At 35.3% G+C, this 72,089-nt stretch overlaps 2 protein-coding genes, 1 non-coding gene and 1 pseudogene across 4 annotated transcripts in view; all 4 read right to left on the bottom strand.

Annotated features, from left to right (window-relative positions):
• Positions 1-26,536: 26,536 nt before the first annotated feature.
• On the bottom strand, positions 26,537-32,780 carry LOC131652725 (ADP-ribosylation factor-like; annotated as a pseudogene).
• Positions 32,781-37,236: 4,456 nt separating this feature from the next.
• On the bottom strand, positions 37,237-49,535 carry LOC131652726 (ADP-ribosylation factor 1). 2 transcript variants are annotated; one of them, XM_058922671.1, is made up of 7 exons: positions 49,412-49,535; positions 40,317-40,484; positions 39,585-39,655; positions 38,905-39,024; positions 38,316-38,434; positions 38,045-38,126; positions 37,237-37,495 (listed from the first exon to the last, which is right to left on the bottom strand). In XM_058922671.1, the coding sequence occupies exons 2-7, from the start codon at positions 40,462-40,464 to the stop codon at positions 37,490-37,492; spliced, it is 546 nt and encodes a 181-aa protein (XP_058778654.1). In that variant the 5' UTR covers positions 40,465-40,484; positions 49,412-49,535; the 3' UTR covers positions 37,237-37,489. The 2 variants fall into 2 exon arrangements, with proteins under 2 accessions (XP_058778654.1, XP_058778655.1); XM_058922672.1 differs by lacking the exon at positions 49,412-49,535 and adding an exon at positions 40,671-40,826.
• Positions 49,536-59,321: 9,786 nt separating this feature from the next.
• On the bottom strand, positions 59,322-62,330 carry LOC131652722 (polygalacturonase At1g48100). The gene is made up of 6 exons (XM_058922668.1): positions 62,089-62,330; positions 61,716-61,847; positions 61,015-61,188; positions 60,706-60,913; positions 60,399-60,589; positions 59,322-60,172 (listed from the first exon to the last, which is right to left on the bottom strand). The coding sequence occupies exons 1-6, from the start codon at positions 62,272-62,274 to the stop codon at positions 59,786-59,788; spliced, it is 1,278 nt and encodes a 425-aa protein (XP_058778651.1). The 5' UTR covers positions 62,275-62,330; the 3' UTR covers positions 59,322-59,785.
• A 9,733-nt stretch (positions 62,331-72,063) lies between these two features.
• TRNAT-AGU (transfer RNA threonine (anticodon AGU)) overlaps positions 72,064-72,089 on the bottom strand; it is a 74-nt gene continuing 48 nt past the window's right edge. Inside the window, exon 1 of the tRNA in view lies at positions 72,064-72,089. This exon is cut by the window's right edge and continues 48 nt beyond it. This is a non-coding gene — a tRNA (tRNA-Thr).

Genomic DNA, 72,089 nt, shown 5'->3' with positions numbered 1-72,089 from the left:
GACTTAAAACAAAAGTGAGGAAGTGATGCGAGACCTTGTAGTGGGTTCTCGTCATCATGGAATCACCCTTAAAAGATACAAACCAATCTCTTTTTTCTCTTTTCTTAAGGGCAAGTTATCTCCGCTCCATTGCATCCTAGGCGGTCCCTTATGCAAGAGCGTGAGCGTTAACGCCGCCCAACTAAAAAACACAAAAACAAACAGAAAATCTTTAGCCGAGCTACGGTAACTCTGATTCCTGAAAAGGATACGTAGGCAGCGGGGTAGGGCCCGTGCGAGTACAATTCTTTGTTTTCCCTACATTTTGCATTCATTTCGTATTTAGACATAGACATAGTTATACACCCTTTAGATAGAAACAAACATAGGTGGATACCATCGAGTACGATGGGCGTGAGGGGTGCTAATACCTTCCCCTTGCGTAACCGACTCCCGTACCTTGATTCTCTGGTCGCAAGACCCTGTTCCTTCCTTTGTTAGGTTTTCTGATATTCCTTTCCCTTATGGGATAAATATATTGGTGGCGACTCTGTTCATTTTTCGCGAGCGTGCGACAGCTGGCGACTCTGCTGGGGATGTTGCTAGACATGTTGTTGGTCCATCCTTAGCGAGTCGATCCTAGCCTGCGTTTGTTTGTTTATTTACTGGGTGTTTATTTGTTTTTATGTCTATACCTTGTATATATGTTTGCATGTTTATTTTTCTGCTTGCATATCATGTTTATTTCTGGTTGCACATCATGCATATGGATTATATTCTGTGTTCCTTGGGGTCTTCTGTTCTGTTTTGCAGGTTGGGTGGGATGTTCTATGAGGTAAAAGGCCCAATACCCAGGCCAGAGTGACACATAGGATACCTAGGATAGAGTGGATAGTCATGACGCCGATGAGATGTCAGGTCTTGTCTAGTGCGATCATGAGACCCACGCCCAGTCGAGGTCCAAATGGGGTATCATTGTTGGCGTGTAGATGCAACAACATTGGTGCCTCAGGAGGACTGATAACGCTGGTTTCCATTTTGACCTACCCTGACCTAGACTACACCTGTGAGTGGGGAGGGATATACATGACAGGTACCGTTGGTGGCTATTCTGTTATGATGGTGACTATTGTTCCTATGGTTCCATGATACAAGGCCGAACCTTTGATCTCATGACATCTAATCTATATCAGTTATTCAGAGGATTGTACAGTGGTTACTAAGATTATGTGGACCGTTGACCCCATGCTGTTGCATCGCATAACATCATTTCTTTATCCACTTCATTTATAGGGGATCCAAAAGTCTATTTCCAAAAAAGAGAAAAAGAAAAAAGGAAATAGAAAAATAAAAAAGAAAAAGAAAAGATATTATATACAAAATAAGGCTTTGATTCCAAAAGAAAAAAAAAACAAGAAGTGCGAAAAGACTTTAGGATCCCTTGGAAATGAAACATTGCATTCATATCATGTTGCATGTCATGGTTCCGTATCAGAAGCTTATTGGGGTCCTCTTTCAATCCAGATTTCTGCTTCATCAACAAATTTGACTTCCCTACATCTGTATCACACGAGGATTAAACAGAAGAGAATCATGGACCGTCTTGAACAGAATCAGGCAGAACTTCGTAAGGACATGGATACTATGGGGGAGAGGATGACCCAACTCTTGGAGACTCTCCATGCTGTTGTTCAAGGGCAAGAAGAGCTAAGACAAAATGTTGCTAAGTTGGCTAATGGTACTCCAACCACTGTTGCTAATGGGGGATCAAAACCTGTGCCCGTGGAAGTTCATAACAAGGAGGATTCACACCATGAGAACGATTCTGAACTTGAAGCTTTCAAGTTCCCGATCGAGGAAAATGAGAGAAAATTCCATCTCCTAGAAGAAAGATTGAATGCTTTAGAAGGTCAAAGCTCCTCCGGTTTAAATGCTATTGATTTGTGCCTAGTGCCCGATATCAAGATTCCTGCCAAATTCAAAGTCCCCAGTTTTGAGAAATACAAGGGTACCACTTGTCCGATGAGTCACATCAAGGCATTCTGCAACAAGATGGCTCCGTATGCAGAAAATGATAAGCTTCTAATGCACTTCTTTCAGGATAGCCTAAGTGGGGCATCCCTTGAATGGTATACACGACTTGAACGAACCCATGTCCGCACGTGGGATGAACTAGCAGAGGCTTTTCTCAAGCACTACAAATACAACAGTGACATGGCTCCTACTAGACTACAACTCCAAAGTTTAACTCAGAAGGTTGATGAGTCTTTCAAAGAGTATGCACAAAGATGGAGAGAATTAGCTTCCAGAGTCCAACCTCCTCTTTGGGAACGAGAGCTTGTAGACATGTTCATGAATACTCTGAAGGATCCTTATCTGAACATGATGATTGGATGTGCTTCCTCCGAATTCTCAAGTTTGGTTGTCGTAGGAGAACGAATTGAAAATGCTTTAAAGATGGGTAAAATCCAAGATATGGCCAATGCTTCTGAATTCACTGGAGAAGAGAAAAGTGAAACAAATGCAATTTCAGAGAATGGAGAAGAGGAACTCCCTGCTTATCCTCAGGTTCATGTTCTTAACTATCACCAGAATTACCAACAACAAGGTCCACGAAGACCGAGGAGACCACCAAGGAAGATTGACCTGATTCCTATGACTTATAGTCAACTGCTCTCCCATTTACTCAATGAATCCTTGGTCGAATTAAGGGAGACTAAGCCCCCTCCAACACCGATTCCTCAAGGATATGACTTAAATGCAAAGTGTGAGTACCATTCTGGGACATCCGGACATTCAACTGAGGATTGTAATATTTTGAAACACAAAGTCCAAGATCTCATTGACTCCAAAGCAATATCATTCACTCCAAATGGTCTTCACATAAATTGAAAGGTTCATGGGGCTCCCGATCGAGGGATAAGCAAGACCTGGTCTATCTTGAGCATTGCGCCATTCGCATTGCTCGAATCCCTTATAGCATTACAAATTCTGGGGTGACTTTGTCAAATTCTTTTTCCATGTGGTAATTAAGAGTGTTCTACACAATGCGTCTCATTCTCAAGTTGCTTCCCTGTTTGTTGGAACTTCAATTGCTTAGGATTCTAGTATTGGGTCTTCCTCACCACAAGTAGCTCTCTTGAGTTTGATGATCATACAAGATTCTTTCCATTTATGATAGCGATTATTACTCTAGCAACTATGCTTGGGGCTCCCGCACGAGGGATAAGCAAGACGTACTCTTATCTTGAGCATTGCATCACTCGCATTGCTCGAATCCCTAAAGTGAGGCAAAAATTTACAAATCCTGGGTGACTTTATTGGAGTTTTCTTTTGAAGTAATCTGAAGTGTTTGGAAGGAACTGCGGAAGGTATCCAAGATCAATAAGTCCGGACGGAGTCAAGCCTCCTCTATTATGGCAATCATCAATTCATTTCTGCATTTTCATTTGTAATTTTCCTTGTTTTGTTAAATGTTTCTTCCATGTAAAACCTGTTTGTTTTTAATGAAAATAAAATACATTGCATATGCTAGTTTCGAATCAATCCATTCGTGTTCACTCACATATTTCTGTCTATCGATATCAAACTCTGGTTTAAGCAAAAAAATATCAAAAGGAGAATGATGAAAAATAAATAAAAACGCAAAATCTCTAATTGTGTGCTTTTGAATAAAACCCCGCTGAGGATGTACAGGCATTGTTTCAAATCCCCAAACACCGGAGATATAAGGGAGTTAGACCCTCGTAAACCCCTTTGAGCCTAGAAGTAGGAGTTCCTTTCTATACAAAAAAAAACCCTCACATTTAACCCAGGGGCAGGGTAGCATTCAATTAATCTGATCGAGCAATCAAAATTCATCAGGAGTGTCCGTTCAAGGATACAACAATGGTTATCTTTCAAAAGGTTGAGGAAAGTCAATGCCACAATGGTAACCCCTCATCAACCAAAGAATGAGGCAGTCACAATCACCTCCCGCAAATCAAAGATTCAGGATCACACGACTTATCGAAAAAGTGAATGAAAAAAAAAAAGCCCGCTAAGTCAACAACTTGAAAACAAGTGACTTAGGCAAAAATTAGGGCATCCCGCTGGACTCCAAAATAAAATTCAAAAGAATTTGTCCAGGCAAAAGTTAGGGATACAAAAAAACAAAGCAAAAGCGAAAAGCAAGGATTATAAAATAAAGATCCTCATCAAAAGAACAAAGTCGTGTGATCAAACGCCAAAAACAAAAGAAAGTGAGTGACTGCCATGTCCGAGAAGACTTCATTGATTCCTCAATCATCTCAAACTCCTCTCGAAGGATGGGCGCTCGTATCAGGTTAAGTTGAACTTAGGACTGGAGAACATCACGAAGAATGGGTGGGTTAGGTTAGACTTTGAGCCTTAAATCCTTTCTTTCTAAAACCGTGAACCAGGCCACGTTACAACCCTTAAAAGACCTAATTGAAGCAGGGTTTATTTCAAAAGCAAGTTGTGTAAAACTGACTCCTAGATGTGTGCTTACCGTTTATGTTAATATCGATATGACAAATAATTCAAACACTGAATGTCACAACTTTGTTTTAATCCTGACTTCGAAGCTAGCATAAGCATTGCATTAGGATTATCATCTTCAAAACAAATATATTTTACTTGTGAACAAACACTTGACATCAAGGAAGATCAAACAATGAACGAATGCAGAAAAAGTTGGTCGATTCCATGAGCCATTCACTTAAAAGGCTGATTACTCCAAGGGGCAAGTTGTATGAAGACTCTGTCAACTGAAGCATCCATTCACTGTTGGTCAATCTGGGGCAATTGAATCGAGGTTCGACCTCTCAAATTCAGCATATCTGGGGCAATCAAGTCGAAGAATCTCTCTTGGGTTCAACCAATCTGGGGCAGTTACGTCAAGATTCGACAAATCTCTCCAAGGATCCTTTGGGGCAAATTCCCTCGTAGTTCACGAAGCTTGGGGCACAATCTTCTGAGTTGTATTGCTTCTACCCAAGCACATGAGTTTATTTCTCATGGGAGTTATTCCACTCCCCCAACCTAGTCTCCTTGTCTGAATTTCTCATCCTCAACATGGTGAATCGAGGGAATCTCCTCAAACTCACCATACCCAAGCAGTTCAAGGTGTAGGGAAAGTCAAATGAAGTCACTTCCTCCCCAACAAAGCTACATTCCAACCCTCAGTGCAGTTGCTAAGGATCTTTAGTGCTGTAGGGATTCCAACACCGATTCACATTGGTAGCTCAAGATAACAAGCAATGGACTCCAATGATCATGCTTCTCTATCACACCGATGCCTTTATTTGGCACTCTGCATATAGTTTCCATTGCATATAGCATTGCATCCTCAAAAGCGTAGCATATCCGTCAAAGCGGATCATTACGCCATAGAAAAATTCAAACATGCATCAAAGCATAAGCCAGATAATACAAGTCAACATTCAATCAAGACGATGATACATCCCCACAGAAAAAGTTGTCCTTACAGACTCTGATTGATATCTGTTACTACATCACAAATCTCCTCAAACCATGGTGCCAATACCTGATATCCTCAATCCCCAAAAGAAATCTTATCTTCTCTCTCCCGTCTTTCTTCGTCAGAATCGTTGTCTCCGAGGTTATTTCCCGCGTGCTGCGTGCAAATTAGAGTGCGAATGAGGGTGGGCATTCAACCCATCTCATTTTTCAACCGTTTGAATAACCATACTTGGTGTGTGGCAATTCGAACGATTGCCACTCTTGATGAGTTACACCCCGCCTTTGGCCTGAGGGATTAATGTGATTCTTATGCTTCGCCAGCATCAACATCTTCGTGATTATGTCTTTTGATCGAGTCTAGTCGTGACTAGTCTCCGTGATCTCTTCCCTCGTACGGGAAAACTTTTAGATCCAACCCCTATGTTGTGAACCCTTTGCCTTCCGTCCTGGCAAACCATTTCAAAACTAATCCCCAATTTCCAACCTCAATATTAATTCTTTCTTCCTTCGACCTCAGTGTCGATACCTTTCCTTTTTCAACCTCAGTGTTGACGCTTATCCTTTCCTTGTCCAACCTCTGTGTTGATGCCTATCACTCCTTCACCGACCTCTGTGTCGATGCCAATCGTTATTCACAACCTCAGTGTTGATGTTTATCTTTCCTCGTCCCAACCTCGGTGTTGATGTCCTCGACCTCAGTGTCGACGCCTTTCCTTTCACAACCTCAGTGTTGATGTCCCCCAACTTCAGTGTTGATATGCTCCAACCTCAGCGTTGACGTCCTCCAACCCCAGTGTTGATGTTTATCCTTTCTTTCAATTCTTATGGATCGTAGGTCCGTTGACCTTATCCTCATCTTTTTCATTTTTTGTGGATCGTAGGTCCGTTGACCTTATCCTCATCTTTTTCATTTCTTGTGGATCGTAGGTCCGTTGACCTTATCCTCATCTTTTCCATTTCTTGTGGATCGTAGGTCCGTTGACCTTATCCTCATCTTTTTCATTTCTTGAGGATCGTAGGTCCGTTGACCTTATCCTCATCTTTCCCATTTCTTGTGGATAGTAGGTCCGTTGACCTTATCCTCATCTTTTTCATTTCTTGTGGGTCGTAGGTCCGTTGACCTTACCCTAGTTTCGAGTCATGGATCGTAGGTCCGACGACCTTATCCTCGTCTTTTTCAATTCTTTTGAGTCGTGGATCTGTTGATCTCACCTTGATTTCGAGTCATTTATCTTTGTCCTTCACTTTTTTGGTCAGTAGATCCTGTCTCTCCATCAAACCCGCACTGTCCAATCATAGTTTCATACAACAAATCATTATTCTCTTTCCCCATTCAACCAAAGCATCCATAAATCATTCCACCAGAAAAATCAAAAATTCTCTCTCCCCAACAGATATCAAAACAAAACAAAACAAAACAAAAAAATAAGGATAACGCTTACACCATCTTCTCTTTAGGACAAATTTCTGGTACTTTGATATTTAATCTTCTTCTACCTCGAATGTTCGAAAGGCTAACGCCAGTCTCACCTTCAAGTTTAAGACGATTAAATAGGGGCAGCTGTCATACCCCAAATTTGTCCTACCCTTTAATTTCTAACTGGCTTTAGCTTCGCATTTCATCTGCATACCTATTAGGGCATCAACATGACATCATGCATCATTAATCAATAAACTTGGCACGGGATCAAGGGTCTTGAAGGGTTAAGGTTTCACTGGTACTTTGAAACTTCTTATCTTCAAAGTGATTATATCAATCAAGTCGGAGCTGAGGTTTCCAAAGTCTTTTTCAGTTAAAGTTATAAACTGGGGTTTATTTCCCAATGATTGAGTTTGGTCTTATAATCATCATGGGCTACTTCTCAACACTTGAGCTATTAATGACTTAATCACATATTTCACGCTTAGTCCTCTTTTGCTACTCATGGAACAAGGCTTTTGAATCAATATCTCAACATGTGGCGATGATTATGGCGTTAAGTTTTGTGTGGTGCTTGCTTGGGATATAAGTCATCTTGGTTCAACTATTGTTTGCTTGAATTTCTTAATAAAGAGTGTAGAAGAAATATTACAAAAATGAAGGTTGACTTTTGTTGACCAATTCACTTCGGCTTCCTCATTTGAATTTGACCATTGCTACATCAGTATTCAGGAATTCATTCAAATAGATATAAGAAAAGTTACATGTTATTGAATTGAAATTCAAAAGAAAAGAGGGAAACTACCATTCAATTGGTTTGAATCGCTCGAATTACAAAAGAAAGTTGTCATACAAAAGGAGACATTCCATTACAAATTCCAATTATCATTACAACATTCAAAGTTCATCCACAATTACACAAAAATCAATTCAAAATCATTACACCGAGACATTCATACCAAAGACTACAAAGAAAGAGGAATTTAAACTTGTGCTACAAGGTCCAGGCTCCACTAATCTTCATTCATGATCAATTACTTCCATAAGCCTCTTCAAACTCTTCAAGCATTTTCAATCTTCACGGCACCACACGTCTTCTTTACTCCCAATACCATACAAATGCCATGCTATGCAGCCATATATCAAAGTCACAATACACATACATGTTCATATCATTCTGCAGAAGAACAAATTCAAGTGATGAAATCCATTCATAATGTTAAACCAAATACAACCAACCATTGAAAAAGACAAAGCAAAAATATAGATTACTCAACATCACATTGCAAACAGTATTAAATTTCATCAAAACAATGACCACTGCTCCCACCACTCTTAACCAACCTTTCCCTTTAACCAATCCTCACTACTGTGTTTTCTTTTCTTTTAACTAAGCCCATAACTAACTGAAACAACATGTAACAGAACTAACCATAACACCATTTCCCAACTGATAACTACCAAGCCTAACTGTCATAACATCCCTAACTAACCGATTACTAACTGCAGTACAGAAGAGATAACGAGAAAATCAGTTACAAATTTCCAAACCTAGTACTAACTTCACATACCCACATAACCAACTTTTCTAACCACCTACAACTTCTCATAACAGAATAACAGAAATGGAACTAACCGGAGACCTCACATTCATTCCTTCTTCACTTCTCTTCATCCATCTTCATTCACAATCTTCAATTCTCCCTCACCTCATCAACCTTCAATCATCATACTCTTCACACACTTCATCTCAGAACATTCATCATTTTCCTCACCCATTCTCAATCTTCACTCTCATCTCTGATCCATAACAGAGTTCTCAGCCATTCTTCAATAAAACAATCCTTCAACCTCTACCATAACCTCAATCACCTTCAGAGTCCACCATCGTCCCTTCATCACCACCTTCAAAAATTACAGAAGAAAAGAATGGGGATGACAGAAATTGAGAAGAAAAATCGATAAACAACAAAGGGAGGAGATAAGAGAAAATCAGAAAAGACTGTAACAAACTTTACCTCTCTCTCAGAACTCTCTCGATCAAAGAATCTTCGTCCATCTTCTTCACCAATCATCGCCTTCATTCTCCAACAAACTTCACTCATCCAGAACAAGCTTCAACAGAAAATCACAAAGAAACTGAATCTACAGAAATCATCCTCGACGCTTCAATCTCAGAAGTTTCATTCTCCGATCAATTGCGAATTCATCTGCAAAATCATCATCTTCAACTACCACGAGCTTCGCCGTCATCGCAACATCATCGACACCGTGCCGACGCCATAGCTCGTTATCAACAACAATCCCTATCGTATCATCTTCATCTTCGCGCGTGTTCATCATCATCACGGAATCCAGAAGATCATCGGATTGCCTTCGCCAAGTCGGTAGCATCGAGAGTGAGGGCGAATCGGAGATGAGAGAGGCGAGGGTGGAGCGAGTGAGAGCGAGAGTTTGAGAACCGAGACGGAGAAGTGGTGAGAGGGAGCGGAGCTTGCTGTGTTTCGCAGGTCGCGGCGGAAGGGGATCATCGGAGAAGAAACGAGTAGCCACCGCCGTCGCCCTTGAGAAGAGAATTCCGTTTTGAGAAGGTTAATCGTCGCATCCGGTAACCCTAATCCCCTTTCAGACTTAATTTCGTTATTTTTTATTTTTATTGTTATTTTTTCTTTTCAATTGTTTTTGTTCTGAATACTAACAAATAACTGGATCAATATAGTTCATTCTGGGCCATTACTGCTAACTGCACCCCCCATAAGCCCATCGTTACTCTTTTTGCCATAGAAAATGAAAACAAAAACAACTTCTGGGCCAGGCTCTGTTGGGCCCTGCGCCCTGCTATGCATCACCACCATGTTTTCTGATTAGCACCCCCCTGTTTCACATGTAATTTGATAGATTTTAGGTTTTGTTTTACTTAGTTCATTTTACTACATTTTTCTTTAGATAATAAAAAGCATATAAAAACTCATAACTTTTCTCCTTAGATTTTTAGATAATAACATTTAGAATGATAATTTTTGTTTGATTTTAGGAAATAAAAATGACATAGAAAACTTCATAAAAAATACTAGTTTTAGGCTTACTCTTTTAGCCTCTTTTTTGATTTAGATTTAATTTCCTTCATTAAAAAACTCATAAAAAATAGTAGTATTTTAGTGTAATTTTACATTAGTACTTGAATTGTTTTGTACTATTTCCATGTTCATTTTTGTATGATGCTTGTGTGATTTTATTGCTCGTATTTTTGGCCATATTTTAGGCCTATCTTGTTAATACCATTTTAATGCTCCTTTTAGAATTTAGTCACCTTGTTAACATTAGGATTTAGATTTGTATAGACAACTTAGATTAGAACGTAGGATTAGTTCCCGTCTTTCATTTTCTTTTTCTTTTCAACTTTTAAAATACTTAATAAATATCGATGAAGATCATACCGGTACCATATTTCATAGTAGGAGAGAAATGATTGGGGCGTAGGCCCCGATGTATGTTCTTTCCTACTTAGCGGAAAAGAAATGATTGAGGTGTGAAGCCTCGATGTATTTCTTAACCGTTATTTAGAGAAACGATTGTGGCGTAGGCCTCGATGTGCATTCTCTAAATATTCACAAAAGAACTCCTTATTGTACTTCCCACTTAGCGGAGAAGAAATGATTGAGGTGTGAAACCTCGATGTATTTCTTAACCGTTGTTTAGAGAAACGATTGTGGCGTAGGCCTCGATGTGCGTTCTCTAAATATGCAAAACAAAACTTTTTGGTATGATCTAAATCACAAATTAAAATCCCCTTAAAAAACACCAACCAAAAAACACTTCAAAAAAACCTAATAAATGTTCAGACTTAAAACAAAAGTGAGGAAGTGATGCGAGACCTTGTAGTGGGTTCTCGTCATCATGGAATCACCCTTAAAAGATACAAACCAATCTCTTTTTTCTCTTTTCTTAAGGGCATGTTATCTCCGCTCCATTGCATCCTAGGCGGTCCCTTATGCAAGAGCGTGAGCGTTAACGCCGCCCAACTAAAAAACACAAAAACAAACAGAAAATCTTTAGCCGAGCTACGGTAACTCTGATTCCTGAAAAGGATACGTAGGCAGCGGGGTAGGGCCCGTGCGAGTACAATTCTTTGTTTTCCCTACATTTTGCATTTATTTCGTATTTAGACATAGACATAGTTATACACCCTTTAGATAGAAACAAACATAGGTGGATACCATCGAGTACGATGGGCGTGAGGGGTGCTAATACCTTCCCCTTGCGTAACCGACTCCCGTACCTTGATTCTCTGGTCGCAAGACCCTGTTCCTTCCTTTGTTAGGTTTTCTGATATTCCTTTCCCTTATGGGATAAATATATTGGTGGCGACTCTGTTCATTTTTCGCGAGCGTGCGACACCCGTCTCCACAGAGGAAAATATCCCCAACTTCGGAGCTCCGAACAGATAATCCCCACAGGGATCCCCGTTAACAGATGCAAATTGACATCCCTTAAAGTGTTGCATGATTGAGGATGAAGATTAAAAGAACTAAGAAGAACACTTGCAACATATAAGTTACATAAATGACTAAAAGTATGAAACTTTGGCGCGAGAGGAGCGAAAACAGAAAATGGTGGCATTCTACTCATTTCATAGTCATCCATGGAACATAGATATATGGCCAAGGATCAAAAGAATATCAAAAGACACGATCAACGGCTCAACATTAACCTCGATTACATAACATCACTCGAGTGTTCGAGTGATCATTGTGGTGTCTTCATCCCCCTACCCTAGGAGCATAGGGCCACGTGGAGAGTCGTAACAATGAAACATTTCAATCATGAAACAAACATTTACTATGAATGTTACCGAGAATACTTACACCTGTAACACCCCATTTTTAATTATTTAATCGTCGCATGTTATTTTAATTGTTTGGTCTTGTTAAGGGTGTGTGGTTGAGCGTGTAGGTGTGGAGTCCATAGTGGAACGGGTAGACTGGAAATGTAGGTAATAATTATGTGATATAAGTAATAATAGTTTTATTTCTATTATTATAATTACTATCATTATTATTATTATTATTATTTTTATGCATATTATTGATATTATTATTATTATTATTATTATTAATAGAATAATAGAATGAATATTTAGTGATTTATTAAATAATTATTTAATTAGGGAAGGGTAAGGTTGGAATTAAGTATTAGAGGTCTAAGGGTTAGTATTGGAATAAAAGAGAATTATAAGTTGAGAAAAGGAAGAGTTACGTAAAAAAGTGAAAAACATCGTAGAAGTGAGAAGAGGATGAAGAACAAGCTAGAGAGGAAGATCAAGGGAGAACTAGGGCAATTTCAAGAATCAATCTCCGTAGGATTTTCTGAGCAATTTCGAGGTAAGGGGGGTTTCCATGCTATTATTCTTGATATGGGTTTAGGTATAATGATATGATTTGGGGTTTTGGGGATTTGTCGTTATGAGATATATTTGATGATTGTTGATTTTTGATTTATGAATTCTATGTTGTTATGATGATTGTTGTTGGAATGATAATTGGTTGCAATTGTTGTTATGAGATTGTATGATTATGAAGTGTATGATGTAAATGTGTTGTTGTTGCGTGTTCGCGTGTCAGAGTCGGAATGAAGTTACGAACAATTTTGAAAAGGGATTTTGTTCTTGAAATTGCTAGAATTGAAATGTTAGGGTTTGGATTTGGATTCAAAACTTTTGTGCTAGAAATCATGTTTTAAGGTTCCTAATTGTTGATACATGATAGATATAGATTGCTATGTATTTAATTTGTATTATAGTGATGTTTAGATGAGATTTTGAGGGGATTTGAGTGGGAACCCGAGAGCTGTTCGCAGGAAAAATGCAGGATTTTTATAAAACTTCGAAAATTCATAACTTGAGTTTCGGGTGTCCGTTTGACTCACCGTTCGAACCTGGAGAAACCTAATACAGTGTACTTTATTGTGAAAATTGGTTTCAAGCCCTAGAATTAAATTTAAATAAGGTATAATGTGCTTTTAAGGTGTCAGTATAAAATGTCGGTGTCGGGTTTGTTGAAATACTTTGAAAAATCATAACCTTTGTTCCGTGTGTCTGACTCGCGCACCGTTCGAATCGTTGGAAAGTTGTTTCCGTGTACTTTCTGTTAAAATTATTTTCAATACCAGAATTCTAATAATTCGATGTGTTATATGTGTTTCCGTATATGTTACGATGTGTTGAACTGTGAAATGTTGAGTTTGGTTGTGCGAATGTGTGTTGTAGCTGTGAATTGTGATTGCTGCAGGTTTTGACATGTATATGTGATGTGTTGGACAGTTATGGTATGATGTAGTGACTGTATGATAGTCATATGAATTGGTAGTTGTTGTATGTTGTTGTTGAATGCATATTATCTATTGTGAATGTGCATATTGTGTTGTGGTAATTCTTTGTGAATTACGGTTAGTGTGTGGCTTACGTGTGATCAAGAGGATCGTGTGATATGCATGTTGTTATTTCTGATTATGCATATTGTGTTGATTGTGCATTGCATAACATAGCATTGAGACTGCTAGGTGAAAATCTATGGTAGATGCCTAGTAGGTCCGGACTCAATTGTGGAGTCGTGGTGGAGATAATTCGTTGCTCAGTGGAGTGTATGCGAATTATCCGGATTCTTTTAGGAATCGGGTTCGATTGAATGAACCATGAATTGGTGCGGTCATGAAATAGGGATCGTACTTGACCATGAAACAGGGGTCGTGGGTGTGATCATGAAATAGGGGTCACACTGGACCATGAAAAAGGGGTCGAGAGTTCCGACGGGAACTGTGGTCATGAACCACGATGTTTTGGTACCACATGCATTGTGTCAAGTCATTGAGTCACATTGCATTGTCATTATTATTATTATATGTTTGTTGAGTTGTGATTGGGAGGGACATGTGTGTCATGATATGTGCATTGTGGAGTTGCATAAATGAATGGATCTGTGATGACTTGTTTATGAGATTGTGAATGATGCGTTAATTTATACTGTGATGAATGTTTGAATAAATGAAGTTTGTATATGCAGTGTGATGTTATGTGAACATGAACCACGACCTGTGAATTATGTTATTATATTTGTTCCTATATCTTTTGTAATGGTATGTGAGTACTCACCCTTTCTGCTGATATTTCCCCTACCATGGGAAATGGGCAGGTACTCAAGAATAGCAGTGAAAGTCCAGGATAGCTTTATGGAAGTCTTCTGTGTTGTTAGTTCGAGTCGCTCTGATACGTAACACGGGATGTTTTTGGGATTATTTTATTTGTTATTTTTAATTGAATTTTGTTACGTATCTATTTTTTATTCAAATATTTGAGGACCACGATTTTATGTGGAGTTTTGGAATAAGTTGGCAAATGTGCCGTGATTATTTTTAAATAAAATAATATTTCCGCTGTTTTTATTGATTAATGAGAAATGAATAGATGAAGTAATTGAGACTTCATATTCTGTTTGGTTTGAAATGATGTGACATTCCACTTGTGTTTGTGAACTCTGATAAATTTTTATTATTTTACCGTATTTTTATAAAATGGGAAAGTGGGGTGTTACAAGTGGTATCAGAGCAGGTCGGTCTGTCCGGCCAATGTTGTCTAATGTTGTTTGTCCCTTAGTACTCGACATGTGTGTGAAACACTGTCGGTACTTGTTTGTTAGTTCTAGTCGTTGTCTGCAGGTGTTGGTTTGAAATATGTGGGGGAGAGGCTTGTCTCCTGGACTTGTTGTTAGTATGTAGAAGTTGGTCCAAGGTGGTGTTGATTGTAAGAGTCCAAACGTTATTGAAGCGATGTTGTTGTGAACCGGCAAGAGTATGGACTCATGAATTCGTAACAGTCGAGTTTGAGATGTGCGTAGATTATGGATGGTGAATTGATTGAGAATGAGGAATTATTCCAATGGAAATGATAGTTGATGCATTAATTCGGTAGATGGTATGTCTTGAGTATAGTTGGAATAAAGTCAGGTGATTTTCATAGTTGGATGAAAAGAAAGGATGTTGGTAGATCTTGGAAGCAAGAGAGAGAGAGAGAGAGAGAGAGAGAGAGAGAGAGAGAGATGGAACTTATGTTCATCAATCTCCAATTCTGATTTTTGCAATTATGGAGCAGCTGTCAGTAAAAGGGGCATAACTTTTTATTCGTGATTCTGATTGAAGCGATTCTAGACTTTTTGGAAAGCTTATGAAATTCCCTACAGTTTGCATATAAGATTTGTCTTCAGGAGGTTTGTGAAGAGGGAGAAAAATACGTTGTAATATTTGGGTCTGATGCTGACTTTTTGGAAAATTCTGCATACGGAAATTCTAAACCAGTCCCATTGCAAGGATGATAACTTTTTACCCGTAACTCGGATTTGGGCGATTCTTGAAGTTCTGGAATCTACACGAAATTCCCTTCATTTTGGTATATAATTTTATGCTTGGGAAGTCTGTATTGGAAGAGATAATTGTGTTTGAAGTTAGGTGATTCTTGCTGAAAATTGAAAAGGTGAAGAAGAATGTAAAATATTGATAAGGAATGAAACGTTGGTATTTGTAAGAATGCGACGGTATCGGAAAATGCATGGAGATGCAATTTACGTTGAATGAGAATGATTATAGTGACGATGTTATGAGATGGTAATGTTGAGAGAAGAACGAATTCAAGAGAGACCGCGATAATACTATTGAGTTGTGAATTGAATGAGGCCAAGTGTGAAAATAGGTGGATTATAAAGGTTCTGAGAATAAAAGAAAGACAATTGGTTGGTTAGCGTTGTTGAAATTCTTAACTTTGATGAAAGTTGCAATTGGAGCGAACTGAATCGGATTGTACTTGATGTAGTAGCAATTCCCGATGTTAGAAGGATGTTTAATTGACAATTGTGTTGTGCTACGAGCGTGTATAAGAATATGTATTGGATTTTGAATATTTTTGTATCATTAGAGAGGTTGGAATTGAGGAAACTAAGAAGACGTTGGTAGGCCTTAGAGAATTGGCGGAGCATTATGCTTACGGACTTTGGGCACAAGTTGAAGTACGCTATTGTCATTGGGTAATGATGATTTATGCCACTGTTATGGTTGCCGACTATCTATTGACAAATTGAGGAACTGATCACCCTTAATCTATTGTTGATAGTAGACGGAATCATAATTGATGGATAGATGTGTCGTGCCAACTAGTATAGTATGTACGTTGAATTGGTTGAAGTCAAGCCGAGCGCTTGAGTATTGTTTGATTTGTCGATGCAGATTTGTATATAAGTATATTAGTTGAATTTAAGAATGATAGCATGAAGTTGCGATTGGATTGATGAGTAGTATGGAGACTCGCAGTCGAGTTCTGGATAACTTGAGTCGTTGTTTGTGATGAAGCGAATGGCTAGTAAGCCTTAAGGTGTATGTATGGAGTATGAAGCGTATCTTCCATATTTGTTTGGATGAGTTGGAGCTGGTGTTTGTTGCGAATGTTTTGAGCTGTTATAAAATCAGAAGAAGAGCACGTAGAATAATTGAAAGTTGAGTTGTGATTATTAAAAGGAGTGAAATTATAAGTTGGTTTATTAAAGTGCGATTTTGGTTGGAAAAAGATGAGTTACTCGGTTGTGTTGATTCGGACAAGAATTTATGGAGCACTATGTCAATATAAGTAGGAATCGATGGTTTGGTATGTTGAATTAGTGGGAAGTGAAGAAAATGAGTTATCTTGTTAGAATTAGTTGGACCCATGTACCATATGTGGTTGTAATGTTGTTATGTGTTTAAGACGATTTTGGAGAATGTGTTATTAAAAGATGGTAAAGTTGTAGTTATGTTTTATGACAATTAGGAATTTATGGAAGTATATGAATGTCTCATCCAAGATTTGGAAGTAGTCGTTGTTGTAATTATGTTGAATGTTCCGAGGTGTTGTCTTACGGATCTAAGTTTGAAATATTCAGTAACTACGAGAGCGTAGAATACCTGTTGGAACGGAACTTTTGAAGAGTTAAGTCGAAAATCTTTATTATGTCGGTTTTGGTGATTGGAAGTTGGAGTAAACTTGGTATAGTTGATACTTTACAAGTAATCAGAGTGCGCAGCGAATGCATGGTGTAGTGCAGTTGTTCATACGTGAGTAACAACGATGTTGGTAGGTTGGTTGCGTTGATGTCGTGTTTAAGTTGTGTGTCTTTATGTTGTTGTGTTCTAGTTCTTAAACCGGTGAATTCTTAAGTTGGTTACTCTTTGTGTTGTGATGTTAAGTTGTAAAGTGTGTTACTTGAGTAGCATTCATGTTGTTTTCGCCGTTGATGTTATGAGTTGTTGTATTATACGTGGGATTGTTTTTCAGAGATGAGAGTTGATTAGTCGGATGGAATAAGTAGTTGGAGTAGTTGTATCGGATATATTTTCGAGGACGAAAATAATTTAAGTGGGGAGAGTTGTAACACCCCATTTTTAATTATTTAATCGTCGCATGTTATTTTAATTGTTTGGTCTTGTTAAGGGTGTGTGGTTGAGCGTGTAGGTGTGGAGTCCATAGTGGAACGGGTAGACTGGAAATGTAGGTAATAATTATGTGATATAAGTAATAATAGTTTTATTTTTATTATTATAATTACTATCATTATTATTATTATTATTATTTTTATGCATATTATTGATATTATTATTATTATTATTATTATTAATAGAATAATAGAATGAATATTTAGTGATTTATTAAATAATTATTTAATTAGGGAAGGGTAAGGTTGGAATTAAGTATTAGAGGTCTAAGGGTTAGTATTGGAATAAAAGAGAATTATAAGTTGAGAAAAGGAAGAGTTACGTAAAAAAGTGAAAAACATCGTAGAAGTGAGAAGAGGATGAAGAACAAGCTAGAGAGGAAGATCAAGGGAGAACTAGGGCAATTTCAAGAATCAATCTCCGTAGGATTTTCTGAGCAATTTCGAGGTAAGGGGGGTTTCCATGCTATTATTCTTGATATGGGTTTAGGTATAATGATATGATTTGGGGTTTTGGGGATTTGTCGTTATGAGATAATTTTGATGATTGTTGATTTTTGATTTATGAATTCTATGTTGTTATGATGATTGTTGTTGGAATGATAATTGGTTGCAATTGTTGTTATGAGATTGTATGATTATGAAGTGTATGATGTAAATGTGTTGTTGTTGCGTGTTCGCGTGTCAGAGTCGGAATGAAGTTACGAACAATTTTGAAAAGGGATTTTGTTCTTGAAATTGCTAGAATTGAAATGTTAGGGTTTGGATTTGGATTCAAAACTTTTGTGCTAGAAATCATGTTTTAAGGTTCCTAATTGTTGATACATGATAGATATAGGTTGCTATGTATTTAATTTGTATTATAGTGATGTTTAGATGAGATTTTGAGGGGATTTGAGTGGGAACCCGAGAGCTGTTCGCAGGAAAAATGCAGGATTTTTATAAAACTTCGAAAATTCATAACTTGAGTTTCGGGTGTCCGTTTGACTCACCGTTCGAACCTGGAGAAACCTAATACAGTGTACTTTATTGTGAAAATTGGTTTCAAGCCCTAGAATTAAATTTAAATAAGGTATAATGTGCTTTTAAGGTGTCAGTATAAAATGTCGGTGTCGGGTTTGTTGAAATACTTTGAAAAATCATAACCTTTGTTCCGTGTGTCTGACTCGCGCACCGTTCGAATCGTTGGAAAGTTGTTTTCGTGTACTTTCTGTTAAAATTATTTTCAATACCAGAATTCTAATAATTCGATGTGTTATATGTGTTTCCGTATATGTTACGATGTGTTGAACTGTGAAATGTTGAGTTTGGTTGTGCGAATGTGTGTTGTAGCTGTGAATTGTGATTGCTGCAGGTTTTGACATGTATATGTGATGTGTTGGACAGTTATGGTATGATGTAGTGACTGTATGATAGTCATATGAATTGGTAGTTGTTGTATGTTGTTGTTGAATGCATATTATCTATTGTGAATGTGCATATTGTGTTGTGGTAATTCTTTGTGAATTACGGTTAGTGTGTGGCTTACGTGTGATCAAGAGGATCGTGTGATATGCATGTTGTTATTTCTGATTATGCATATTGTGTTGATTGTGCATTGCATAACATAGCATTGAGACTGCTAGGTGAAAATCTATGGTAGATGCCTAGTAGGTCCGGACTCAATTGTGGAGTCGTGGTGGAGATAATTCGTTGCTCAGTGGAGTGTATGCGAATTATCCGGATTCTTTTAGGAATCGGGTTCGATTGAATGAACCATGAATTGGTGCGGTCATGAAATAGGGATCGTACTTGACCATGAAACAGGGGTCGTGGGTGTGATCATGAAATAGGGGTCACACTGGACCATGAAAAAGGGGTCGAGAGTTCCGACGGGAACTGTGGTCATGAACCACGATGTTTTGGTACCACGTGCATTGTGTCAAGTCATTGAGTCACATTGCATTGTCATTATTATTATTATATGTTTGTTGAGTTGTGATTGGGAGGGACATGTGTGTCATGATATGTGCATTGTGGAGTTGCATAAATGAATGGATCTGTGATGACTTGTTTATGAGATTGTGAATGATGCGTTAATTTATACTGTGATGAATGTTTGAATAAATGAAGTTTGTATATGCAGTGTGATGTTATGTGAACATGAACCACGACCTGTGAATTATGTTATTATATTTGTTCCTATATCTTTTGTAATGGTATGTGAGTACTCACCCTTTCTGCTGATATTTCCCCTACCATGGGAAATGGGCAGGTACTCAAGAATAGCAGTGAAAGTCCAGGATAGCTTTATGGAAGTCTTCTGTGTTGTTAGTTCGAGTCGCTCTGATACGTAACACGGGATGTTTTTGGGATTATTTTATTTGTTATTTTTAATTGAATTTTGTTACGTATCTATTTTTTATTCAAATATTTGAGGACCACGATTTTATGTGGAGTTTTGGAATAAGTTGGCAAATGTGCCGTGATTATTTTTAAATAAAATAATATTTCCGCTGTTTTTATTGATTAATGAGAAATGAATAGATGAAGTAATTGAGACTTCATATTCTGTTTGGTTTGAAATGATGTGACATTCCACTTGTGTTTGTGAACTCTGATAAATTTTTATTATTTTACCGTATTTTTATAAAATGGGAAAGTGGGGTGTTACAAGTGGTATCAGAGCAGGTCGGTCTGTCCGGCCAATGTTGTCTAATGTTGTTTGTCCCTTAGTACTCGACATGTGTGTGAAACACTGTCGGTACTTGTTTGTTAGTTCTAGTCGTTGTCTGCAGGTGTTGGTTTGAAATATGTGGGGGAGAGGCTTGTCTCCTGGACTTGTTGTTAGTATGTAGAAGTTGGTCCAAGGTGGTGTTGATTGTAAGAGTCCAAACGTTATTGAAGCGATGTTGTTGTGAACCGGCGAGAGTATGGACTCATGAATTCGTAACAGTCGAGTTTGAGATGTGCGTAGATTATGGATGGTGAATTGATTGAGAATGAGGAATTATTCCAATGGAAATGATAGTTGATGCATTAATTCGGTAGATGGTATGTCTTGAGTATAGTTGGAATAAAGTCAGGTGATTTTCATAGTTGGATGAAAAGAAAGGATGTTGGTAGATCTTGGAAGCAAGAGAGAGAGAGAGAGAGAGAGAGAGAGAGAGAGAGAGAGAGAGAGATGGAACTTATGTTCATCAATCTCCAATTCTGATTTTTGCAATTATGGAGCAGCTGTCAGTAAAAGGGGCATAACTTTTTATTCGTGATTCTGATTGAAGCGATTCTAGACTTTTTGGAAAGCTTATGAAATTCCCTACAGTTTGCATATAAGATTTGTCTTCAGGAGGTTTGTGAAGAGGGAGAAAAATACGTTGTAATATTTGGGTCTGATGCTGACTTTTTGGAAAATTCTGCATACGGAAATTCTAAACCAGTCCCATTGCAAGGATGATAACTTTTTACCCGTAACTCGGATTTGGGCGATTCTTGAAGTTCTGGAATCTACACGAAATTCCCTTCATTTTGGTATATAATTTTATGCTTGGGAAGTCTGTATTGGAAGAGATAATTGTGTTTGAAGTTAGGTGATTCTTGCTGAAAATTGAAAAGGTGAAGAAGAATGTAAAATATTGATAAGGAATGAAACGTTGGTATTTGTAAGAATGCGACGGTATCGGAAAATGCATGGAGATGCAATTTACGTTGAATGAGAATGATTATAGTGACGATGTTATGAGATGGTAATGTTGAGAGAAGAACGAATTCAAGAGAGACCGCGATAATACTATTGAGTTGTGAATTGAATGAGGCCAAGTGTGAAAATAGGTGGATTATAAAGGTTCTGAGAATAAAAGAAAGACAATTGGTTGGTTAGCGTTGTTGAAATTCTTAACTTTGATGAAAGTTGCAATTGGAGCGAACTGAATCGGATTGTACTTGATGTAGTAGCAATTCCCGATGTTAGAAGGATGTTTAATTGACAATTGTGTTGTGCTACGAGCGTGTATAAGAATATGTATTGGATTTTGAATATTTTTGTATCATTAGAGAGGTTGGAATTGAGGAAACTAAGAAGACGTTGGTAGGCCTTAGAGAATTGGCGGAGCATTATGCTTACGGACTTTGGGCACAAGTTGAAGTACGCTATTGTCATTGGGTAATGATGATTTATGCCACTGTTATGGTTGCCGACTATCTATTGACAAATTGAGGAACTGATCACCCTTAATCTATTGTTGATAGTAGACGGAATCATAATTGATGGATAGATGTGTCGTGCCAACTAGTATAGTATGTACGTTGAATTGGTTGAAGTCAAGCCGAGCGCTTGAGTATTGTTTGATTTGTCGATGCAGATTTGTATATAAGTATATTAGTTGAATTTAAGAATGATAGCATGAAGTTGCGATTGGATTAATGAGTAGTATGGAGACTCGCAGTCGAGTTCTGGATAACTTGAGTCGTTGTTTGTGATGAAGCGAATGGCTAGTAAGCCTTAAGGTGTATGTATGGAGTATGAAGCGTATCTTCCATATTTGTTTGGATGAGTTGGAGCTGGTGTTTGTTGCGAATGTTTTGAGCTGTTATAAAATCAGAAGAAGAGCACGTAGAATAATTGAAAGTTGAGTTGTGATTATTAAAAGGAGTGAAATTATAAGTTGGTTTATTAAAGTGCGATTTTGGTTGGAAAAAGATGAGTTACTCGGTTGTGTTGATTCGGACAAGAATTTATGGAGCACTATGTCAATATAAGTAGGAATCGATGGTTTGGTATGTTGAATTAGTGGGAAGTGAAGAAAATGAGTTATCTTGTTAGAATTAGTTGGACCCATGTACCATATGTGGTTGTAATGTTGTTATGTGTTTAAGACGATTTTGGAGAATGTGTTATTAAAAGATGGTAAAGTTGTAGTTATGTTTTATGACAATTAGGAATTTATGGAAGTATATGAATGTCTCATCCAAGATTTGGAAGTAGTCGTTGTTGTAATTATGTTGAATGTTCCGAGGTGTTGTCTTACGGATCTAAGTTTGAAATATTCAGTAACTACGAGAGCGTAGAGTACCTGTTGGAACGGAACTTTTGAAGAGTTAAGTCGAAAATCTTTATTATGTCGGTTTTGGTGATTGGAAGTTGGAGTAAACTTGGTATAGTTGATACTTTACAAGTAATCAGAGTGCGCAGCGAATGCATGGTGTAGTGCAGTTGTTCATACGTGAGTAACAACGATGTTGGTAGGTTGGTTGCGTTGATGTCGTGTTTAAGTTGTGTGTCTTTATGTTGTTGTGTTCTAGTTCTTAAACCGGTGAATTCTTAAGTTGGTTACTCTTTGTGTTGTGATGTTAAGTTGTAAAGTGTGTTACTTGAGTAGCATTCATGTTGTTTTCGCCGTTGATGTTATGAGTTGTTGTATTATACGTGGGATTGTTTTTCAGAGATGAGAGTTGATTAGTCGGATGGAATAAGTAGTTGGAGTAGTTGTATCGGATATATTTTCGAGGACGAAAATAATTTAAGTGGGGAGAGTTGTAACACCCCATTTTTAATTATTTAATCGTCGCATGTTATTTTAATTGTTTGGTCTTGTTAAGGGTGTGTGGTTGAGCATGTAGGTGTGGAGTCCATAGTGGAACGGGTAGACTGGAAATGTAGGTAATAATTATGTGATATAAGTAATAATAGTTTTATTTTTATTATTATAATTACTATCATTATTATTATTATTATTATTTTTATGCATATTATTGATATTATTATTATTATTATTATTATTAATAGAATAATAGAATGAATATTTAGTGATTTATTAAATAATTATTTAATTAGGGAAGGGTAAGGTTGGAATTAAGTATTAGAGGTCTAAGGGTTAGTATTGGAATAAAAGAGAATTATAAGTTGAGAAAAGGAAGAGTTACGTAAAAAAGTGAAAAACATCGTAGAAGTGAGAAGAGGATGAAGAACAAGCTAGAGAGGAAGATCAAGGGAGAACTAGGGCAATTTCAAGAATCAATCTCCGTAGGATTTTCTGAGCAATTTCGAGGTAAGGGGGGTTTCCATGCTATTATTCTTGATATGGGTTTAGGTATAATGATATGATTTGGGGTTTTGGGGATTTGTCGTTATGAGATAATTTTGATGATTGTTGATTTTTGATTTATGAATTCTATGTTGTTATGATGATTGTTGTTGGAATGATAATTGGTTGCAATTGTTGTTATGAGATTGTATGATTATGAAGTGTATGATGTAAATGTGTTGTTGTTGCGTGTTCGCGTGTCAGAGTCGGAATGAAGTTACGAACAATTTTGAAAAGGGATTTTGTTCTTGAAATTGCTAGAATTGAAATGTTAGGGTTTGGATTTGGATTCAAAACTTTTGTGCTAGAAATCATGTTTTAAGGTTCCTAATTGTTGATACATGATAGATATAGGTTGCTATGTATTTAATTTGTATTATAGTGATGTTTAGATGAGATTTTGAGGGGATTTGAGTGGGAACCCGAGAGCTGTTCGCAGGAAAAATGCAGGATTTTTATAAAACTTCGAAAATTCATAACTTGAGTTTCGGGTGTCCGTTTGACTCACCGTTCGAACCTGGAGAAACCTAATACAGTGTACTTTATTGTGAAAATTGGTTTCAAGCCCTAGAATTAAATTTAAATAAGGTATAATGTGCTTTTAAGGTGTCAGTATAAAATGTCGGTGTCGGGTTTGTTGAAATACTTTGAAAAATCATAACCTTTGTTCCGTGTGTCTGACTCGCGCACCGTTCGAATCGTTGGAAAGTTGTTTTCGTGTACTTTCTGTTAAAATTATTTTCAATACCAGAATTCTAATAATTCGATGTGTTATATGTGTTTCCGTATATGTTACGATGTGTTGAACTGTGAAATGTTGAGTTTGGTTGTGCGAATGTGTGTTGTAGCTGTGAATTGTGATTGCTGCAGGTTTTGACATGTATATGTGATGTGTTGGACAGTTATGGTATGATGTAGTGACTGTATGATAGTCATATGAATTGGTAGTTGTTGTATGTTGTTGTTGAATGCATATTATCTATTGTGAATGTGCATATTGTGTTGTGGTAATTCTTTGTGAATTACGGTTATTGTGTGGCTTACGTGTGATCAAGAGGATCGTGTGATATGCATGTTGTTATTTCTGATTATGCATATTGTGTTGATTGTGCATTGCATAACATAGCATTGAGACTGCTAGGTGAAAATCTATGGTAGATGCCTAGTAGGTCCGGACTCAATTGTGGAGTCGTGGTGGAGATAATTCGTTGCTCAGTGGAGTGTATGCGAATTATCCGGATTCTTTTAGGAATCGGGTTCGATTGAATGAACCATGAATTGGTGCGGTCATGAAATAGGGATCGTACTTGACCATGAAACAGGGGTCGTGGGTGTGATCATGAAATAGGGGTCACACTGGACCATGAAAAAGGGGTCGAGAGTTCCGACGGGAACTGTGGTCATGAACCACGATGTTTTGGTACCACATGCATTGTGTCAAGTCATTGAGTCACATTGCATTGTCATTATTATTATTATATGTTTGTTGAGTTGTGATTGGGAGGGACATGTGTGTCATGATATGTGCATTGTGGAGTTGCATAAATGAATGGATCTGTGATGACTTGTTTATGAGATTGTGAATGATGCGTTAATTTATACTGTGATGAATGTTTGAATAAATGAAGTTTGTATATGCAGTGTGATGTTATGTGAACATGAACCACGACCTGTGAATTATGTTATTATATTTGTTCCTATATCTTTTGTAATGGTATGTGAGTACTCACCCTTTCTGCTGATATTTCCCCTACCATGGGAAATGGGCAGGTACTCAAGAATAGCAGTGAAAGTCCAGGATAGCTTTATGGAAGTCTTCTGTGTTGTTAGTTCGAGTCGCTCTGATACGTAACACGGGATGTTTTTGGGATTATTTTATTTGTTATTTTTAATTGAATTTTGTTACGTATCTATTTTTTATTCAAATATTTGAGGACCACGATTTTATGTGGAGTTTTGGAATAAGTTGGCAAATGTGCCGTGATTATTTTTAAATAAAATAATATTTCCGCTGTTTTTATTGATTAATGAGAAATGAATAGATGAAGTAATTGAGACTTCATATTCTGTTTGGTTTGAAATGATGTGACATTCCACTTGTGTTTGTGAACTCTGATAAATTTTTATTATTTTACCGTATTTTTATAAAATGGGAAAGTGGGGTGTTACAACACCCACTTAACATGCCAACAATCTCCTTTCCAGTTCAATGAACCATCTAGGGACCTCGAGACAGCAAAAAAGACATTCTAGAGGTTGGTCTCAACACTTTTAGAACAATCCTAATTGTGTCCCCGTTAGCAAGGACTTGGGGGAAACTCTTTTGCACCAACCAAATAGTCCAACAAGGCCGACCCAATCCAAATTCTTGCCCATCTAAAAGTGAAGAGCATAACCCTCACCAAAAGGCCACACACCAATACCTAGGATTGTGCTCATCACAATTGTTGGAGTCAATCCAGCGGTCTCCTGTACTTTACACCGCGTTCATTACGGGTTGTTTTAACCGTTGTTCATGTGCCTCGTGACATTTGCGTTGGAGTGATAATCATGCAAGTGGATCCTTTATTGCAACTACCAAAGACATAGACCGCCATACCGGAGGACTTCCATAACACCTAGCTCACTATCAATTTTCTCTTCCATATTAAATATAATGTGAAATGCAAAATTTAATACAAATTCAGATCAAGACAATAGACAATTGAAATATTTATTAAGAATTGAAGTGGTTCAATGGGAAACAAGTGTAAGTGTCATAATCTTGAAGTATATATTTGAAATGCAAAACTTCATACTAAAATTCAGACCACGACAAGAGACAATTGAGATATTTATTTAGTACTGAAGTGGTTGAATGGAAAACAAGTGTCAGTGTCACAATCTCAGAGACCATGTACTCATAATACCTTAGAGGATTCTGGATTGATATTGTAATCTAACTGAAACTTTGCTGATCCAAATACCAAACTCATGCTAGATAAGAGAAACAAAAACAACTATTATGTTACATTTTTTCAATTCTGCTTCACCAATCACAGACAAAATTATTAGTGGTAAAACTCTAAGAACAAAAGCCACAAAAATATTCAACTGACAATGAAACTATTAAAATAAACATGAAGGCACACCAAATGTGACTGCAAGAGTTTCAACTATAGCTAAAAGTGTTAGCTCATTTAAGCAATCATACAAACCCAAGTAACACTCAAGAGGATAATATTTCTAACAATCATTCTTCTATTACAACATTCACTTGCTTGCAATGTTGTTTGAAAGCCATTCCAAACCCTCGTAGAGACCCTCTCCAGAAGTTGCACAAGTGCTCTGAATATACCTGAAATAAATCAAAGACATTGCATTAAAAATTGTTGTTCAACCGTGCATGTCACTTGGTCATTAGTTAACGTGGTTATCTATGTAGAACCGACACTTCTGATGAAAGTGTCTAAGTGTCTAGTGTCTGATATGTGTTGGTGTCTAGCACTTTAAACATATAATTATGTTCAATTAATGAGATATTCATACCAGTGGCGTTGGCGGAGTGAATGAAGACCGAGTTTATCAGTTATATCTGCAGCATTCATTGCATTGGGGAGATCTTGTTTGTTGGCAAAAACAAGCAAAACAGCATCTCTGAGTTCATCCTCATTCAACATCCTGTGCAACTCATCCCTTGCCTCAACCACTCGGTCTCTATCATTGCTATCAACCACAAAAATAAGACCCTGGGTGTTCTGGAAGTAGTGCCTCCACAATGGACGGATCTGCAAAAGTACATCATAATGGAATACACAACATGTGTCAGTAAGGAAAAATACACAGCAATACAAGATAAGAGTTGTTGAAATGATGTGTAAGGTTCAAAAAGTAATACCAAAAATGAAAAGATGAAGAAATATACATCAACTTGATCAATTGATGTGCATTAGAAGAAGAAAAGTTCATGCATAAAACCATGTCACTCCTCTTTCCTTTTTTGCATTTTTATTCTTCACTCTGTCACTTGATATTAGTGAAACATTTACATGACACAGCACATGCAAGTGTAATGATCCCACATTATAAAGTGTTAGAATCTTTAATAGCCATGATTTTTTGGAATCTATGTAATGAATCTGAATATTATTGATTGAATGAATGATTTACACCTAAATAGATCTATTTATGGATCCTTGATGATTCGCTATAGCCAGTGATACCTACGACTAATAGACACGTGTCATTTTTTAGTATATGCAATGTATGGTATTGCACACGATTTAAAATTTGTCACGGTTAAATAGTAGTTATTAAGGACCTCATAAAATATTTATCACAGTTAAAACATGACTAAACAGGATCTCTAATTATTTTGTCATGGTTGAACCGTCACTAAACTATACAGGGCTTCTAAAAGAACAAATGAGCAGGTTTGTGAGCAAATGCAATTGTGCCCCTAGTGATTTTGAGATTCTCCGATGAACTAGGAAATATTATAGTAATTAATGGTTTGTGCGTTGGAGATAACATGGTAAGATGCACTAGAGTGAGGGTACCAATTCATTAGAACGAGGGTACCAATTCATTAAACTTGCAATATCCGAATTAATCTGTGGTCTGGGCTGAGAGAAATTAAAAAAGTGACACCATGTATAGATAGAGTTGTCAAATGGGCTGAACCGGGTCCGGTCCAGCCCGACCCGGTCCGGTGGACCAATATGTTTAAATGAGTTATTCCGGCCCTGTCCGATTGCTTAATGGGCTACATAAAAAGAGCCCGGCCCATTTCTCAAAGGTCCATGCAGTCCAATGGACCAGCCCGACCCATATTTCAATATTATAGTTTTAATTTTATATAAATGAACGAATAGATAAATGCAACATAATATAAGTAGAGAGTCATCATAAACGTATATAAGTGATGTTTAAAATATTTATCCATAAATATATATATATATATATATATATATATATATATATATATATATATATATATATATATATATATATATATATATATAAAAGTGATGTTTAAAATATTTATCCATAAATATATATATATATATATATATATATATATATATATATATATATATATATATATATATATATATATATATATATATATATATACCACAAAAACGTCCATGTAAAAGTACAAAGTAATTTAATATTATCACCAATACTTATCAAATTTTCTCTTCATCTCACAATCATTTCCTTGATCACATCATCTTGAAAATATATTTTCATCCTCTTTAACTTTTCTTTATCACTTGAAAACTTATTTATGCAATCATATTTTATCTCAATCTTTTTTTCTTAAAATTTACCAAAATACTATTTTAATGGGCCAGCCCGCTTGTCCCGGCTCAAATCAGCTCATGAAAAACATAGACCCGGTGAACTGGCTCAAAAAGACAGGATCGTGTTTTTTTAAGATATTTTGCGGTTCAGCCCGACTAAATTGTTATAGACCGGTCTGATGGACCGAGCCCATTTTAACAGCTCGGTGACGACATCGTTGAAAATTGGGAAAAGTAAAGGTAAAGAATCATATCAGGCTGAGGTATGCCATAAGGCATAGGTTCAAAGCATTCCCATGCATTGTAAGGTCGGGGCATAGAACAAGAGTTTACTATGCAAGGCACGGTAGAATTTTGATATGGAAGTCAATGGAGCTTGTGTAGTAGTAGAAGACCAATGAGAATTATAAGAGTTTCCTATAATTTGGAGTCAATTCAATCAAAGACATGTAATCTCTTGAAGTGTGGAAACAAATAGAGGCATCTTGGAAAAACATGGGGTACATTTGACACTAAATAAATTTGTCTCCACCACGTCTTTGGCCATCAATACCCCCGTGATTGGACCTTCCACCCCCTCTAACTTTCAATTCTCTATCTTTTTCTAATTTTCTTTCTTTCCCTATGTTAATTTACTTCCTATCCAGGGCTGGGAAAGAAGTGTTGATTAAGGCAGTGGCTCAGGCAATACCGACGTACATTATGAGTTGTTACCGAATTCCGGAAAGTTGCTGTCAAGAAATTGAATCAATGCTTGCCAAGTTTTGGTGGGGGTCAAAGGATGGAGAGCGTAAGATTCATTGGTTAAAGTGGGATAAACTAGCCCAATCCAAAGGAGATGGAGGGATCGGTTTCCGGGGCATTCAAGACTTTAATTCCAGCCTTCTAGGTAAACAGTTCTGGCGTCTGCTTCAAGCTGATGGCACTCTTATGGAACGTTTCTTTAAAGGGCGTTACTACCCTCGGTGTTCCATTGCGGAGGCGCGTTGTGGCTATAATCCCAGTTTTGCGTGGCGCAGCATATTGAGTTCTAAAGAGGTTGTGTTGAATGGTTCCAGGTGGAGGGTTGGCAATGGGAACAAAGTCAGTATTGGTGGAGAGCGTTGGATTCCCTCTCTCCCGGGTTTTCAACCTTCGGCAGCGGCGCGAGTCCTTGATCCTTCTACCAAGGTTAGTGCCCTCATAATTCCAGATTTGGCCTGTTGGAACTTGGACATTCTGAGAGAAAATTACAGTCCCCATGATGTTTTGCATATCAGTAGCATTCCTCTCTCTCGTAACCCTACGGAAGACAAATTAGTTTGGCACCATGAAACTAATGGTTTGTATTCAGTAAAAACAGCTTACCATATGCTAGGGGAGCAGCGGCGTAAATTCAACCCGGGGCCTTCGACGAATAGGAAACCACACTTCTGGAAGCTGTTATGGAAGCTTAATGTTAATCCTCGAATTAAAAACTTTTTGTGGCGTCTTCTTAGAGATATTCTGCCCACCAAGAACAATCTTCTGAGAAAGCATATTCCTAGTGATGGTCTTTGTCCTCTGTGCCAACAAGAGCCTGAAACCTCCGAACACCTTTTTCTCCGCTGTGATTTTGTCAAAAGGGCCTTATTCTCCTGCCCCCTGGGAATTCGCATCCCGTTGAGTGGAGGAGTTGAGGACCTGCTGTGTGACATTTTTTCCCGAAAAGACTTGATGCTTGGACAGACATTTGCGATTTGTTGGTGGAAAATCTGGCAGCTCCGCAACTGTGTGATTTTTAAAGGCGTGAAACCAGAGGCAGGCAAAGTGGCTGCTGAAATGTGGCATAGCATTGAGGAAGAGTCAAGAAGCTGTTTAAGTGTCGATACTGTTTTGAATAGAGCTGAAACAGATTTGGGCAAGAAGGTAGGGTGGGTTATTCAATCAGACGCAGGATGTTTTGCAGACGGGACGATAGCCTTTGGCTGTATTATCAAGGATCCTACTTCAAATATCTTCTTAGCTGCTTCCAAAAGAATAGAGAGTGTAACTGATCCATCTTCAGCTGAGGCTTTAGCTATTCGTTGGTCTCTCCAAACTGCAAAAGATCTAGGTTTGCAGAGTTTTATCCTCCAGTCAGATGCTCTTGCAGTGGTCGACTGCATAAATGGTGTGGCTGTCAACTCTGACTTGGAACCTATTGCTGTTGATTGTAGAATTTTATTGTCAGATTTCTGTAATGTTTCAATTATGCATATTAGTAGAACTCTTAATATAGATGCCCATAATATGGTTGGGTAGGTAAGTCTATGGGATCTAGGACTTGGACAGGGCATATACCAAATATTGGTAATCCCTCTTGTACTTCTGCTGTTTCTGTCTGTTAAATGGAAATGTTTGCCATCAAAAAAAAAAAATTTACTTTCTCTCACATCATTTTTTCTTTAAAATACACATTATTTTCTCCTTTGTCTTATTCAATTTTTACCTAAAATTACTCTACATTTTTTATCCAAAAAGATAGAGGATCCTTACCCCTCTCTCCCTCTATGACATTTCAAATTAAATTTGATTGAGCGTTTAAAACTATTGAAAATTTGGGAAGAGTATTTGAATTTATGTGATAATCATGGAGTTTATAAGCTTTCATAATTGTTTCAACTTTTTGATACGGGTGGTAAAAAAAAAGTCAATCGAACCGAACTAAATTAAAATTAAAATAATGAAACCATTATATTTAGTTAGTAAACCAAACTATGTTGTATTAACAATTCTAAAACCGAACCTTATGATAAATAAGTCGAACCAAAATTAAAACCAAATCAAACCAAAACTGAAAATGAAAAATATTAAGAACAACTTTTAAACGATTTTAAAAAAATCAAAAATAAATTTAATGGTTCGGTTTAGAAAAAATTGTCTTCTTATCTTCTAATAGTCTGGTACGATTCGGAATTTCTAAATTGAAACGGTTCGATTTAGTTTGAGTAAACTTTAGCTATGGTTTGGTTCGGCTCGGCTAGTTTTTTCATAAGACCGTACCATAAACAGCCATAACTATGAATTGAGCTGAAGTTAAAATAATAGAACTGTTATATTTGAATAGTGAAGCAAACTATAATGTACAAATAATTCTAAAACCGAACCAAAACTGAAACCGAATCATACTGAACCGAAACTAAAAAAGAAAAAATACTAAAAGCAAGTTTTCTTTTTTTTTAAAATAATATAACAGTTCAGTTCTTTAATAAATTGTTCTATTTAAAAAAAATTAACTTCTAATAGTTCGATAGAGTTTAAAATTTCGAAACGGTATATCAAATCAATAATTATGGCTCAATTTTAAATAAATGAAAACGGTTCCATTCAATTCGAATAAATTTTACTAAAATTTGATTCGATTTAGTTCAGGTTTCTCACTAATCATAAGATGAAGAACCCTAGTCATGATCTATAAAATGATTGTTGAATATTATTGCCTGAATGAATGATAAACAAGTTACATCATGACAGAGAAAAGTATTCAAGAGTATGAATCATAGTCGTGCATGATTTCTACAAACAAGCATAAAAGACACATAAGAGCAGCTGTACCTTATCCTGACCCCCAACATCCCACACAGTAAAGCTGATGTTCTTGTACTCCACGGTTTCAACATTAAATCCTGTACATACATAGTACTCAAATTATGGTGTCATCATTGATCTACATAAATTATAACACAAAGTATAATAACTAATATTAGAAAAATAACAATAAATAATATGAAGTAAAATTAAACTAACCAATGGTTGGGATGGTAGTGACAATTTCTCCAAGCTTGAGTTTATACAAAATAGTTGTCTTACCAGCAGCATCAAGACCAACCATCAAAATTCTCATTTCCTTCTTGGCAAATAAACTACTGAACAGCTTTGTGAATGTTAATCCCATCTTCACCAACACACAAAATTCAATCAGATCCAAACACAATGAAGATATTTATTTAGAATTCAAATGGTTCTATGGAAAATTATTGTGATAGTTACACATATTGTGGAAAGATTGTTGCATTATTTTTGGAATGATCAACTAGCAACATTTTATCATGTCACTCTGTGGCTCATAAATAAGTAGAAGTAGATATCAACTTTAGTGACGGCTAGTATTATCTCATTCATAGATGTCACTATTATATGGGAAAATTATGAAATGTTCTTAGTACTTTATTTTTTATTCACCTAGGCAAAAGTGTAGTAAGTTCACTTGAACAAATAGTTATATAAATATTTGTTAAAAAATGTGATTGAATTAAAATATAATTTTAATTGTGAATTGAACTAATGATTTGTTTAGTTAAATTAGTTACATTTTTTTTAGAATGTAAGGAAATGTATATGCATCATTATCAGACACATAAATACAAACTTTAGATATAATAATAAATATACATAATAGTTAAAGATTCTTAAAGTACCACTTATTATTAAAATTGATTGCTATAATAACTACACACTATATTGAAAATGCTTAAAGTGCTACTTATTATTAAAATTGATTTGTAATATATTACACACTCTATTGAAAATACTTTAAATTTAAGAAAGATTGTTGGCAAATAGGATCGGTTTAGCCTAAACAAAATTAAGCTAAACAAAACAACGAATGGGATTTGGATACCACTCGTCAACCTAAAAAACTACAAGTCCTACTCTTCTTGTTCTTAGCCAATCTCCAGCAAGATTTTTAGCTAACAAAGAAATGCCCACAGTTCATTTGTGACCTCCTAGAAAAGAGTTTCATTTCTAACCAACCAAATGACCTAGGCTACTGATAATTAAATGATGAGCCGCCACTTTTCACGATTTTACCTTGCAGATCAAATTCAGAAACTACTAAATAAGACGATAGATATACTTGAGAAGGCCCTTATCAATTTTGGTCCAATCAAAGATGTTAACTCAAACAGTTTTAGCAATAAGACAAAATATAAAAAGATGATCCAATGATTCCGCTTAGCCAAGACAAAGAGGACAGGCGAGGTCATGAACCCCAACAAGGATATTTCTCCTAATCAATTCATCTCTTGTGGGGAGCCTTCTTAATAGGAGCCTCCAAACAAAGAACTGGATATTTGAGGGAACCTGCGTACTCTAAATGAAACCTAACGCCAAAGCTAGCTTGTTGTCTAAGGGAGGTAGGAGGAAAAGAAAGAGATGAAAGGGTTAAGTATGTCGACTTTACCAAAAAACCAGCAGGATCCTGCCATCAAGAGATGGAGTCAACTAACACATGAATACATGATCAGGAGAAACATGTTGAAGAATTGATTGAAGATCCTACAGCTCATGACTTTGCTTCTACAAATATAAGGGAAGTGTCGGTTACGAAGCTCTAGTTCCAATTGCCAAGAGACCAATGACCAGCATTACTCACCAACAGCCTATGATCACAAAAGAATTGAAACAGAATTGGATACACTTCTTTAAGAGGTTGTGCATATTACATTATACATGATGAGCCGCCACTTTTCATGATCTTACCTTGCAGATTAGATTGTAATTGATTCACTTTTCGAATGTCCTATCGTCAACGATGTAATCTTAATACGATTTAATGCTTAAGTAATATATATTCGATAATTATGGCGCAAATGTTGACCATTTCTATTTACACATTTTATTATTTACAAAACTTATTTATGTTTTCTATGTTTCTGATTTGATTTTTGTTCCATGTTGATTTTGAATCCGGATAAACCCCATTTTAATTTTTTAAAAAAATACCATAGAAAGTTCTTGGATATGCATATCCGAATAAACCCATTTTCATAAAATAATAGGGTTTATCCATATATATATACATCTCCGAAAAGTGCTCTGATGACATGATAAGGTTTCTAAGGTCCAAAGTGATACAAACTTTGTATAAAAAGGGTGTCTCTCATCCCATTTTTTCTATAAAACACTCAGTATCAGAAAATGAATACATATCCCCAATTTGCATTTGTTATGTCAATGGTGAGAAGCATCCATTTAAGTTTAGGGTCTGCGAGGACATAACTTACGCCGACCTGATATTCAAACTGAATACGCTCCTACGATATTCATAAAATCGATGAGTTGTCAAACTCGAGTATCGTTCACCCTCGTTTGACAGCGACGAAAAGATACAATTCACCAACTTCGAACTGAAGAGGGATGCAGATTTAGAGGTTATGTGGAGTACTTTTAGTTGATATGAAACAAAGGGTCCGATTGAAGTGGATGCGAAAATTTCAAGATTTGTCGAAGATATTATCAATGTGTTGCAACTTCCGAAACTACCCGTTTATAACGATGTGTAATGTTAATTTTTAGATTAACAATTATCTATGTAATATTTAGTGTTTTAATGTAATGTCAAGTTGTTATGATTATCAATTATAAATTTTTTATTAATTAATGATATACATGTTATCTCTCTTTCTATTTTTTATTTGAAGTATTCGAGCTATTTCGGGATATACATCTCTGAAGCATATGACGTATAATTTCATAGATAAATTCCCAAAGTAAAATTAATGATAATGGGAAATGGATGCGTCTGGAGATGCATCTCTAAACTCTAGAAACATTTTTGGATTTTCATCAAGGAATTGTGAGAAGGCATAAGAGTGGGAAATGAAATTCCCTATTTTAGACCCTGATGGAATGGTGGCTAATTCCCATTGTAGGCTTTGGTGAAATAGGGACATGTTCCCATCAATTCTCGTTGTAGGCTCTCGTGAAAGAAGGTGTGCAAACACTCTGATGCTCAAGTCATTGGTGGTTGTAAGTTTGAGGTTTTTATGTTAGAATAGTGTATACTTGAATCTGATATATTTATTTGACTTCTATAGTGAGGTCCTAGGATTTTCAAAAACCTAAAACTTCGTATTTGTTATACTTGTCTCAGAGGACACGTGTTAAGAATTTTATAAATTTTTGTATATAACGGTCTACAAAGATATTGGTTGGCTCTAATTAAATGTCTCTATGGTGTGTTTGTCTTCTAATCGTCTAGCGTACTAAAACTTGGATGACCCAGTTCTCCACATATTAGGTCTTGTTCTAGGCTTACCTGTGTTTTGAATCGCATGTCGCACTAGGATTCAAGTGACTTGTTTTCCCTCATGTTGGGCCTGAATCACATGTTTCCTCTCAAGTTAAGCCTTAGCCCAAACTATATATATATATATATATATATATATATATATATATATATATATATATATATATATATATATATATATATATATATATATATATATATATATATATATATATAACTGACAAATAGCATCACTCAAAAAAAAATGACATTCGTGATATTCATGATATTGGAGTGCTAATGTAATTCGTGACATATAGCATCACTAAAAAAAAATCACAAAATTTTTAGTCTTTTTATAAATAAATAAAACATATAGTAGAAGGACATCTTTTGGTTGCAATAATCTTTCTAGAATTATATCTTTAAGTATGGTAAGTTTATCAATTGTAATAATTTTTCAAAAGATGAGAAACTTTTTAACACCGACTTTTCTCGAAGGAAAAAATTCTCCCTGTCCAATTTTTTTCCAAATAAAAACTTTTTTAAAAGACACAAAAATAATTGACAATTACAAAGATGAGAAAGGACTCCGGAAAATCAAAGAGCATAAAAACTTTTTCCAAAGCCGCAAATATATAGTCATCATCTATTGCTTTGAAACCATCGAACAATGTATTCTAATTAGCATCGTTGTATTTTTTGAAAACAGCGGAAAGATTTTGGTAATATAATTTGATGTTCATATTATTTAAAATCCCATGACTCTTTCAATATTATTGTCTTAACATATGCAGAATATTTCAAAATAATATCTTGTTTTAGTGTATCATTGATTCTTTGTTCATTTCTACCATTAAATTAAGATTGCACCATATAATTTTCAAGTTCTTATACTCAAGAGAGTTGATAAGAATAATTTTTGTAAAATTACAGCATTCTTTACTTTGTTTATAATTTTCTAGTTTTTGATTTAAAACAATTATTCGGGAATTGAAGAGTTTTATTTTCTACAAAGAAATTGAAGGATATTAAAGAGAGGGGTTTAACTTAATAGAAGTCACGTTTCAATGTTGCATTATAAATGCCTGTATGCACTTGATTCTCAAGAGGTCAGTGGTCAATTATCAACTAGTAGATAAAGACTTTGTCGAAAGATTGTAACATCATTTGAAAATTGAAATCAACTAGCAACATTTTATCAATCTGTTTGGCTTATAAAAAACCATTAGATATGAACTTTTCCCACCCCACAAGTACAACAAAGTACACTTTTTCAAATTGGAATGTGTATTTCCAAACTTAAACACAAGTTTTTCCCTGTTCTGATATGTATTTGAAAATCATGTGATATTAAGAAATGTGAAAAATAGGTGAAGTTGGTCTCCAACTTGTATGTTATCATGTTACATTTTTTCAATTCTGCTTCACCAATCATTAGACAAAACTATTAATGGTAAAACTCTAAGAACAGAAGGCACAGAAATATTCAACTGATGATGAAACTATTAAAATAAACATGAAGGCACACAAAAAGTGATTGCAAGAGTTCCAATTGTAGCTAAAAGTATTAGCTCATTTAAGCAATCATACAAACCCAAGTAACACTCAAGAGGATAATATTTCTAACAATCATTCCTCTATTACAACATTTACTTGAAAGGAAAAGCATCCTTCTTCAAGAACCCACCAGACTGACAGGAAATGATCAGATACACCCAAAAAATTCAAATGTCTCTTTATGCCTACAAAAACATAAAAAGGGTAGGTTAGTCACCAATATACAAATAATACATGCCATGTTATAAACTTGAGCTTAGGGTTTCTGTCTAAAAGCATTCATAGACAAACTTTTGAAGCAATACCAATAAATACTAGTTCAGCTTTCCATAAACTATATTTTTCCTGTTAACCTTTGCATGCCTAAACTAAGAATCTGTTGGGAGAGAGTTTTGGAGGGCTAGATTTCGATTTTAATATATATTTAAGATTTTTTTTAAATTGAAAGAATATCATAATATATGATCATAATATAACAATTCAATCACACTTCATTCATTTTTAGAAAACATATAATAGCTTACAGAATTTAGAAAAGAAAAATCAGTCACTCTTCCTAAATCCCCCTCCCAAACAGACTCTACAATTTGTTCCATAACAACCAAATGATGGAGAGTAGCCATTAGAGATTATAAAGTGGACAGTGATACAAGTCATGCAACTGGTGTCACCCACACAATATAACATTTTTATTATAATTAGAGCTACGTGCCCATTATAGCATTAAGACTTACCTTGCTTGCAATGTTGTTAGAAAGCCAGTCCAAACCCTCGTATAGACCCTCTCCAGAAGTTGCACAGGTGCTCTGAATATACCTGAAATAAATCAAGCCGTCACATTAAAATGCATCATTAGTTAATATGGTTACAGAACTCACAGAAGCTAAATCCACATGGCACATATATGCAACAGAAATATAAATCATCAATATAGGCAACAAGTTGAGCTAAGTAAAGATTTATATGTGAGAATTTATTTAAATGCAAAAGATCAGATTTTCATACCAGTGGCGTTGACGGAGTGAATGAAGACCAAGCTTGTCCGTTATTTCCGCAGCATTCATTGCATTGGGAAGATCTTGTTTGTTGGCGAAAACAAGCAAAACAGCATCTCTAAGTTCGTCCTGAAACAAAATTACCGTACAGGTTCAGGTACCAACATTCTATATAATGGGTAAACAAAAGAAATAAAAAAAATTAAGATGACAATCGTCCGCTAAGGAAAAGGTGAAGCCAAGCAAACCAAATAGTATGCATGATACTATGAATAAACAACACGGGGACAAGTCATTAAAAACACAAAATAAACCTAAATAAAAAAGGATTCCATTAAGACTGTAGAGTTTCTATCAAGGTCTCAAATGATAATTAAGAAAGCCTCAAACTGGGAGAACATCTAAAATAATGAATGTATCCTCGGAAAAAGTATTACCAAGTATACATGTGGATTAGCTTAGCAAGAAGAAAACCCCCCAAAAACAAAATATTAGATTTCTAGAGAACTTGTACCGTATGCAAAAATGAACAACATAGGATATGATATACAAAAAAGATGCAAGATAACAAAGGATGCATCGCTATAAAAATCATTTACCTCATTCAACATCCTGTGCAACTCATCCCTTGCCTCAACCACTCGGTCTCTATCATTGCTATCAACCACAAAAATAAGACCCTGAGTGTTCTGGAAGTAGTGCCTCCACAATGGGCGGATCTGCAGATAGAAACTAAAGTCAATCGAAAATAGCATAATCATTCATTATACTAATAAAGAATAAAAGACCCCAAAACATCATAATGGAATACACAGCAATAGGTCAGTAAGCCAAAATATAAAGCCATAAAACACAAGCCAAACTGAAAAGATCTGTATTCAAATTTCAAACATGAAAGAAAAATAAGAAAGGTTCACAAAGTGGTGCTAAAAATGAAACGTCATAGCAACATATAACATCAATTTGATCAATTGATGTGCATTAGAAAGGAAAAAAATTTCAGAAAACCAGAGCAAGAACGCCTCTATACTACAACCGAATCACTCCTCTCCCCCTTTTTACCTTCCTCTTTTATTCTTCACTCTGTCACTTAATAATAGTGAAACAGTCACATAGACCACATGCAGGTGCAACATCTCACATTATAAAGCTTGAATAGAGACATGACAACGAAAACGAAAACTGTTTAAGATTGTGAAACAGAGCCATGCATGACCTCTACCAGCTCTCTGTCGCCAGGAACAGACAAGTATAAATTGACACAGAAAAGCAAACGTACCTTGTCCTGACCCCCGACATCCCACACGGTGAAGCTGATGTTCTTGTACTCCACGGTTTCAACATTAAATCCTGTAGATAAAAAATTACTCCAATTATTTCATTCTATAGATAAAAAATTATTCCAATTATTTTATTTTATAAACATACCGCCATAAGATTTCGTAAGTACATTACAAAACGGGTCATATGGGCCTAATTGGTTAGCTAGCTGTAGAAAATACTGTTTCATCAAAACCCAATTTACAATGTTCAAACTCCCACGGTCATAAAAACCACTACCCAAATGCCCGAAATGCAATTTACTTACAGGAGTAACTCCACTCGCTTTTTGACTAGTATATGAGTAAATCCATAATTTACAAATGGCCTTTAACTAATAATTATTCTTTAGTAAGAACTATTTATCAAACTATCCTCTCTGGACACCCCAACCCACCCACAAAATTCAAAATGGAACAAATTCGTTTATTCATTTGTATATTTGTTAAAAAGAAATAATAAACAACTAAATGCCTCTTCGTCCCTAAACATAATACCCTTTGGAAAAAAATATCCTGTTAACGGGACCTCTCAGATTTTCAATTATTTCTATACCAAAATCTCCCTAATTTTATGTATTTGTTTAACATCTCTGTAAATCGTAATGGTGTGATCATTGATCTACATAATTATAACACAAGGTATAATAATTATTATTAGATGCGTAAATAAAAAGGAGAATTGAACTAACCAATGGTTGGGATGGTAGTGACGATTTCTCCAAGCTTGAGTTTATACAAAATAGTTGTCTTACCAGCCGCATCGAGACCAACCATCAAAATCCTCATTTCCTTCTTCGCGAATAACCTACTGAACAGCTTCGTGAACGTTAACCCCATCTTCACCAACACACAAATCGCTGATCCACAAAAACAAACCCAAGATCCACAATTCACAAATTCGATCAGATCCAAAAACAATTCGATGATTCAATCACACACACAAAAAAAATGAAAATTAACAATTGGTACATCAATTTCTTTCCGATCGGTGTTGTTTCGATGAACTGAAATTGGAATTGAAATTGAAATGAAATTGAAATTACCTCTTCTTTCCGATCTAGAGGTTTTTCTGAGAAGAGCGAATCGCGATTTGTTCTTGAGAGGAAAGAGAGAGAAAGAAAGTTGCTTATGTTTGCAACGTTGTTTAATAGTGAAAGAAAGTGTTTGTGATACGGCGTCGTATTTGAAGTTTGGGTGAAACGTCGTCGTTTTAGGTTGATTCTTTTGGTGAGTAAAGATTTTAATCTTTTTATACGTGAGTGAGTTTTGATCGATCAATAGTCAATTTAAAAATGCATGGTTATTCTTGTCAACCGGAGTTTTTTACACTATTTTTGAGCTTGCTAAATTTACTCCCTTCAAAAAAATTTAAATTAATAAAGGTAAAAGAATTGGGTCTTTTAAAAATGTAAAATGTATTATCATATTAATTGTACTTGTCACCTCCAAATTATACCTTGCACCCCCTATTTCATTATTTCAAAAATGTCTTTGGTGAAATAGAACAATTTTTTCGAACGAATTTCTCGTAGAATAAATGAAATTTTCGGTCGTTGAAATTTTTGGTAGTTTATTTGAAATTTTCGGTAAGTTTAATTTTTATCGGAAACTTCAAATTTACTACTGAAGCACCACACCCTCATTAACCTTCAGGTCCTCTACAATATGTGTCAGCACCATCCCCGGGTAAATATGAGGACCAGTGAAGAATGTACCAACGATGAGAATATGAAACAACGATGAGACATCATCCAATGTGATAGTCGTCTCCCCAAATGGAAGATGAAAGGGTGATATCAGGGTGCCACCGCTCAACAAAAACTTATAGGAGAGAGGCGTCAAGTATGGTAAATGAGCCTTCGACGAACTCCATCAGGATAAAGTCGATAACAATACGCCTGACCTGCTCAGGCATCTCCCCTTCTTAGAAGTTCTTCAACTTTGAGCCATGGGAAGCGACCTTCAGCATTAGACGAAACAAAATTAAAAAATAATCAAAAAAAAAAACTTTTAGATGCTCAATCGAGCCATAATGAATAATTTACAATAAAAAAATATAACATATATACCTCGCTCTGTCATATACGAAATGCAGCATGGTCAGCATATCCTGTGAACATGGACCTGTCAGTAGGTCCTCCTTGAAAGGCTTCATCAGTGTGAACTAATGGCTCTAGAGACGCACATGTCGTGGCTTCTGTATCAGCAGGAGACACCTTATCAACCGCCGCAGGCGCCTCCTCTACAACCACCTCCACAATGGGTACCTACTCCTCCACATGAGATACATGTTCCTCCACAGCTGATACCTTCACAGTTGTCGCCTCCACAATGCGTACATGCACAGTTGGCTCCTCCATAAGTACTTGCTCAGCTACATGCAGAGGTACAGGTGCCTCCTCCTTATTAGCAACTCTAGCAGTCCGACATCGGGGTACGCAGAATTGCGCCTGCTCAACAATCCGTTTACTGTGAGAATTGTTCGGAGGATGTCTTCCAGCATGTAGCAAGTAAGACTCTGCCTTATCTTTCCCTGGTCCTCGCTGAAACAAATAAATAAAGCGGAAAAAATAGCTAAAAAATGAACTACCAGAAATTTTGAAATTTGCGGTATTTTAAAAAAATGAACTACCGGAATTTCTGGTATTTTTTCAAAAAAAAAATTTGTGAATTTATACCGGAAATTGTTATTGTTTCGTGAAATTCCCGGTAATCGCCTCCAAATTTCTGGTATCGCCCTAGAATTTAAAATTTTCGGTAATCTCCTTTAAATTTTGTGAAATGGTGAAATTTTTTATTTGGGCATTTTGGTCTTTTCAAACAGTTTGGGAGGTGTGAGATATAACTGTGGGGTGACAAGTTAATTTCTTCCATATTTGGATGAAGTTTAAGGTGAAAAACTCAATAGTCCCTCTGCTCCTTTTTATAAGAAAAAAAATTATATTCTAGGTTCATTGTATAATCAATGTATCTGGATTATATAATATATCATATACATTAGTTATTCAACGAATCTAAAAAGTCAAGTTTCTCTTATAAATAGGACCAGATGGAATACTAAATCGATGATTAAATATTGTTTTGATATAGAACTAGGTGATGATCATAGAGGTTAAATTTATAGTGTATCGTGATAGTATAAGGCTTTCAATGCGGTGGAAAGAAATTAACCTATAAAGTTAGAACCTCAACGCTCTCAAGTCAGTAAAGATGTAAGAAATTAAGTTTGAATAGAGAAAGATCTGAGTATGTGAGAAATAATGTGAACCTCTCTTCAAATAAGATAGTTCGTTAACAACCAACACACGTGAAGGGGCGTGAATACAATCAGCTGGTAGATCAATCTAGACGAAGAAGATAGAATTCGAGGGAGGGTTCACTTGTTTGGTTGGGAAAATGGAAACCACATATCATGTGCCCTACCAAATGTCATTCACCGTTACTAGGATTTGTGCTTTTATAATCCTTGTGGGCGGTCCAAAATAGTTGTCCCTCAAGCCCTTATTCAATCCATGCATGGCAAGGGTTTTTTATGTATGTCCTTGCTCTGCCACAAAGTTATAGACATGGAGACCTTTGATGGGACATCGTCATCTTCGAGAATAGATGTATTAAGTACTTTCTTTGTGAGAAGTTGTAAGTTTAAAAGTGCGCCTAAGAGGGGGGGTGAATTAGGTTTTCAAAGATTTATCCGGTTTTTAGGATACTTGTACTTATTTTTCTGGTTAAGTGTTTGAAGGTTTTTGAATGGTTCTTTTCTTTTCTTGATAATGGTGATAAAGCGGTAAATTGCGGAAAAGTAAAGAACACAACGATATATACTGGTTCCCCTCACAATCCGAGAGTACTCCAGTCCCCTTTCAAACACGAAAGAGATTTTACTATTGTTAGATCTTTGTACAAGCCTATACCAAGACTCCTCCTACAATCTTCTAACAAAACCACCAAGAACAACCCTCTTGGATTTCAATAAGTCCTTAAGAGAACACCCTCCCTAAGGATACCTCTTGTTTCCAAAACTATGGACAACAAGGTTACACCTACCAAGAACAATCCTCTTGGATTTATAAACTTGATTATGAGAACAATCCTCTCACTAAACAACAACCCTTACTTCCAACAATCTTGGATAGCAAGTCAATAATAACAAAGAATATTTGAATAATAAATTTGATGAACATATATCAATCTATAAGATTGATCTTCTCTTTCAAGCAAGACAATTTACAATGATCTAATAGTGCTCAAGTGTTTATATATGAATGAGAAACTTTTCTAACAATGTGTAGAAAAAGTTTCAATGAAAGTTTATGAATGATGAACACTTTGTTTGAAAATATTTGTGAGAATAAGGTTTGTAAATTGTAATGAAAGAGGTGAATTGTAAATCTGAAATGTATAGTATTTATATGTGACTATATGCCTTTTAGAATGGTTGCATATTGATAGAACAATGCAATGGTTCAAGGTTTGAAAGATGAATTCGTTTGGGACAGATTTAACATGAAAAGTTGTGATCCTTCAGCAGTAATCGGTTACCAGAAGTAGGGTAATCGGTTACCCAAATGCAACGTTCATATTTTTCAAATTTTCAACACAGTAACCGGTTACTGAAACCTGGGTAACCGGTTACCCATACAAAAACCAGTGGGAATATTCTCAGTAACCGGTTACTGAAACCAGGGTAACCGGTTACCTCAGCATAAAATGTGAAAATGCATGTTTTTCAAGGTTGGAAACATATGCCATGCATATATAAGATTGGGCATGCATATGTATGAAATTTTATATGATTTTTTGAGCACTAAGGAACATCAATGTAAAAGGAATTAGCTTGTACCATTATGATATGAAGATCAATCAAACAAAGCTAATCTCCATGAAAGTTGCAATCTTGATCCATTTGTAATTTGATCTTTTTGCTCATCCTTTATTGATGTATACTCATGATAGTTGTCTTCATCAAAACATAGTATTGTAGAAGCTTGCTTTCACAGAAGCAGCATAACACAGCGAGCAAATGACACATATTCATATCATAGTCAACAATGATATTCCTCCTCTCTTTAGGGTGCTTGAGTGTTTTTCGAATTGTTATGGGCCAATCTTCCACATTGGTAGTGCATAATGAATGCATGACCCTCAATGTTTCAAGGGGGTATATAAGACTTTTGAAGTGTCCTATTTTCCCTTTTGACTGTTACTGACCTACGAAATAAAGTGTTTATTCTCCTTGTTTATTCCTTCCTAGAAATATTATTATTCGTGTGTTGATCAAGCTAAGGAGACTTCACTCGTCGGTTTCATCTCAATTATCTAATTTATTGTTCTGCTCCTAAGTTTTAGTATCTACCCATTTTTAGGGTGTTTAGGATGATAAGCGCTTGAGTTTGTTTTTAATCTTTATCAAACTTGCATTGGTTTCTTAATGTATTTTATCATTGTGATTACAATAATTTCGACTAAGAAGTTTGTTAAGACATTTTAAGAGTTTGGGTGAGTTCAGAAATATTAGAGATTGCTTCCATCTTCTCACGTGGTGAAATTTTCACTCAAGTAGTAATCGATGTTGGTCCATTAGAAGATTAAAGCGTGTTCCCCATAGAGAAGGGTCAAAGGACCTATGGTCGGTATAGGGGGAGAAGGATTCCATTCCATAGTGCTTATTCTCATATTTTTTCTACATTGGTGCGAATATAAAGGGAGCAAGTCGACTATGATATTATTTTTCTACCTCTTCAAGATACAAAGTGGTGTGAAATCTACAAATGATTATGACCTGCTTTCTTTGAGACAATATTAAATACTTAAAACTTACTTTAATAGTGTGAAGCATTTCAAGGATCAGTTCTTATTGGTCTTTCCTCTTAGTAACGAGGCTCGTGCAAAGGTATATTGCTTAGAGTCTGGCACCTTTTTTACATGTAAGGCCTTCTTTCATAAATATTGGACTCAAAGTCATATATTAACTGGATTCGAGATGTATCACTACCATGAGGAAGACTTGTTTGAGGAAGAATTATACTTAACAACTCAACTTGTGGCCTTTTATTGGGTAATTGGTTACACGGGCAGAGTAGTTCCATTCGACCTAGCCTCCTGAACTCGGTTAAAAAGATGCATCCAAACACGCCGGTTGGTGGACGCTAAATTTAAGGGGGGAAGAAAAAATCTTTGGTAGGTGACCTTGGGATTTTGTCCTTCTTACTTCTCTTTTATGTACTTCTTCTTATGTCTCTTATACTTTTACAAATACTGTGAAAAGTGAAGATGCATAGTGGAGGTTAAGGAATGAGATTCGGGAAGCCGCCTCTATGGCCGTAATTCTAAATACACCTTATGTGGGGGAGCTTTATCCTCAAATACGCTTGTCGGAACCCCCTGTTCCTTGGCCGTCGAACAGATCATGAAAATTACCTATGCCCGGGATCGCGGTATGATATGGGTTTCTCCATATTATGATATGGTAGTTGAAAATTTGTCGTCTCATTTTTAGGGAAAGGTGGAAAGGCTGGCCTCCACTCCTGAGTTATAAGAGGTTTGGGTTGAGAGTCATCTCCATAAGCATCTTCCGCCTAGGGTTGCATGTTGGTGGTCTTCTATACAAGTGGATCCAAACCTCGTGTTGATGGCACATTATGTTCCAAGGATAAATAAATAATTTCATTCTTCAATATCTAACAAATACCATCCTAAATTCTCGGGGATTTGTGGGGAATTTAGTCTAAGGGAATCAGATGGACTCGCTTACCATGCCTGAAAGGCGTCAATTATTCTGTCCTTTGGTACCATTGGTCGGGGAGATATTTTCTTTCCTGACCTCCTATGTCAATAGAGGGAGAAGTTCGAGAAACTAGTTAATGATCTTTTTGTCCACCATAATATGTACTTGGAATATATACATGGTGCTTCATACTCAATTCTAACTAGAGAATAGGCTTTGGAACCTTTTGGGTATTCTGGTCCTCTAATTGAAAAAGTGAAGAAACTCGTTGTTGAAAGACTATTGTGGTAGTTTTAGATTATCGTTTCCTCAGGGATTGGTGCGATATCACCGCCGTTCTATAGTTTATGTTGCCTTGAGTTAATGTTACTTTAGTTTTGGGTTTGCAAAAGATCATTAAATCACTTTAGTAGCAAAGAGTAAATTAATGAAAGTTCTAAGTGTTAAAGAGAAGTATCAAGACTTGATTTCATCAACCTATAGTTTGTATGTCTTCCCAAGATCATGCGTATGAAGTAGTTATCAATCAATATCTCACGTATCGTACGTCTATATCGTTCGTTTCCGCAACTTTATAGCAAGATTTACTGGATTGTTCAACCAACGATTTCTCAATCGATTGAACAACACAAATAACATTTAAAAACCGATACAAAGTGACTATCAACCATTAGTTCCATGTCTAGACCTAATGTTTGATAGATGATCTAGTTAGGTCGAGATTTAAACATTGTATTTCACAAACATTTTAACCATAGAAAGTTAAGATAAAGCAAACTACATCCTCTATATTGATTAACAACTTGTTCATACACAATATTTATAAGGAAAACATACAAAAAGTAAGGAAGATTACATCAAAGCCTTGACACAAAAGTGTTTAGCTATCCATTGACATGGTAGCTTGCACAAGAAGGAATGAAGTAAGGATAGCAAGCATCAACGGTAATTTCTCGACGATCAATGCTTCGATTCTTCGATTATAAGTCAAAATACTGAAATTAGGGTTCTTGGCTCTCCAAAATGGTCTCTCTTTCTTTTTTTCCACACAAGGACAGAACTGAACTATAAATAGAAAAACCAGAATCTGCGCAGCGTGCGTCGCGCGCCCTTTCTCGCGACGCACGCTCTTCATTAAATGATCAAACCGCCCAAGCGTGCATCGCGCGCTCTTCACCTCGCGACGCGCGGATGCTACTGACTTTGAGCTCCAAATGTTCCTTCACAGCGCGCGACGCGCGCTCTTAGCTCGCGACGCGCCCTAGAGCAGATGTTGAAATTTTTCCTTTGCAATAGGCTCAGTACTTCAATCCTCAAAATTCCCACCTAAAGAAAGAAAACCTGCACTATAAACACTTAAAAACAACGATTAAAAGAAAACAAAAGCTTAATAACTAAACTACTATTAGTTATTCCAAAAGAAGACGGGGTTTCATGAATATGCAATAAAAAATAGTCGAAAGGTACCAAATATAAAAGCAAATATTAACACAATTTGGCACCTAACAACTCTCCCCAACTTAAACCTTTGTTTGTCCTCAAACAGAAACACACAACGAAGAGATCACAAGCTAAGACAAGAAACATTTGGGAGGTTCACATTCCATGAGCACACAAGTAACATCTTACCCTTGCTAAATTAATACCATGATTAAAATACTAATACTACATACACATATGATGTCAACAATTTCTAGAGCAAAATAAGTTCAAGATTGAATCACAACCTACACACTTCTCTAGTAAGAGATAAAATTGAGGACCTAACACTCACACAACAATGTCGCCAACATCCAGAATTAATTATGCATTCATCTACACAACATTTATATAACAAGCGTACAAGCAAGAATCACAAAGACTTTAGGGTTGTAGCTTGGCTTGGTTAACAAGGAAGTGTCATTTCTCAAGGCCATTGAAACGAAAGGGACAATACCTAAGAGAGCATTCAAATACAATTACATCCACATATCCTTATCAATCAATCCCAAAAATTTATTGCTCAAGAGTTCACCTTTTTGATTTAAAGGAAACTAGCTATATACAAAGCTTTTTTTTTTCTTTTGCTTTTTCTTTTTCTTTTTCTTTTTCTCTTGAGCAATCACTTATTTTCTTCTCATCACCAATACAACCAAAATTTTTATTCTCCCCAACTTGAATATTACCACCACATAATCACGAATGCTCTCTATTCTAAGGCGAAAAGGAATCATTCCTAACCACATTTCATGGTACTCTTCAAGGTTAAAAGAAAGTCATCAAGATTCAGATCAAAAATCGGCAACTATAAACAAGGAAATGATACCGATTGAATCTTGGCAAAACGGCTCAAAGTGGTTATCAAATACTCACACACTCACCGGGTAGGTTATATTTGGCAGAGAAGTTATACTCGTAATGCGAAACAAAATGCTTTGATCACTTTCATGTTTTACACAATTAAATAAAAAACGCAAGATTAAACATAATAAACACGAGTTAAACGCGCATTGTTGGTATTCACAAAATAATATAAATATATATATACAATGGAAAGGCTCCTCACACTAATTTTAGTACTACAATGATTCATTATTGAACTATTTTTGTTAAAGAAAATGTGACATCTAATGTGTACAATTAAAAGCATCTAAATCATGGTATATTAAAGAAACGGTAAAAATGTACCTTGTACGTACTAATTTCACATTATATCATCACCGCCCCAATTGGTTGCAAAAAACTTGCTTCATCACGGAAGCACTTTCACAAGAACAGACAAAATTTAACTAAAATTGCAAAAATTTAATTAACTAAATAAAAAAAACTTAACTTCATAACATAATCCAAAAAGGCTTAAACTTAGCCTATAATCCAACATACCTCATCCTTACAAGGATGGCGCAAAAGTTTCAACTGAAAATAAAAATGCAAAAATTAAAAACTACACTATAGAGAAAACAAATACAGCTCACTCCTCCTTAGAATCAGAATCAAGATCAACACCTCCTTCCTGAAACTGAAATTGAAAGTGAAATTGAAATTGAAAGGGAGTTGAAATTGAAAGGGAATTGAAATTACCTCTTCTTTTCGATCTAGAGGTTTTTCGGAGAAGAGCGAATCGCGATTTGTTCTTGAGAGGAAAGAGAGAGAAAGAAAGTTGCTTATGTTTGTGACGTTGTTTAATAGTGAAAGAAAGTGCTTGTGATACGGCGTCGTATTTGAAGTTTGGGTGAAACGTAGTCGTTTTAGGTTGATTCTTTTGGTGAGTAAAGATTTTAATCTTTTTATACTGAGTTTTGATCGATCAATAGCCAATTCAAAAATGCATGGTTATTCTTGTCAACCGGAGTTTTTTACACTATTTTTGAGCTTGCTAAATTTACTCCCTTCAAAAAAATTTAAATTAATAAAGGTAAAAGAATTGGGTCTTTTAAAAATGTAAAATGTATTTATCATATTAATTTTACTTGTCAACCCCAAATTATACCTTGCACCCCCTATTTCATTATTTCAAAAATGTCTTTGGTGAAATAGAACAATTTTTTCGAACGAATTTCAGGTAGAATAAATGAAATTTTCGGTCGTTGAAATTTTTGGTAGTTTATTTGAAATTTTTCGGTAAGGATAAATTTTTATTGGAAACTTCAAATTTACCACTGAATATCAAAAATTTAGTGGTATACTGAAATTTTCGGTAGTATACTCATTTAGAATTTTTCAATGATCAGGATTCTGCTGACATATTTGGAGGATTTTGATTGAGCCAACGAATTTGTGTGGTCTATAATAAATCGTCATTTGTATAAATAGAGGCATATGTTATAGAAAAATACATCTCAAAAAATGTCTCTTCCTCAATTTATGATTAAGATGAAAGTGTTTTTCAACAGAAACAACCCTCCGGTTGAATTTAAGCTTCCATATGGCGCCACATCTCTCGCCGATTTGACAGACAAGTTGAATGAATTACTTCCTAATACTGATAACAGAAGGGTGAGGAAGATCGAGTTTTGTGAAGATTGAATTGATAGTAATGGAAGGGTGAAATGCAACTTGATTGAGTTGAAGACCGGCGAAGATGTCAAGGCTATGTGGAAATCATTTCACCGTATGATAACTAAAGGTCTGGTCTAGTTGCATGTGCAGATAACAAGATTCGCTGACGACATAATGAAGATGCTGAGACATCCGGAATCATTTAGTAGTACCTAGGTTTTCATGTTTAATGTTTTTAATTTATGTTTGTTGTACTGTTTTTTATTGTGCTCGTCTTTGAATCATGTAATCCCCAAAATATTATGCAACAAATAAATACGGTAATAAGAAGTCAGTGTTATAAAATAAACAAATACACGAAAAATATAATACAAGTAAAAAATAATACACCTACATAGGCCCCCCCACTAGCTATGTCGGTTATCCTAGATAAATCTGTAAAAACCTCACCATTCGAGTTTATCAAACCTGTGAAGTTATCTACAAGAACACCAATCAACTGTAGACAGTTATCCTGGTCCCCCACATGAGGGGGAGGTGGTGGTGGCGACACATCGTCAGCCTGTACAGAAACCATAGCACCAGAATGCCCTGGAACATCAAAAGACCATGAATTCGGTGGTATGAGGCGAGGGTGTGATATATTGTGATACCACTCCAAGTAACCATCTTCGCACTGTGAAGGATGCAGTATTGAAACTGCGCTAGATCTAATCTCACAGGCAGTGTTGATGATGTAGCTCTAAAACCATCTATCAATCCCACCAGCTGGACCTCAGGTACTAGACGAGGGATGCCCTGGACAAAACCAAATTGTCGCAGACACCTCTCAGGCAGGTGTTGATCCACGTGGTTCTCCCACCTCATATACCCTAAACACAATATTGCATGGTCAAATGGGCGATGGGGGCGGTGCACCGAGTATACTGTTCAGACGACGTCATCTATTGTCAACACATCAAGCCTCCTCATGTACTCCATAACACCACCACGAACCGACTGTCTTCCCTTCCATCTCCTCGCCAGTGGAGCACTCGTTGGGACACGTGCAGTCTCCTATCACAGAGCGGGGGAAATGCTCGTATATCCAGCACTGAAGAAATAAAAAAATGATTAATATGACATCCAACAAATAACTAAAAGACTTAAATAAAAAATTAAAATTCAAAAAAGAAATATCAGTATATCTGTAATAGGTTCAAATAACCGGCTATATGTTTGGTCTCAGGTTGGGAAGCAACTTCAAGTGTCGTGTATAGCTCAGACAATATTGCAACTCCCATAGCCCAGTTTGGAGTGTCTAGGCTACTGAACAGCTAAAGGAAGCGAACATATATAAGAACACCATACTTGTTCGCAAAGAGAGTACATGTCATTAAATGTAACATCTACACCCTAACGGCAGACGCATACCTCTATGCCGCCACAAGCTCATTGTACCTCTCCCTCATCCAAAACATCCGAAGGTGCAAGCCTCTATTAAAGGAAAACTCCTCAAGCACCACACCCTCATCAACCTCCAGGTCCTCTACAACATGTGTGAGCACCATCCCCATGTAAATATGAGGACCAGTGAAGAATGTACCAACGATGAGAATATGAAACAACGATGAGACATCATCCAATGTGATAGTCGTCTCCCCAAATGGAAGATGAAAGGGTGATATCAGGATGCCACTGCTCAACAAAAAGTTGATAGGAGGGAGGCGTCGAGTATGGTAAATGAGCCTTCGACGAACTCCAGCAGGATAAAGTCGATAACAATACGCCTGACCTGCTTAGGCATCTTCCCCTCTTAGAAGTTCTTCAACTTTGAGCCATGGGAAGCGACCTTCAGCATTAGAAGCTCCTGTAAGAAACAAAATTAAAAAATAATCAAAAAAAACTTTTAGATAGTCAATCGAGCCATAATGAATAATTTACAATAAAAAATATAACATACATACCTCGCTCTGCCATATACGAAATGCGGCATGGTCAGCATATCCTGTGAGCATGGACCTGTCAGTAGGTCCTTCTTGAAAGGTTTCATTAGTGTGAAATAATGGCTCTAGAGACGCACATGTCATGGCGTATGTATCAGCAGGAGACACCTTATCAGCCGCCACATGCGCCTCCTCAACAACCACCTCCACAACAGGTACATGCTCCTCCACATGAGATACATGTTCCTCCACAGTTGTCGCCTCCATAATGAGTACATGTAGTTTGCTCATCCACAAGTATTGCTCAGCTACATGCACGGGTACAAGTGCTTCCTCCTTAGTAGCAACTCTAGCAGTCTGACATCGGGGTACGCGGAATTACGCCTGCTCAACCATCCGTTTACAATGAGAAAAGGTCGGAGGATGTCTTCCGGCCCGTAGCAGGTAAGATTCTGCCTTATCTTTCCAAGCCTGAGTTTCTGCTCTATCAACAAGTTTTCCCGCAACAGAATCGTCTCAACCCCTGGTCCTCGCTGAAACAAATAAATAAAACGGAAAAAATAGCTAAAAAATGAACTACCAGAAATTTTGAAATTTGCGGTATTTAAAAAAAAATGAACTACCGAAATTTCTAGCATTTTTTCAAAACAAATTAAACTACCTAAAATTTCTAAATTAGCGGTACAAAAGCCTTAAAAAAACACTGGAAATTTTGAAATTTCCGATAAGAAATATCGAAAATTATTACTGTTTCGTGAAATTTTCGGTAATTGCCTCCAAATTTCTGGTATTGCCCTAGAATTTAAAATTTTCGGTAATCTCCTTCAAATTTTGTGAAATGGTGAAATTTTTTGTTTGAGCATGTTGGTCTTTTCAAATAGTTTGGGAGGTGTCAGATATAACTGTGGGGGTGGCATGTTAATTTCTTCCATATTTGGATGAAGTTTAGGGTGAAAAACTCAATACTCCCTCTACTCCTATCTACTCCTTTTTATAAGAAAAAAATGTATTTTCTAGGTTCATTGTATAATCAATGTATCTGGGCTATATAATAAATCATATACATTGGTTATTCAATTAATCTAAAAAGTAAAGTTTCTCTTATAAATAGGACCATATGGAATACTAAATCGATGATTCAATATTGTTTTGATATAGAACTAGATGATGATCAGAGAGGTTGAATTTATAGTGTATGGTGATAGTCCAAGACTTTTAAGCGCTATCAAAAACAGAAAAAAGTGCTATTAAATAGCTTATTTGGCGTAGTGGGTGGAAAGAAATTGACCTATAAAGTTAGAACTTCAACGCTTTCAAGTCAGTAAAGATGTAAGAAATGAAGTTTGAATAGAAAAATATTTGAGTATATGAGAAATAATGTGACCCTCTTTTCAAATAAGATAGTTAGTTAACAACCAACACACGTGAAGGGGCATGAGTACGGTCAGTTGGTAGATCAATATAGACGAAAAAGATAGAATTCGAGGGAGGGTTCACTTGTTTGGTTGGGAAAATGGAAACCACCTATCATGCGCCCTACCAAATGTCATTCACCGTTACTGGGATTTTGTTCTTTTATAATCCTTGTGGGCGGTCCAAAATAGTTATCCCTCAAGCCCTTGTTCAATCCATGCATGGCAAGGGTTTTTTATGTATGTCCTTGCTCTGCCACAAAGTGATAGACATGGAGACCTTTGATGGGACGTCGTTATCTTCGAAAATAGATTTAGTAATTACTTTCTTTCTGAGAAGCAGCATAACACAATGAGCGAATGACACATATTCATATCATAGTCAACAATGATATTCCTCCTCTCTTTAGGGTGCTTGAGTGTTTTTAATTGTTATGGGCCAATCTTCCACGTTGGTAGTGCAGAATGAATGCATGATCCTCAATGTTTTAAGGGGGTATATAAAGACTTTTGAAGCAATATTTTAAAAATCAGACCGGACATCAAAACGGTGAGGGTACTGGGTCACTGGTTTATTGGTCGAACCACTAGGTCACTGGTCGAACCGCATGACTAAACCGGATTAAACCGGATAACTCGGTTGAATAGGCTGGTCATTATAACAAAACTTTATAGGTATAAAACATGTCGAACATGATGATTCAGTCTCTACAATATATAATTGGCACTTAAATTTTAAAAAAAAATATCATATCCTAAACAAATTCAACAGTTCATAATTTAAATTCAAATTTTAAACATATGTATCACACATAATAAAATAGTACAAAATTACAAAGTATATATTTGCAAACAAAATTTAATCGCAAAATAATATAATTGAATAAATTATAATAAAGTAACTTCATTGTCTACTAATTTTAATTTCAAATAAAATATTATTTCAATGTTGGTATCTCATTATTCAATATCTAAATCATCTGCAACAAAATTAACCGCATTCGAAACTTTTTTTTTGTTTTTTGTTTTTTATTTTTTTATTTTATTTTTATTTTTATTTTTCATTAAAATAATTAAAATGATGTTGTTTTAAGTTTTTAAAATAAAAAATGCATTTAAACCACCAGTTCTGGAAAACCGCCGGTTTTTCCGGTTTACACCGGTTTTAACTGGTTCACACCTGTTCAATAACATATCCGATCCAGCAATCAAACCAGACCGGATATCTGGCCGGTTCCCAGTTCAACCGGTCCGACCGACTGGTCCGGTCCGGTTTTTAAAACATTGTTTTGAAGTGTCCTATTTTCCCTTTTGACTGTTACTGACCTACAAAATAAAGTGTTTATTCTCCTTTTTTATTCCTTCTTAGAAATATTATTGTTCATGCGTCGATCAAGCTAAGGAGACTTCACTCGTCGGTTTCTTCTCAATTATCTAATTTATTGTTTAGCTCCTAAGTTTTAGTATCTACCCATTTTTAGCGTGTTTAGGAGGATAAGTGCTTGAGTTTGTTTTTAATCTTTGTCAAACTTACATTGGTTTCTTAATGTATTTAATCATGGTGGTTACAATAATTTCGACTAAGAAGTATGGTAAAGACATTTCAAGAGTTTGGGTGAGTTCAGAAATATTAGATATTGCTTCCATCTTCTCTCGTGGTGAAGTTTTCACTCAAGCGGTAATCGATGTTGGTCCACTAGAAGATTAGAGCATGTTTCCCCTAGAGAAGGATCAAAGGACCTATAGTCGGTATAGGGGGAGAAGGATTCCATTCCATAGTGCTTATTCTCATATTTGTTATCGTATTCCTTTCAACGATTTTGAAGTTGGTGTCTTGAATCATCTACTCATTTCCCCATCATCGTTCCACCCTGTGATTTGGGCATTCGTCTAAGTTTTTCAACATTGGTACGAATATAAAGGAAGCAAGTCGACTATGATATTATTTTTCTACCTCTTCAAGATACAAAGTGGTTTTAAATCTACAAATGATTATGACCTACTTTCTTTGAGACAATGTTAAATACTTAGAAACTTACTTTAATAGTGTGAAGCATTTCAAGGATCAGTTCTTGGTTTTTCCTCTTAGTGATGAGGCTCGTGTAAAGGTATATCGCTTAGAGACTTGCACCTTTTTTACATGCGAGGACTTCTTTCGTAAATATTGGACTCAAAGTCATATATTAACTGGAGTCGAGATGTATCACTACCAGAAGGAAGACTTATTTGAGGAAGAATTATACTTGACAACTCAACTTGTGGCCTTTTATTGGGTATTTGGTTACATAGGCAGAGTAGTTCCATTCAACCTGGCCTCTAGAACTCGGTTAAAAAGATGCATCCAAACACTTCGGTTGGTGGACGCTAAATTTAAGGGGGGGAAGAACAAAATCTTTGGTGGGTGACCCTGGGATATTGTCCCTCTCACTTCTCTTTTATTTAATTCTTCTTATGTCTCTTTTGCTTTTACAAATGTTGTGGAAAGTGAAGATGCATAGTGGAGGTTAAGGAATGAGATTTGGGAAGCCGCCACTATGATCGTAATTCTAAATACACCTTATATGGGGGAGCTTCTTCCTCAAATGCGCTTGTCGGAACCCTCTCTTCCTTGGTCGTCGAACAGATCATGCAAATTACCTATGCTCGGGCTCGCGATATGATTTGGATTTCTCCATATTATGATATGGTAGTTGAAACTTTGTCGTCTCATTTTTAGGGAAGGGTGGAAAGGTTGGCCTCCACTCTTGAGTTAGAAGAGGTTTGGGTTGAGAGTCATCTCCATAAGCATCTTCCGCCTAGGGTTGCAGGTGGGTGGTCTTCTATACAAGTGGATCCAAACCTCGCGTTGATGGCACATCATGTTCCATTGTTAAATAAATAACTTCATTCTTCAATATCTAACAAATATTATCCTAAATTCTAGGGGATTTATGGGGAATTTAGTCTAAGGGAATCAGATGAACTTGCTTACCATGCCTAAAGGGCGTCAGCTGTTCTATCCTTTGGTACCATTGGTCGGTGAGAGGTTTTCTTGCCTGACCTCATATGTCAAGAGAGGGAGAAGTTCGAGAAACGGGTTAATGATCTTTTTGTCCAGCATAATATGTACTTGGAAGATATACATGGCTCTTCATACTCGATTCTAGCTAGAGAAGAGGCTTTGGAACCTTTTGGGTATTCTGGTCCTCTAGTTGAAAAAGTGAAGCAACTCATTTGAGAAGCGGCTGAGAAGGGTTGAGCTTTAGAAGAAGTGAATTAGTCCTTAGAGATTTCCTGAAAAAAGACTAAGAAGCTGGAGAAGTCCTTGAAAGACCCTCAAGAAAAGCAAGAGAAAGTTGAGAACGGTCTTAATGTAGTACCCCAATTTTGTCACAACGTTTTTATTAACTGAAGCATTTGCATCATCGTTCAGTCGTTCACGCATTAGTTCAGTAAAAGTCAACATATGGTCAAATTTCGTTCCATTTAAAATCCAAAAAAGTATTTAATTGCATTTTATGCATTTTCATTCACTACCATCACCTCATGCATTATGTGAAGTCGACCACAGATTCTTCAATATCAATATGGAGAAGTCTAATATTGTTTTCTCTTGCAACACTCCTTTTACCACTACAAGGAAAATCCTTGCTAGCTCTAGCTTTAAAGAAATTGTGTCGCTCGGCGCCTATTTGGGAGCGCCTCTTACAGGTAAAGGTCCCAAAGTTAAAGACTACAAATATCTAATGGAGAAGGTTCCGAGAAATCTTACCCTCTGGAAGAGTAAGTAGTTCCTTTGCAAGGAGAGTCACTCAAGCTAAGGTTGTTATAGAGGCATTGCCCACCTATACGGTGATGATTGTGGCGGTTCCTAAAACTCGCATCAAAGATATCTAGAAATCTCAAAGAGCCTTCATATTGGGTGAGAATGAAGGCAAGAATAATCTTCACTATATATTCGTTGGAGTGATATCACCACACCTAAAAATCATGGGGGCTTAGGCCTTGGAGACTTGGGAGTTTTGAACCAAGCATGTCTTGCTAAGTTGGGATGACAGCTGAAAACCAAAGGTAACTCAGTTTAGTGCAGCATATTGAGAAGCAAGTATATTAATTTGAATCAAAGAATTACAGGTGTAACAGCTAAACCTTATGATTCCAGTTTACAGAAGAATCTTGTTGGTCTTTGGCATAATCTGGATGTGTTGTGCTATTGGAAATGAGATCATGATAAGAAAATGCAAGCTTTGAAATATGTGTGAGTTGAACATGGGTTAAAGACCAAGGATAAATTTCTGCATCAAATCATTGACGGTGATCCAAATACACATGTTACAGATCTTGTCACTGATAATGGGAGATGGGATTAAAACTTCCTCAATAGTTACTTTGACAAAGACATTTTAAATAAACTAGTGTGTTTTTTGTTTGAGCCTTAGCCCTCGAAACCTACTAAAAAAATGTATCATTTTACAACAACAAAAAAACTAAAATATGATATTATTTCTCTACCTTCCTTTTTATTGGGGCTAATTTTTAAAATTAACACGTGACCTCTAAATTGTCAGGAACGACCCGACTCTAAATCTTTCCTCCAATATAATTTTTTAGGGAGATTTTGATTTATAAATAAAAATAAACATTTCAAAACTCTCACCACCTAAATCCATATATTCTTTTCATTCAATCATTCTTTTTTTAAATCCTCCCCTCCATTTTCTTCTAAATTCCCAAACAAAACTAAAAAGAAATAATTTTTCTTTTATTGAAGGGTAAATATTTTCCATTCAAATTGAAGCATAGCTCATCGTGACAAATTGCTTAGCAATGTTTAAAAATTCAAGTAAATGTCACGTGAAGCAAGTTATCATAGGCCTATCATGGATAGGTTTGAAAAATATGACATACCCAACAAACATATTATACTGTTATTATTCTTCCTTTATCACATTATTCAATTTTTTTTCATGAGATCAATTGTTCCATTTAAATATATAAACATAGATGCTTGTACATCTTCTCTTCAACCCTTCTTTAAATTATATTCTTGCTGTCTTTCTTTTTGAGGAAATTATATTTCTCATATTCTAAAAATATATACAGTGCGATGGACCGGCACTTCAAATTAAAGTGCGTTGATGTCTTATGCCGATAAAATACCGACAATATAAAAATTAAGAAAACATATCTATAATTCTTTAGATGTGATTTATGATATTCGTCAATGAAAATATAACAAATATATTTTAATATCATTTAAAGAGTGAAAATAAGAAAAAATATGCATGTCATACTTTTATGAATATTGATTTGTCGAGTATCTTGAATTTGAGAGTTATGGGTTCTTCATAAAAGTATATCTAATTAACTTAGTAGGATGTACGATTTTGACACATAAATTGGACAATAGTTTATGTTAAGTATTCACATTTATTCACTTACTTAGGAGACGATAAGTTGAGATCTCAATCCTTTCATATTAAACTGTACCATATCCACATAACACATGAAGTAACATGTGAAATTGCGTCTCTTTTTCTTTTTATATAAAATCTTGTCAAATTTATAAGATTTATCATTTGCACCTTGCAGAGGTAGATAAACTCTTGTTTCATACTTTTTATAATCAAATCAAATAGAAGTATTAATAGAATGAAGACTTTTCATTAAGCACACAATTCACACTATGTGACGAATCATTACATTAATCACAAACTAATATGGAAATCAAAACAGCAACTACCTATATATGTATAATCTTAATTTCCCTAACACGCTTAACCAGAGGTCCTGGGTTCGATCCCGGCCCTGGGCATGCAGCAGTGTTAAATCTCTTGAGGGAGAGCTTTACCGCCTATATGGTCCTACCCGGCTCGAGGGATTAGTCTCTGCAGTTGCGCGCAGAGGATACCCCGGTTTATACCAAAAAAAAAAATTTCCCTAACACGCTTAATTGGAAACCAAGATAACAATTTTCTATATATAACCGATATGCTAAGTACAATAATCCTTATAGAACCAAAAACAAGACAATGGTACGTTGACATTTTGTGAAATAGTGTAACATATTTCAGTATTAAATACCGATTCTGACTCTGATATTGATACATGTCAGACACTAAACACTTTTTAATTATAAATCAGCACGAACTTTCTTCGCTCGAAATGATTCCGCCCCTTGAAGGATTCCCTCTTTGAAGACAATCAACAGGAGGAACAATTTGAGTTTTCAATTCACCAAATGCTTCCCAACAAAAAGGAACATTTGACCTTTGACTTGATTCTAGCTTTATGGTATCAAGTGTTATTCCTTTACAAGGTAAACTATCACTACATGCAAAATAAATAGGCTCTTTAATATATGTTCCTTTTATATTCACATAATGTATGCTTGATACTGCAACCGCTGATGTTGCATTATGACACCTTCCACCATCACAATAGTATTGATCAATTGTTATTGGAGTTTCAACTTCTGAAACTTGAATGTTTGAGAACATGATGTTTTGGACAGAACCAGAACCTCCCTGTCCAATTCAAACACAACATTAGAAACTATGAAGCACGAAGCACGGATTTTGACACATACATCTGATATAAGATGGACATGTTGATCTTGCTGATATAAAAAACATACTAATGTCACAAGAGTTAACGAGTATTAGACACCGATTCAAAGAATGCAAAAGAAAAAAAACATAATTTTGAAATATTTATCGGACATGTGTCATACGAGTGTTTGGTGAAATTTACCTGCCATGTTTTGATTCTAACACCAGTCAAAGTGTTTTGGATAGTAACATCACGAACCGTGACATTTGAAACACAAGCTTTTGTGTTTTCTTTTCCAAGACTTCCAATGCTAATTCCATGACCAGGTCCACAATTCACATTATGCACCAATATGTTAGAACATCCAGTTTGTACAGACACACAATCATCACCTGCATGGTGATCAGTTATGTCAAACACCAATTAATCAACATTGGTGATAATTTTAAAAAATAATTAAGTATAATTAGATGTGTCAGCGTCATACAGACATCAGAGTCTTTCTTACCACAAGCGAGTGTGCTGCTATAGATGACAACATCTTGAGAATTTTGCAGATGAATTCCATCTGTGTTAGGACTATCACCAGGTGATGAAACTGTTATATCAAAGACTTGAACATTTGTGCATGAATCAAATTTGAGATGAGTTTGTTGACTGTTCTGAATTGTTATTCCAGTAACTGTTACAACATCACTTCCATAAAACCTTAGTGCCTACAATATATAAAAAAATCAGACTATTCCCTCGAGCCGGAACTACAATATACGGTAAAATTTTCCTTCAAAATATTTAAGACAGGAAGAATTATGCTTACTGTTGGTTTGGTTTTTGGAAGATTCCCGTTGCCATTCCACCAAACAGAGCCTTGTCCATCAATGACACCTTTACCTTTGATTGTAATCTTGTTTAGCTTAGTGAATTCAAGCCATTGCAAAGTACCTGAGCCCCAAGCTGAAGAGCTTGTAGGAGCAATGATTTTTCCATCTAGCTGCATTTGTTTTCATAAACATAATATTGTTAAATATTGAGTTATAATTTTATACATTTTTAGTGTAAAAATATTCAAATCAAATTCACCTCATTCACGCATTCGTCCATTCACAATCATAATCTAAGTTTAAATGTGATTTTTAATTGTTCAATATAAGAATATTGAATTTAAAATTTTAAACTAATAATCGTATGTGTAATTTTATGTAGTCATAATTAAAAATATTTTAAACTAATAATATTATTTTATTTAAATTATTAGTATTTTTAGAAAGTATATTAAGAAATTGTATAGTAAAACATATTTTAGACTCAAAGCCCTTGTCTTATTGGCTTGGCATTAGACCGGCCTAGATGATTAGTTTATAAATGTAAAAAATTTGATGAATTAAATTCTAAAACATTAAATTCTAAAGCATTAGACCTATAAAATACATATTAAATATAGTGTTTTCTAGTGTTTGCAATGTCACATAAAGTGCATGAAAATGTAAGAAAAGTGAATAAGACAAACTCAAAATTCACCTGAAAAACAATGTTTGGCTGACAATTAGGGCCAGAGAATGAAATTGGTTTTACAAGAAAAACAGAACCAGATGGAACAACCATTGTTGAAGCCTCAATCTTACAAGCAGCTGCCCATGCATCTTCAAAAGCCTGTCATTTTGTAAAAAGTGAAAATAGTTCTAAGTAATTGAGTAGCTATGAATAAAAATAATCATAAACATTAATAAATTTAAAGTGTATATGGGATAATCGTGTTAGAATCCTCTACAACTATTTTACGGTATAATAATCGTAGAAATCGTTAGATTAACACTTTTCACCCTCACATTAAACAACTGTCAGATAGACAGACAAATAAATAGACAAACATAATAGTCTTATTTTGAGTCACCTTTGTGTCATCAGCGCGTCCATCACCTTTCGCCCCAAAATCTAACACATTAAATGTAGATGAGGCAGCTTTGAGTTTTCTCCAACGGTTGATTTTTGTGGCACTACAACTTTCAAAACTAGAGTACATGATCAAGAAAGCAATGGAAATGATCAATGAAATGGTGTTTATATTCATAGTCTTCATTTTGAAAGAGAGGGGTGTACAAAAAGTGAAAGGTTGGATTATTTGAATAGAAGAGATTTCTTAAGTTGACATATATAAAAATGGAAAATGAAGATGTATTTATAGAGAAGAAAAATCACTATGCACACATGAGCCATATAGTAAAGGTTCATGCATTTGATATATTAATCTTTTTATGTTTAGATTTAACTCACATGTTGACATTAGTGGTTTTTTTTAAATTAGTATGTTGAGAATACTTTTTTACTACAAAACATACACTAGCCGTTTTCAGGTTAAAAGTTTTTGTGCCATATTATGTTTTTTTTCTCAATTCAAATGATTCGGTTGACAATATATATTTATGATATGTTGTGTGTTAAAAAAACAGACTAGAAATTAAAAATAAATCATATAAGATATTTCTTTTGAAAAACAAACAAAATCTTAATTATTTGATTAAGGTTTTGCCTTAGAGTGGGAGACTTATGAGTGCAAAACAAAATATATTATTGAGAGATTTGTTTTCTTATTCATTGGCTTGATTCGGATTCATTTTCTTTAAATATAAATTTATATTATAGATTTAGAGTTGTTTTTGAATTCTCCTCATCACAAATCTCATATATATATATATATATATATATATATATATATATATATATATATATATATATATATATATATATATATATATATATATATATATATTATTTCAGCCATATTTTTTTTGTCCATAATATTTAAATTTGAAACATTATTCAAAAAATCTGATATTTGTTTCATTGTGATGAACTCAATATTGGTGTACTCATATCCTTCTTGTGTTGTGTATGATTGAGTTATATTATTTAGATATTTGAAACTTTGCACATCTCATAGAAAGATTCTAAGGGTGGTAATTGGTATGTAGCTAGGATACCATCAAAACCGGCAACCATAACGGCAATGATTTTGACAAATATATCTAACTTATGTTTCTGAAAATGACTTATGTATAAATATTTGGTTCAATATAAAAACTATATAGTATAAAAATTAACAACCATGTTCTACTGTACTTTGCGTGAAATATACAGTAACTGAAAGTGACACACCATGTGAATCTTGTTTATTGTATAGCTTATATCATTTGTATACGCTTGTTTAGTTACAAATTACGATCTCAAATGTTCTACACCAATCAAAAAAATTAAATAGACAAGAGAAAGTCAATATTAGGAATTTAAAATTATGTGATTTGAACTCATGAAATTAATGTGACCTCTATACATCCAATTTTATTTAGCTTCTAACATCGATAATGTTCGTTAACCGTATAATCTGTGAAACTCTAGACTTTCAAAGAAGATTTTAATTTTCAATTCAATTAATCAAGCTGAAATTGCATACATTAATTTCATATCCTTATGCTATACTCCCTCCGGTCTCAAATATAAGCAAGAAAAAAAAAAATTCTATGGTCTTAAATATAAGAAAAAAAATCAATATTTATTACATTCAATGTCACTATTCCAAATATATCCCTATAATTTTTTACATTTTAAATGTTTGCAACAATTTCCAAAGCAAAAAATAGGGGTAGAATTAGAAAAAGAGAAAAAATTAAATGCATTGAGACATTCTCCTTAAAGGGCGAGCTTTTTTGCAAATTTGCTTATATTTGAGACCGGAGGAGGGAGTATATATGTGAAAGTCACGTTATATATTTTGACTAATCTAATCAAAATTAAATGATTAATGTCTAATCACATGTAATGTAAGGGATTACAACTTATATAAATCTATATTTAATTTTATTGATTGGTTAGTTATCCAGTTTACCTCATGGATATTGTTGTACATTAGGCTATGATGTTGCATTTTGATGCTATAAGAGACATATAGGAAATATTTTAATTGTATTTATTTAATTTGATCTAACTTATTTCATTTTTATAGTTGAAAGAAATATGTTAGTCCTATGATATTGTTTACGTTGTACGAAATGCCTACATTTTGTTACTTGCAAAACAAGCAACTTAAACCATGGAATTTTAAGATGAGATCATTAACTATGACAATCTTAGTTAAATTTATAAGCTAATAATATTATTTTATTTAAATTTGAATTTGAATTTTTTATGTTTATTAAGGGGCTGTTTGGAGGTTTGAAATAGAAAGGAGGGGAGAATTTTGAAGAAAAAAAAAGGAAATATTGAGTGGAAAGAAATGAAGGATTTTGGTCGAAAAGATTTTGGAGGGTTTGTTTTTATTTATAAAATAAAAAATCTCCTAATTTGAGAGAACTCAAATTTGTATTGAAAGATAGTTTTAGAGGGTTTGGGAGAGCTTGCAAAAGTTTTTTTATTTATGTTGTTAAAGTATTCTAAATATTAAAAATATAATAATAATAAATACTCTTCTATTATTCTATAAAATATCTTTTTTTTTTAATTGGCAAATATTTTTTATATTTTTTTAAAAAATGGTTTTCGGAAGTCTTTACTTCCCTTCCCCTCCAAACTCCCAAACAAAACTTAAAAGTATAATTTCTTCTTTTTGATTAAAGGGTGGAGACTCGTTTTGGTTTAAAGGGTCAAGTCTTTAGATAGAAAAAGACACACGTTATCAAACTTTAAAAATATATATCACACTTATGTTTCGTTTTACGTTTTGACTTGCTTTTTGATTTGCTGCGATTCTCAAATTTGTTGTGTTTATAATAATTGTTGTCAAATACAAACACACATTAAAAACTATAAAACAAATATTCTGACACAAACATCTAATACGATACAAGTATGTTGATCTTGTTAATATAAAAAACATACAAATGTCGTAAGAGTGTATGTGTTAGACGTCAATGATTCATCATCATCAGAATCGATGGTGACTGGCCTTTTCACCTTTCTTCTTCTTGATCTCCTCTTCCTGAGAGCTCTCATGGGTCTCAAAGGTTTGGTAGCATGGTCTCTTTCAACGACTTAGACCTCTACATCCACATTAACTTCTGTTGTCTCAACATTGGATGAAGTACTTAGTTTCTGTTATGGTTCTTTCATGACTTGGACCTATTCTTTGATTTCTTTGGATAAAGTTTCAGCAGAAGTACTCATTTTGATTCTTCCTCTTCTCTTATTTCTCTTGATGAAGTTCTTTCGCTTATATTGATTCTTCCTCTTCTCTTATCTTTGAAAGTCTAAAAGCCAAAAAGATTCCACGCATTCCAAGTACTAGTAATTAATTCCTTCTAATTATTATTTCTTTAATTCTCCATATTTTTCATCTTGGAAGTTGGAAAGATCTTCTGTTAGACTAGCTACCTTGAGCTGTTGAATGATTACATCTCTTTGTCTTTTCAAATTTCTTTTTCCCTTCTTTGATATTCATTCCACTCCTTCGTATGCATAATTTGATGTAATGATGTGTACATTATAGGTTCATAATGAATTGTGTCATTGATGTTATTCTTGTTCTAGTTAACTTTGTTCTTGTTGTTGTTCTCCATTTCTATTCGTATTGTTGTGGTTCCCCATCCAGTTCTAAAAATAATAAAAATGGTGATGCTGGGAATCAAACCCACGCGCAGTTAACTTTACCCCTCGGCGTTTTAATAACTGAGGTTCGGTTCCCAGCTCCTTTTATTTAATATTTTATATGGAACCAAAAAGGCGCATTTATTTTTTTTTTAGATTTTATAACGGATATGTTACCTCGTTTTCTGTAAAACTGAGATAAAAACTCCATATTTTTTATTTTTTATTTTTTGCAACAAAAAAGATGCCTTTATTTTTTGTAGATTTTACGGGATGGTTTGTTACCTCGGTTTTTTAGGTTATCTGAGATAAATAATATTTATCTTTTTAATTCCTTAAGTGTTTACCTAAATCAATTTTCTAGCCCTAACGAATGAACACTTCTTCTCTAAGGAGTCATAGCGAACGAAAAAACTCTATCATCGGTATGTCATTATTGTTCTTGTTGTTGTTGTACTCCATTACTGTTGTTCTTGTTGTTCTTGTTGTTCTTGTTGTTGATGTTGCTCTCCATTAATATTGTTCTTGTTGTTCTTTATTACTATTGTTCTTGTTGTTCTTGTTGTTACTATTGTTCTCCATTACTGTTGTTGTTGTTCTTCTTCTTCTTCTTCTTATTCTTCTTCATTAATGTTGTCCTTGCATGTTGTTGTTGAGAAGCATTACTTTGGGTTGTTTTAGGTTTTGGTTTTTGTGTTTTGGATGGTTAACGTACAAACTGCCTCAGGAATCAATGAAAATGAGAAAGACTTAGATCTCTCCAAGATAATTTACTATAAGTTATAATTTTTATATATGAAGCATTTCCTTTATTTTTGTTTTGGTTTCATTCAAACATGGTATAGGATAAAAGTTGATATAATAAGTGTGTATGAAATCATAGAATGAAACCCCTAAATTTGTTGTAACCTTATGCTGAGAGATAAGAAACCATAGAATAAAACTTTCATTAAGTAAGATCATACAAAGTTCATTTTTTTATTAATCATATCTAAATCCTCTGGCTGACAAAGAGTTTGACCAATTATAATATGATTCATCATCATCAGAATCGATGGTGACTGGCCTTTTCACCTTTCTTCTTCTTGATCTCCTCTTCCTGAGAGCTCTCCTGGGTCTCAAAGGTTTGGTAGCATGGTCTCTTTCAACGACTTAGACCTCTACATCCATATTAACTTCTGTTGTCTCAACATTGGATGAAGTACTCAGTTTCTGTTAGGGTTCTTTCATGACTTGGATCTATTCTTTGATTTCTTTGGATAAGTTTCAGCAGAAGTACTCATTTTGATTATTCCTCTTCTCTTATTTCTCTTGATGAAGTTATTTCGCTTATATTGATTCTTCCCCTTCTCTGATCTTTGAAAGTCTAAAAACCAAAAAGATTCCACGCATTCCAAGTACTAGTAATTAATTCCTTCTAATTATTATTTCTTTAATTCTCCATATTTTTTATCTTGAAAGCTGGAAAGATTTTCAGTTAGACTAGCTACCTTGAGTTGTTGAATGATTACATCTCTTTGTCTTTTCAAATTTCTTTTTCCCTTTTTTGATATTCCTTCCACTTCTTCTTATGCATAATTTGATGTAATGATGTGTACATTATAGGTTCATAATGAATTGTGTCATCGATGTTATTCTTGTTCTTGTTAACTTTGTTCTTGTTGTTGTTCTCCATTTCTGTTCGTGTTGTTGTGGTTCTCCATCCAGTTCTAAAAATAATAAAAACGGTGATGCTGGGAATCAAACCAACGCGCAGTTAACTTTACCCCTCGGCGTTTTAATAACCGAGGTGATAAGGAGTAACTTTTCATGACAACCTACGTTACTTTGCTTCCTTAGCCGATGTCAAATGCATTTCATATCTGACGTTAGATGTGTTTTTTGTAGTAGTGTGATATTAAAGGGAAACAGTTTATCTACAATAAGGTAGTTGATGTCTATTGCCTTGGTGTCTTCTCCCTTGTCGTGTGATGTCTCTAGGATTATGTGGCCCTTACTTGTTCGCTAGACAATCCTATTAATGGACCGCTGAACACTTTGACATCTTTAGGATTGAGCTGAAATTTTTGGAAAGCATCCAAAAATAGGACATCAACAGAGCTTCCAGGATCTACCAAGACTCGGTTGATATCCCAGTTTCCATGTTGTACAATGATTACCATATGGTTATTATCATGAGGGTTGACTTTGATGGCTTCCCTGTTAGAAAATATGATGTTATCCCTTGTTCCCCCCTTGCTCACCTTTGGGAAAACCAGAGAATATCACATTTGCAGCAAGCACCTACCTTGCGTATTTCCTTTGGGAGGAGCTGGAACTACCTCCATCTGTGAAACCTCTGGCTATGGTGTTTGTATTGGAGTGTGGAGCTTTGTTGGCCATCTGGAAGAAAATGGGAATGAAAGAAGTGTGGTTCAGGTTCGTTTTACATGGGCCCTATGGTGGGCACCACTATACTGGTCAAAAAGTATGTGTGTTTGTTGACCCTACAAAGGCAGGGGCACTAAAAGGTCTTAGTAGGTTTATAACAATTTGTTGTGGTTAGGGCTTACTCATGGCGACGAGAAGCTTTGTATGGTAGTTTTAGAGGACCTGCTCACATGAGGTGAGAGGATATGTATCTATGTTTGGTGCTTGGTGTTAAGTGCCAAAATGTAGTTATTTTGTATATATATTTTGTTGCACTTATCGATACTTTTTGTTAATACCGTTCGAATAATACCCTGTTTTGTGTATAAATACGTATACTTTATGAGTAGATGTATTTTCATATACTTTTATACTTTTTTATAGTTTTCTATTCATTTTGTAGGTATTGAGGCGTATTTGGAGCATGAGCAATAACGTGGCGAAGACACGGCTTCAAACGCGCGATTTTGAGCGGTGGAATCAATTCATTCGGCGAATAAATCTCAAAACCAAAGAACAATAAATCACCAATTTGGTTGATATGTTGTCATTGTTAGATGGGAAATTTAATAAGCTTTCCAACGCTTCGAACCGGGCGCAAATCGGAGTTACGGTTCTCAAGTTATGGCCAAAACACTAAATGCTGATTTTTTATGACAGCAGTCAACGCGCGATGCGAGCTCCTGCGCGCGACGCGCACTGTACCAGAACCAAAAATTGCATAAATAGGTGAAAAACAGATTTTTTAGGTTATGGTTTTGGGGTATTTGTTCCCAAAGTCATCACCTTCATTTTTTGTACATTAGAGCTTAGAAAACAACATTTATGGCTTGCTCATGGATGATCCGGAGTCGGGAGCTTAGTGGATTGTGTTTGACACCGCGAGAAATTGGATTTTCTTCTCTTCCTCTTCTCTTTGTAACCATTTATGTTGGGGTTTTGTTGTAAGTATGCTTTGTTTATATGTATATTTATTGCTCATGGTGTTGTTTAATGCTTTCATTACAAATCTTCATTAGTGATTGCTTTCTCTATGTGGGTTTGGATTGTTTCAGACATGGATGATTTGAATCCGGGTTTAGGAAGAACGTTTATTGGGTTTTAACTCTAGATATAGATTAGAACTTGGTATTCACTTTAGCGTCGGTTCTTAATGCTTCCGTGTTGCTCGTACTGTGCTGAGAGATCGTCGACGCGAGTAATACGGTTGTTGTCTCACTTTGCGTTAGACATAACCTCCGTGTGAGCGATACGTGATGATGTTGATTTGTAGTTTAGGTTGATTTCAACTGAGTAGTAAGTTTAAGTATTTAACGGGTATATGAGTTTCAAATCTCGAGAGTCTTTATTGTCCGACTAATGAAATTATTTTGTGTTCATAAGTTAAATTTCCGCATTTACCGTCTAAACCCATTTTAACCCGAACTCAAGAACTAAGAATCCGTCGAACGGCAGTTCAGTAGCACTAATCTCTGTGGACACGATAAATTCCCGGATAAATATTTCCAAAATTTTTGTTGCTTGCCGCTTTACCGCCACAACACTTGTGTATAAGCGTATGAATTTAGATATGTCATACTCCCGTTTGGAGTGAAGTATATATAAAGTATTTGGACCTAGGGTTTCTTTGGGAAGGGTCACCGCCCACTCAGTCAATGGTGAATCGTTGAGTTCCTATTTCATAGGGAGGCGTGGATCAGCTACTGGCCCTGATTTCTCTCTGTCCAAGAAACGTCTCCTCTGACATTTTCCATGACTGGGCGAAAAAAGTGTTGGGACGAGGCAATACCTTCTTGAAGGCAACCTGTGGTTGTCGCCCTTCCTAGGGGCGTCACATCTCCCACCCTTGTCAGGTCTTTTACAAATATAACACTACACATACAAAATTCTTTGTCATTGTTCACAATAGTATTGTACCCGATATTTTTCTTCAATAGTTTAACAACCACAATATCAATCCACAGAGTACACGTGTCTTAAAAATATCTTCATTCATATGAACCTTCGTCAAAAGTCTCTTTCCATTTTTAAATTTTATTCGAATCTACTTTTTTGCGATCATGTCCTCTTTATCATAGACAATAGAAAAAAATTTCAATCAAACCAATTTTAAAAAATATATGATGGATGTGTTTTTTTAGAAAATATCACAAGATTTCTAATTACTATTTTCTTCTACGATAGAAAAAACAAATTTGAAATCCATGATTTTTTTCCTTCAGACAATAATAAAAAAAATTATTACTAGTTATTTGAAATTGATAAACCATGTTTCATTCATATAAAATATTTTAATTGTATTTAGATAATTAATTAGTTGATTTCTATGTGAGTTATTTCATTATTAGAGTTGAAAGAAATATTTTAGCCATATGATATTGTTTACATTGTACTAAAATTCTACGAAAAAATAGTTCTTAGAAAATAAGCAACTTAAACTATACAATTTTAAAATTAATAAGATTTGTTAATGAGATATCTAACATCGCATTTTTATAATTAAATGTGTTTTCATCCCTATAAATATTTTTAATTTTATTTTTAATTTTTATAAAAAAAATATGATATTTTTTAGTTCCAATAAAAAATTTATGCATGTAGTTTTAGTTCATGCTATTTTTTTAAAATTTTGAAACCTGTTTAATTACCCTTAAATTTTTAAATTTTTTAATAATATTTTTATAAGTGTTTAGAATATTTATGTTTTTTTTACCAAATTAAGGAATTTTTTAAAATGAGAAGAACTAAATATAAATTTTTTAAATTTTGAAAGATAATAATAAAAGTAATGCAAATTTCGAGTTAGAAATTAAATTTTGAGTTTTTTTTTTTAGGAATTTTTTATAACGTTTTAAACATATTGGGACTTAACCTCGAGAAGAGAGAGAGAGAGAGAGAGAGAGAGAGAGAGAGAGAGAGAGAGAGAGAGAGAGAGAGAGAGAGAGAGAGAGAGAGAGAGAGAGAGAGAGAGAGAGAGAGAGAGAGAGAGAGAGAGAGAGAGAGAGAGAGAGAGAGAGAGAGAGAGAGAGAGAGAGAGAGAGAGAGGAGAGAGAGAGAGAGAGAGAGAGAGAGAGAGAGAGAGAGAGAGAGAGAGAGAGAGAGAGAGAGAGAGAGAGAGAGAGAGAGAGAGAGAGAGAGAGAGAGAGATTTCAAAAATATGTAGTTTCTTTTTAAAAAAATCCAGAGCGAGATTTTAAAATATTTTTTTTTTTGAAATATTAAAAAAAGTTGTTGTAAAAAAAATATCAAAATATGTGAATTGGAGAAAATTTTAGCAATGATTAGAGACAGGATTGAAGTCATGTTTTTTATCTTCTCCATCGAATTTATCTACACATTTTGAATTTTACTATGAATCTTCTTCATCTTATGTGAAAAGTTTAGCTATTAAACTAGTGTCTATATGGGAGACCGAAATAATTTAACTAATAAGTGATGGTTGAGTTAAATGAGTGTCATTGGTTGGTCCAAGATTCGATCTTCGGTGATAATATTTATTTATTAATATAAATAATTTGTTGATATTTAAAATCAGTGATTTTAAAAAAAAAATTATTATCTTTATATATTTAATTAATATTAATAATATAAAATAATCCAATTTGTCACGTGGCACGTCATGGTTACATATTTTGTCACTTTCATTACCACATATGTGTCCAGTCAAAGAAAATTCCTCTTGTAGCATGTCACGTCATTCTCGTCATTCTCCGTTAATAGAAGTTATCTAAAAGGGGGAATAGTGTGGACGAAAAAATTTAGAGGGTCAAAGTTTGAAGAAAATATTTTGAGGAACTAAAAACAACTAACAAATTAAAGATTACATATTTAGGGAGACCACCAACTCATAAAACACTAAAATAGATAAAAAGAAAAGTCAATTTGCTTTCATTGAGAGTTGAACTCAAG

This window comes from Vicia villosa, linkage group LG2, assembly GCF_029867415.1.
Source record: "Vicia villosa cultivar HV-30 ecotype Madison, WI linkage group LG2, Vvil1.0, whole genome shotgun sequence".
Classification (NCBI taxonomy): Eukaryota; Viridiplantae; Streptophyta; class Magnoliopsida; order Fabales; family Fabaceae; genus Vicia; species Vicia villosa.
This window is presented reverse-complemented; position numbering and strand designations above follow the sequence as displayed.

Coding starts and splice junctions, on each gene's coding strand:
- LOC131652722 (XM_058922668.1), bottom strand. CDS start 62,274: ATGAAGACTATGAATATAAACACCATTTCATTGATCATTTCCATTGCT. Junction 61,189..61,715: donor AGCCAAACATTGTTTTTCAG/GTGAATTTTGAG, acceptor AAACAAATGCAG/CTAGATGGAAAAATCATTGC. Junction 60,590..60,705: donor TAGCAGCACACTCGCTTGTG/GTAAGAAAGACT, acceptor ATCACCATGCAG/GTGATGATTGTGTGTCTGTA.
- LOC131652726 (XM_058922671.1), bottom strand. CDS start 40,464: ATGGGGTTAACGTTCACGAAGCTGTTCAGTAGGTTATTCGCGAAGAAG. Junction 39,656..40,316: donor CACTACCATCCCAACCATTG/GTTAGTTCAATT, acceptor TTTTATCTACAG/GATTTAATGTTGAAACCGTG. Junction 38,435..38,904: donor TGCACAGGATGTTGAATGAG/GTAAATGATTTT, acceptor ATTTTGTTTCAG/GACGAACTTAGAGATGCTGT.